This window comes from Centroberyx affinis, unplaced genomic scaffold, assembly GCF_046629955.1.
Source record: "Centroberyx affinis isolate AG114_WGS23_722 - 3 ecotype Tasmania unplaced genomic scaffold, CSIRO-AGI_Caff_v1 ptg003578l_1, whole genome shotgun sequence".
Taxonomy (NCBI): domain Eukaryota; kingdom Metazoa; phylum Chordata; class Actinopteri; order Beryciformes; family Berycidae; genus Centroberyx; species Centroberyx affinis.
Window position 1 is genome coordinate 18,127 of NW_027281505.1, and position 61,380 is coordinate 79,506.

Consider the following 61,380-nt stretch of genomic DNA (forward strand, 5'->3'; position numbering starts at 1 on the left):
GTTGCAATATTTGTACAACCCCAAGTTAAAATGGCATCTTATCTTCCCTGGAATCCCTGGTTCCTTTTCCACTTCCCTTCTGTATGTATAAAACTTCCCTTAATATGTTTTACAAAGAAAAGGTTGTTTTTTTCTATGAAGGTGTGTCAGATCTTCATTGTGAAAAACCTACAGTAAGCCGTCGTAAGAGACATGTATGTTCCAATGCCTTTTTGCTTATAGGCAGAAAAAAGATGTCAAGCCATGAGCCCCAGTAGTCCGCTCCTATAATGGCTGTGATGCTGTCCAGAGTTCATTTAATTGGTACATTTCAATAGCGAAATTGACCCATAGCGCTACAGCTGAGAGAAATGGTGAAAGGGGATGGGGGGGTGGGGTGGGGGTGGGGGCGGGGGGGTGGGGGGGTGGGGGGGGGGGGGGGGGGGAGGAGGAGAAGGCAAGAGAGAGAATTCATACTCCCTTCTTCTTTAGAAATAGATTAGTTTCCCCAGGAGTCTATTATCGTCTTTCAAACTCAATCCTCCTCTGCCTTCACAGGCCTGGATAGGTGGCGATAGCTCCTGGAGCCTCTGGTGGGGAAGAATCCAATTGCCTCTACCTGCTACCTGACTCACGTTGCACACTGCTGGTGTGCTGCTGGCAGGCTCTGTGCAAGGAAAAGGAAAATGATTTATTGTTTCCTGTCATTTGCCATGCATGTCTGGTCACAGTCTAAGAAGGAAAGGTGCTTAACGTTACCAAATACTGTTTCTTTGGTGGCTTATACTTTAACTATAGGGGAACCACCTGCAGTGCTAAATAGAACCTCATCCTCACATCACACCTTTTCAGAACCAAATGGATTTTCAGCTGCTACTGCCTATAGACAATATGGTTGAAACCCAACAGAGTGAATTCAAGTGGGGCTCAATCCTTAATTGTTTTTGTTCACTTTGGCTCCAAACACTTAGTAAGAGTTGTTTTTGTAGCACCAGTTATAAACTGAGACACAGTCGGCATCATTATGAGGACCATGTGGGACCTAATGTACGAAAAGATCCCACAATCAATTTGTTCTTACAAATGTGTGTGTGACCCATAAACATCCAGTATTCTGTTCATATTCATGTGGAGCACAGCATTGCAAATTGGATTTCATCTTCAGCTTCACCTTAAAATCTTTTTTTTTCTTTATTTCAATGAAAAAAAGACTGAGACTGTGCATGCTTGTCATTAGTCAGTCATTTTCCTCCGCATTGTATAGGTTAGGTTTTTATCATGATATAAAGTCAAGGGTATCTGAGCATCTGAGCCACTTAAAGGGCTAGGAACTTTTCAACCACAATTTCAAGGTTTACAAATTACAATTTTGATGTAAATTATATGCATGTACATTTCTAAGATCAAATTTGATTGCTTCTGTAAATGAGGCTCTTGATCTGTGCAACCATCTTACTATGGCGGTGAAGATATATCCAATTACATTTTCATGAATGAGACACTGCTGATAGCTGATGTTCAGTGCGCATGCAAGACGGCCTAACCAAACTACTAGATGATTGGAAATCAGAAGATCAGTATTGGTCGCATATCCTCAGGCACAGACACAAAGTCCCAAATGGTCTGGAGCCCTCGTCCCCTTTCCCTGCCACACACAAGGTGTCATTATGTAATATCCTCTGTCATGTATCTGTGTGGAGAGATTTTTCTTTTCCAACATCTTCACTATTTTACATGTAAGAGTGCCCTTTGTTGCTTGTGCCCCCACCCTCCAAAATGTCCTGCTTAGTCTGCTACAGCCAAAGAACCACTGAAAAACCACATCAAACATAGAACTAACAATAGTTTTACATGCAACCATTACAGTGCAATGAAAAGCTGGTTGTGGCTCTATATGGAACCATGTGACATTCTACTTCATACAGAACCACTAGTGAACCAAAGAACTACTGAGAGAAAATTTGAGTTTTGCACAGAACCAATGGGAGCTTTATGGAGACACAAATGGTTCTTCAGATAGGAGGACCATTTACAGGTTCAAGTGACTCTTTGTAGTGATAGCGCACCATTTGAAGCCTTCTAATGAATCTGCTTTTTAGAGAATGAATTACCTGAGCATTGGATGGTATCATGTAAAATGTTGAAAAACAATTTTCAAGAGTGTTAAAAAAAGTTATCATTTCTCATTATTGGTAATTGGGAGTTGAGAAACGTGGACAGTAATAGAACAATGTTCACTGTCCAGACACTGCACAAGAAATGAATGACAACACTAATGAACTGCATTTTGAAAAGGTGAAGACAGATGGCTCTCATTGCAGTAGTTTCTCTATGCTGGACTGAAAGTCTAATTATAATGCATATTGGTGTCTTGAATTTACCATTTATGCTAGCTGAGGTAAAACCTTGGATAGTATGAACTGTTGTCTTTGTGGTCTTTTATCTCTGCATACTTAAGAAGGGCCCATGGGATCTCATGTGGAGAATATTGCTGAGCGCTGCTTAAACTTACACAGAGATGAATTTCATATTCCCACTGAGGCTTCTGTTTCACTCCAAATTATTACTATGACCTTGACAATGGCTAACATTTAGCCTCAACTTAGATGTGAGCTCATCGGCCTTCATAAATGTAATCATATTCGTGCAGATGCAGAATTGCAATACAAAAGCAAAAGTTATTCACAGTAAGGCCTGTGTTTTCAGATGCTTATCTCTAAACCTGGGAAGTGCCTGTGAATGAGTTGAGAAGATAATTTGTTTTGAAGTAAGTAATATTTACCTTAAAGTAGGCCTGTTACTAGCATTGTATTTCCTGAAAAAGATGTGTTGGGCTTGTTTAATTTTGAATGTCTGGATGGGATTAACAATAATTTGATTTACAATAACTTGCGAATTTGTTTCATTTATTTTATTTATTTTTTTCACCGAATTATCCCTTGGTTTGCTAAGTTTCCTCCTTTTCTCAAAGGAAGATATTGTGCACCAAAGAAGAGCTGAAGCTGCAGGTTTGAATCCTAAGCATTGCTCTATTTTGGGGAAATCTGTCCCGTTGTTTGGCTGACCAAGAATTGCTTATTACCAAGCCTGAGGTCTGTGTAGCAATGTGAGCCCTTTCATGTTAAATCCCTGTTATACAAATTTAACACATGCATGCCTGCACGAATGCACGCAGGCACGTGTGTGAGCACACAATTATTGTTGGGAACTGGAGTATAGGGAACAGTGGAACAGTGCCAGCAGTGGAGCGAAGGTCAAGTGTTGCTGTTGACCTGCGGAGTGTAAAAACAGAGACAGTATGTATTATCACAGGTATATTTTAGTTAAAAGAAAAAGCTTGGATTCGACAGCAAGGTTAAGAACCTGCATTTTATTTATGACCGTTCTGAGTCTTATCGTTCATTTATTATTCATTTATTTCATTTTTCATTTTTCAAATTGTAAAATGATGTTACAATATATTAAGATCATCATAATAAGAAAGAGAATGTCAAGCGTCAAAGATTGCGATCTGGATTCAAGCCTATATGAGCTCAGTACATTGTGTATACCATCATGGTGCCACATACTGCTGATATTTGACACGGTGTACTACTACTAATACTCCTTGATGTGTATCTTGAGATACACATGTATGGTATAAATGGTATACTGAAGTTGTGCCACTGGCAGAACATGACGTGGTATTTCAGAATACAGACGGATTGGTTTGAAACATCTTTAAGGTTAGAAACTCTGATTTATTTTTAAATTGCAGATACATTTGCTTTTGAAGTGTCTCCATGCTGTATGCTGTGACTTTTTATCCCTGCTTTAGTTACATGAAACCTCCCCACCCATCCCCCTCTTGGGGACGACAGCAGAAACGGCACTATGTCTTCTCACTCTCTTGCTTTCTGTGTTCAAGGTATTACATTTTCAGAAGAGTGAGGAAGGGGGAAACAGTCCCATCAATATTGTGTTTTCCTGCTGTCTGCCCACCCACTGCTTTCAGATTATCAGACAAGGCTACAGCACCCGTTTCACATTAAATCCTCTCATTCTTTCTCTCGCTTTCTCTCTTTTTCACTCAGCTTTTTTTCTTTCTCATCTCTCTCTCTCTCTCTCTCTCTCTCTCTCTCTCTCTCTCTCTCTCTCTCTCTCTCTCTCTCTCTCTATCTCTCTCTCTCCCTCCTGTCTCTCTTTCTCTCTTAACTGGCTACTTACTCTCATCCTAAAGTGAGGTTTAGCTCACAATAAAAAACAATCTGATGGATACCATCAGATTTTTTTGTTTTTACGAACATGCAACTATGCCCCAGATCTCTTAAGATCTGCAAATATTATATATAATATAATATATGATATATATATACTGTATGTATACTGTATATCAGCTGTCTCACAATATCAGTGTCTCTCAATTTTATATCCAATTTATGAAGACCTGTAATGCAAATGAGGAAAAATCAATTTTGCCAGTTTGAGTAGGGCTTGAGTTGCTAGTTCAGTCTGTTCTCCATTAGTTGAAATCAGGTGTCAGGAAAATTGTCTTAGAAATATGTATACAGGAGGCTAACAATTATGAAGATGTTCTTTGATGCAGTGTTGTGGTGTCAAGTGGAGCTGCTGTCTGGCAAAGAATAGATATTAAAGTTAAAGTGGAGCTATGAAAACTCAGCGGATGACATGAAAAGGGTAAAATTGAAAAGATGAATACAAGTGAAAAATGACATCTAATATTAAACTGTCAATGATGACTTGACTTGGACTACCACAAATAGAAGTTAATGGCACTAGAGTAAATATCAGTTTTGTGGATATGTTGCTCCAGTTTCAATGAACTAAATAAAGGGATTTGCCCTTCTCTGCAATTTGGAAAAAAAGAAACACTATTATTCTGAGGTAACAAAGAGGTCATGACAAAGAGAAAATGATAATAGAGCTTTTCCTTGCCCTGTGTGCTTTCCATCCTCAGCCTGGAGAGGGTTACATCATCCTCTTCATCTCCATCCTCCTCCTCCTTGCCCTCATGTCTGCTCTTGGAAGGCCGGTAGGCATTTGGCCGCTCAATGCAATATTGCGGCGCATGCAGCACACAACAGAAGGCTAATTTGGCACATGATGAGACATTAAGACATGCTGTCGCTAATCCTTAAAAATGTGCACAATCAAATGTACAATAAGAGCTTTCTGGTTCAGGACATCGCAGGGAGGAAGGGATTTTATTAATCTTCTTCTCGGTGTTTACGCCTTGCCACTAAAACACCTTAACATTGGTGCATTAATATGTTCTAATTAATATATTAAAAAGTGTGCGCCCCAGCTTCCTCCAGATTGTACACGCACAAATGCTTGTGTGGTGGCTTGTAAATCAGAATCTAAAATTTTTATCCATGCAACAGCATTAGCGTCACCGCAATCACAGTTTCAATGTAGTTTTGGGAGGAGAGTTTCATTTTATTTACTGACCTACTTATCACAGCTCACACAAACATGCCTGCCACTGCTAAGCCCATCCCCATGCCCACTGTCCCATTTGCCGGAGAAGCCAACCTGACTAAACCTTCTAAATTTACAATTTTCAAATCACATAAGCCATGCTTACCTCTCTTCCCTCATTTCCCTCCTCTCATGCATCCCACCACCCCAATATCCTCCCTCAGCTCTGTTCAAATTCCCACCTACATTCTGTTCCCATAGTTCCACGGTGCGAGGTGCGTGTCATGCTTAACATCAGCTCCTGACTGAGGTCTGACACATCCTCTCTGCATCCAGGCCGCACATACTGCCAGTTCCATTTATGGCACATGCCCATACACGTTACTCATGCTTCTTAATCAGCTGATGAAGGAGATGGACCTAGTCAGACATTCAGTAGATCTGGGCCTAGGATGGCACATTCAACACAAGCCAGTGCCTGCGAAACCAAACAGAGCAAGAAATAGCGTTGTAGGAGGGGTTTGAGAGAAAGTAGGATATGGTATTTTTGGCAACATAGGCAATGCAATAATATTATTTTGATTATTTTTAAAGAAAGGTGGAAACAAGCAAAGACTAAGAACACAATGGTAAATTTACAAGCAGAGGGTGCCCTAAAATTGCTGTGTTTCTTATAATAGTAATTATCGCTAATGGCATCAGTTCAGTGCACAGTATGAAATCCACACTCGTGCCCACTGGATTTAAATTGTAGGTCTAACTGCTTTTTATAAATCAGTTTTTTGGACTGTTATTACAGTGTTTGCTTGGAAGGCATATTAAAAACACACAAAGTACTAGAAAGATGCTAAACTTTAGGTAATACTTATTAGGTATCTGCCATTTATGGTGTCTGGTCTGACAATTATGAGCCATTTTATTCCAACTCGATATCTGACTGTAAATCATTTAAAATACACAACTGCTCAGTAGATCATTGGGAAGAAGAATTGTTTCATGCTGAACTTTATACGGTTGCCATCTATTTGTGGATGGTCTTCTCAGATGAACAGCAGGTCATTTACATGGATATTGAATGGACTTCTCTTTTTGGTTTAAAATAAAATTGAATATGCCCCAATGGCCACCTAAAAAACTTGCCAAAAATATATGTCACACCATGCCAACTTCTTCATTTGAGCCCAGAATGACACAGGTAGGACCAACACTTTGGAGTGCAAGTTCTGCAGGTCTATATTTTTAATAATAATTTAAATAAACACAAATATGCTTGCACAACCATAGAGCTCTTCCATTTGTATGAACAAATCCAAAGGGTTGGATACCAGCTTCAAATGTTCTATTTCCACTACTTTCTTTTCTCACTGCCAACAAAGCCAGGCTGCTTGGGGAGCTTAGTGTCTTTAGTTTTCAGTTTTGTGACAGTTACACTCAGAAGAAAGGCACAGCGTTGTACCTGTTGTCACTGGGGCCATATGCTTCTGTCATGACGGTATGCACAATGTTGTTCCTTTTTTCTCAGAGTGTACTCATCAGTGTGTTGACAGGCCCACATCTAGAGTACATGGGCTCAGTAGATTCCTCCTCTTTTCAAGTCAAGTGGTGGGTCAAGGAGGATAAAACTGTCTTCTTCCTCTTCTGTGAGGCATGCTAATGTGGAATCTCTCAGTACTGAGGTGGCAAGGCCCTCAGGGAGGGTTTTGCACCGAACTATTCTTGTCTGTAGAAAGATCAGGGAGGGTAATCTCTGTCTCTGCCATCCAACACAGTTCTGCTGTGTAATTCTGTCTTTATCCTTAGTCCAGAGAGAGAGAGAGAGAGAGAGAGAGAGAAAATTTATTCGAAAGCCTGAAATCTAGTCTTGCAAAGTACAAAAATAAAAATTTATTTGCACAAATAACGGGACCGTAATGGGAGTAGGGCAATGAGACTGGGACGCTTTCAATTTTCAGATGCAGTTAGATGGAGATAAATTGCCATAATGACTCTTTTAGTAACGACAATGAATTCTACAAAATTAAACACAACCAACAAAAACAAAACTAAATAGGGGATGCGACATTATTATTTTAAACAAACAGCTTTATCAATTTAGTCTTCCAACCTCTGTTTGACTTGCAGGTGTCCACATGAGTATTTCAAGGACAATAAACACTTTTCTCGAGGGTCATATCAATATCACAGGAGCCAGGTCCACTATCCAAAGCAGTGAGGGAGTTGGTGTAGTGGACCTGCATTAGTGGTTTTGAGGTGAAGGGTAAACACATAGTAGAATGGGCCGAACAAACACCAGCATCTGGCCTAGTTTGTTGTACCATTAATTATACCAGGTTTAAAAAAGGTCACTTTTTTAATGAATCTTCTCCCAGGGAAAATATGATACTTGAGATTGTCTTATAAACGTATTTATGTCTTTTATTAGCCAGTATTGGGTTAAATCCATTTAATTGGAAAACTCTTATGGGAGCGCAAATTGAAAACCAAGATTTAATTTCATAGGTCTCTATTTTCAAGGGATTTTCACTGTCTCCAAAGCCCTCACACTATTACTTGTCATGTATAAAGCAATTACAATCAGTGCCTGGATGAAACGTGTCATCAGAGAATCTATTAACAATGTCCTCAGACCTTAATATTTACACCAGCCTACTTTCGGGGATGACACTGAGTTTTATGAGTTGTGAAGGACACTCAGAAGGTAAAACAAGATGATCAACTTGGTGTCATTGCTAGATCCACCATGTTAGACAGCCTGCTCTACTGTATCTAAGACCAAATCCATCAGAGACACTTTGAAGACAGAAAGAAGAAGCCAAAAACATATAGTACTTACTTTAAGAAATTCATGTTGAATTTTTGTGACAAGTGCAGGCTGGGGGAGTGGAAAGGAGAATGACACTGATATTTTGGCCAATCTGTAAATATTGTGCCTGGAAGTAAAGGGGATAGCCGAAGGGTAGATTGAAACGTATCAATTAAATCTTTCCATTTCAACTGCTTAAATGACTTTATACTGAATTGCATTTCTCTTTTAGAAACTGATATCTGACACTCTAAGAAAGGAACAAAACTCTTTGGCTCATAGATTATTTAGATTATAGACCTAATATGTTTGGAGGAGGATTTTGAAACAAACCTCTTCAATAAATCAAAATCATTGATAGAAAAACAAAATGATAGACACTAACCCACAGTTATCTTTAAGGCAATAATAATAATACAAATATACAAATACAATCTAATACACTAGACTCAGTTTTATGCATACAGGTGATAACACTGCTTCATAAATGTTGTTCCTATCCTCAAAGCATCACAGAATCAGACTATTACTCACTAGACGTATCTCCTCCTTGATATTTCATAGGCTCACTACTAATTCATAACCTTAGTTAAATCCAACCAAAGCATGTGAACTGCTGCATAATTCATCTCCCAATGGGACAGCTGAATATTGAAATTGAAATAAGGAATCCTTGTCCATACAATATTGGAAGTGTCTAACTGCTGGCATTCACAGTGACCAATTCAGCTCTGCTGGCTATTGCCTGCATTTACATTTACTGCTTGGCTGCCTTGGCCAACACACCAATCAAGTACAATGGAAAATATTCATCACCAAAATTAATAAAATTCTAAAATTGCCTGGCTGGGTTAAAATTACCCAGATGTTCTGAATGCCCAGTCAGGAACAAATGGTTTCTATTAATTTTTTGAACTAGGCCTGCAGATCAGATGGTGCTGCTGCTCTCACAGCGCCCATACTGTATTCCTACATCACTGCATACAGTACAGCAGAATTAATCTTTTTAGTACAGTCACAGGGGCTTTGCCATGAGCAATCCGAGATTATCAAGTGAACCCCACAGAAAAACTCAGCTATGTCTTTGAAATCCCCAAACTTTTTGTATTTCATCCGGAGTTTGGACCTTTCACATTGCTTTATCCATAATTGAAGCACATAAATAATTGTACAGACAGAAAGAGAGATTTATAATGAATAATTCTGGTTCAGCTGTGAAGCTGTTTCGTGTTGTCCCCATTGAAGTTGTCATCTGAAAATGAATAAATGGATGTTTGGGGGAGCTACTAAGCGGGGACTGGAGGCTCCGTGCCTCAGCTTCAGTGCAACTGTATGGAGTGTGGTGATGCAGCGGGCTTTTCTGTCTCTCTGTCTCCTGTGTCTGCTAGAAACTCTGCATCCCCTGACAAAATGTGACACTGAGCCAAGCTTAGGGAGTAATATATTACATGCAGCAGTAATACTGTAGTTTAAACTGGAATCTGTTACAGTTATTCAAAATTGGATTGCAGAAAAACATTTTGGTTAGATTACTAAAAAACGTTTTAAAGGAAAATGGCATCTTAAAATCTTAAAAAATAGCTGATACTCGTTAAAGATGATGACAACAACACAGTTAAAATTACAGTTAGTGAATCTGAATAGTTTCAGTGCATATTCTATAGATTTTGGCATCAAAATAACCAAAAAGTAATTTAAAGTAATATCATTACATGATAGAATTGAGTGTTCCTGTCCTAAGCTACTATTACATTATTACACTACTACTATTTCCTTTTGAAATGATATAGCCCTGCACTGTGTCTCTAAATATATCACCAGTTATCTTTTCTTTTTTTTCTTCATTTTTTGTCACATCCCTAAAGTTCAAAGTAATTTCTGAAGGAATGTAGCACAGCGTAGAATAGGTAAGAACAAATGACAAAAGGCAAAATAGGTGAGGAAAGGTGGAGGAGCTTCACTTTATAGATGACGCAAAATTAGCTGACAGGAAAGACATAAAGGCTTCTTCTTCATTCTGCCGAATGCATTCGTTTTATGTAGTATATCATTTTTAAGAAAGGGATCCATTTCATAACCAGTGATCTAATATTTAGCCTGGAACTGTATCAGCTCAGTCTCATGACACATCCTGTTACACATTAGAGTCTGAAAGAGGAACTCCACAATAATCTACTGTTTTGGTGTGAAAGTGAGACTGGAATTGGATCCATCACATTCTACTCTTACCTCAGTGACTGAGGAAAAGAATGAGTTTGATATGTACATTTGTACACACACATCTGATACATTAGTTATATATTATATAACTGGCGCTGCATTGCTGATGTAACAACTGACCTGCCAGCTGTGGTGGTCAGTGGATTGACGCACATGAAATTTCATGCATTTCTGTAAAAAAACAGGCAAAGGCATCCTACCCAGACGTAGCTTAGTACTTGATCAGTATTACTTTCAGTTCAGACAAATTCTTGTTGAGTGTCCTCCGACCGTCATTAAATGTCATATATTTTTAATCAGTAATACAATCATGCATCTATCTCGATTATTTCTGAGTAGCTGTGCTCAATGACTTACAAGGTTGAACTAAAATGATTTTTCTTTTCTGTTGAATACTCAAAGACAAAAGTTGAGAATGCAAGAAGTGCGTTGCAGATTTTACAAGGCTGCTCGCAATGCTGTGCTACAGTATTTTCAGTTTATATTTGTGCAGTGAAAAGCTGGGTTTACAAATAAAATCTGTATTTGTGAAGCAGCATGGAGACCTCCTGACCTGTTAGAAAAATTGAACAACATAAAAATTTTACGTAGATACTCCAACAGAATACAAGCCAGGCTTAATAAGGTGTAGTAGTGGGTGTTTTCTAACCAGTCCTGTCAAACTGTTGTTTTCCCTCTGATATTTCAAGCTAATGAATTCAGTCACTCTCCTCCTGTACAGAAATAACACTAGCTATAGTGGATGTCAGTCACTATTTGTTAGACCCATAGATAAACTTGAGTAACTGCATAAAAATATGAATTAACCTCTAAGTGGTTACAAAAATGGCAAACATGCAATAATTCTTATTTCATTCACATTAGAGTTATACAAAGAAGTCAATCTACATAAGCGGAGACACAATGTTGAAAGTAAAGCAACCAACACTCTTTTTTTAATAAAATGTTTATTTTTACCCTTTCGTTATTTTCTGTATACAAGAATGTGTAACAAAAGCCAAATAAGCAATCCATTTTAGTCTTTTAAAAAATGGTAAGGCATGTCTGCTTGTATCACCACCAACTTCAATTCCCCCAAATACCTTGAATAGCGTGCTCTGGCAACTCCAAAAACCCTAATGTGCTCTGATTTTGCAAATCACAATAGTACCACACTCACAGCGTTGTTGTTTTTTTTGTTATTTTTTTTTAGCAAAAGTGCAGCAAATGATTAACATCAACATGGAAAAGACCTCGCATAACACATTTCTTTCTGAACATTCTGTAAAAAAAAAACAACAACTCAGCCAACCTTGATTTTACACATTTGAATAAAATTTTGATGCTTTTTTTTCAATTTATTTTACGGATGCCAAAAGACAACAATGGATAATGAACAACAATTAAATGAATATCGCCCACAGAGGGAAGTGAACATCGAAGCCTCTCAGACAGCGAGACGTCTGACCACAATCACAGCCTGTCAGAAGCCAAGGCTGCAGGGAACTATGGGAATATTCCTCATAATGAGAGAGGACCTTTGTTTGTAGCGATACAAGCCCTTTGGAAACATAGGACCTACTTCTCAAGATAAGACTTTTTCCTTTTTAAATTCAACTTCTTTTCTGTATTTGAAGAACACGAGTAAAGCGCTGCCCCCTTATCCTCATTCATTCAGCGCTCTCTCTTTGTTGCAGTCACTGATCTTGTAGCTCTGTGGAAAGAGGCTCTCATGAGTGCATTCGACCTTTGTATGGTTTCACCTGCCTACTGGCTTTCTTATTTCCAAGAGCGCTGTGGTAGTTTTTAAGCCTCGCAGAGGAGGCAGGATTGCCCAGGCATAAGTATCTGAAACCTCCTTCGCATCGAAAACACACAGTACTAATGGTTCTCACCCACTGCTGACCCTACATCAGAAGTATCTGCCTCCACAATGCTTTTTTTTTCTAATACTACAAAACTGAAATTTTGCCTAAATTTATACTGTAACACAAATATTTTAAACACCTTTTTTTTTCCAATGCAGAGATCTAACCCAAACAGCTTTCACTCAACTCTGTTTTCTTTTCCTGTTATTTATTTTTTTATTTGATCAATTACGGAATCACCAAAGCACAAAGATCAATTGAATGCACCTCTGATATTGACCAGCTGGATGTCATTTTAGGGAACAATATGACCCATTTCTTTACTTGCTAGTACTAGTGCTGACAAAACACACATTCTTGTTTCATTCCAAATGACAAAACATACTGTATCAAGAGTAGATATATATTCTCAGGGAAATGTAAACACCCGACATTCAGAATGAATTATCAGACTGTCGAACGGCCCCGTCTAGCATAGCTTGATTTTTACATCAGAATCTATGACAAACACCTCCATGAATGCAACCAAGATGTACATTATCTTAACCATGTCATAAAAACAAACATAAAACAGTAAAGCATGGGAGCCGAAATTTGCAAATGACAATTTCAGCAACATGTAGCTATGGCTGTATTCTAAGAGTCTTTTGAGAACTAAAGAGGAAAGCTGAAATGTTCATGTGCATGTTAAGTACCCAAACAGTAGATGGTAAATCAGGTACTGGAACCAGGCAATTGTAGTATAATGGCTTACTGTTGTTGTGAAAAGCTTCTTCCTTTTTTCAAATATCATTGTCATTACAGGTGATAACATAATTTGCAAAAGACAAATAATACATATATAAAAATGCAGCCATTAACTAAACCAATAAGATTACATTACAGTACCTTTCAGCGAAATAGATAATTGGTTAAAGGTACAATACAATCAATTAAATGGTCTGAAAATATAAATAGACTCTTCTCTCTATGTGGGGCAAATGTTTCCTGTAGCTTTATAAACATAAGGAGACAACAAAAATAATCTGTGCAAAATTAGTTCTCTTAGTGCAGTACCTTAGTACTTTGTTAGAAATAATCAATTGTGCAACTATAGAGCGGCTATAGGAAATGCTGCTTCCTAAAGCCCAACTGATATGACTAAACGGGAAACCAGGTGAACTGCTAACACTGTACAATCCAATTCCAATCAATCCAAAACTGTGGAGCCTGCATAAAAAACACTAAAAAATGTTTTGTCAATTACAACATTGCCATGCATGCGCACAGTAAAACTCTCTTTTCCTTTTTTCTGTGTGGGGACTAATGGGGATAAAATGGGTGTTATCTCTTTTTCACAATTTTGTCATATAAAGAAAAAGAAAAATAGATTCCCATTTATCTGAAAAATCACTGATGTGAGCATCTTCAGATGGTTTTCACTTTCTAAAAGAGAGCCATGTTCTTCAAAACCCATTCTAAAAACATGGGAAAACGCCACATTTTCTTTTTTTTTTCAGAGATGTGAAAGCTGCTTCAGTGATGGCACCAAGCATTCTTTGGGGGACAAGCAGGATGCAGCACTGCACTCACTTCCAGTCCTACCATACAGTAAGCCATTCTCGATAGGTTTCCAGGAGGTTCTACATGTCCAGTGAGGGAACTTTAACAGCATTAGAACTTGCTGTTAAATTATACTGTAAGTAACAGTACAAAAGTCATTGGTCAGGCCACATGCAGGTATTATCTCCATTGTGTCTGCAGTGCCCAGAGTGGGAGTGTGAGGGCAGCCAGCACCAGCAGCAGGGAGGGTCCGGGGGACAGCGACTTGCCTGCTGCTGCTGCGCGTTCATCGCTCCTGTCGGCTCCGATCACAGGAGCCTCTGTTCCAACAAAAACAAACTCTGTGGTGCAGCCATCAGCGCAGCCGCTGCCACTGCCAGAGGCACTCCCTTCATCGCCTGCAGAAACAAAACCACACAAATTAAAATGTATTTACAATTACAACATACAATTCAGATGTACACACACAATAACAATGACAGCAAACAAGAAAGATGACAACAAAATGACAGCAACAACAAAAATGGACTGAAGGCAGAACATTTCAGTGAGTAGACACACAGCCACACAGTTTATTTGTAGCTGAGAGAATCCCAAATAGGAATCTCACATCCTGTCAACACAGGGGGGATCCAAAGAATCAGAAAGGAAGGCTTCTGTCATGGCAGCATTTGAGATGTACATATGTTCCTAAACATAGGCCTGGATGCCTGTCATCGTCTGTGTAGCCGCAACCAATGCTATTTATTCTCCTAATGATGTCGGTCTTGCTTTAGTGCCTCATTTCTGCATCCTACAGAGCTGTATGATGGGCTGCTACCTCAGTGACATCCGAGACCTGTATTTCTGAGAGTGTGTTCTTGTGTGCGTTTGTGTATGTTTATGTGGGTGGTATGGTCCAGAATAGATAGAAAAGCTTTTCTGCCAGTCTTGTTTAAAATTAATATTATCCTACAGTGGATTCAGTCGTCTCTACCCGCACTTCCCAAACACTTGAAAGATCGGAGAACTTACTGCTGTCCTGGAAGTAGATGTCATTTCCATTGTAAGCATTCTTCAGCTTGTTGGTCATGACACGCAGGGCCATGATCTGCTGTCGAATCAGTGTGTCAGGCCTGGTGATATCCACATCCACCTCGGGGTTGTTTACCTGGTTGGTCAGACCCTCTTTCACCACTTCAGGGAAATATCTGGTCAGGATGACACACCAAAAACCACTGTCATCCACTGTCTCCATGCAGTGTCACTGGCGGCACTATTACTGTAAAATGGGTTGGTGTGACAGTATTTTCTAAATTCATCACCAAAGGTTTTGTTTGAGTAACATAACAGGGTTTGGTAGCTTCTGTACAATAAGACAACAGCATGTTTTTACATTAAGTTCAAATAAAGCAAGAAAAAAAATCTTCAAACATGCAGCCAACAATGTTCTTAAAATGGATTCAAGTGTCACACTCAAGTCCATCTGTCTCTACCTCTATTTTGCCATCCAAAAACTGTGAAAAATCAAAGGTCTCTTGTGCTATCGTCTCACATGGTACTACAGATGTGGCATGTCGGTCTGTCACTGTAAATCAGTGTAACATGCAGCATCATTTGAATTTATCCATCCAGTGGCATCAGTGACAGTGCATAGCCTAACCCTAACCCTAACCTTAACCCAAACAAATCACAGTGGTTACACAGACAATCCCTCATTAAAAAGGCTGCAGGGTCAACCCCTTGGACAGCCATGAGTCCATCACTTGTTGAGAAGTCTTAGAGAAAGACACTGCACCCTCACTTGCTCCACAGTGAGATGAAAGGATGGTGAACCCTTTGCAGAAGATGTGTACATGTGTGAGCATCTCATGGCAACAAGTGACGGAGGGGGGCTGAGAATTCACAAACTGGACCACTTGAAATTGGATTTTAAGTGCTACTCTTTGTAAGAACAGCTGTTTTAAAGGGGGCAAATATAAGTGTATAATCAAGCTTAATAGTCCATTTACCGACCATTCAAGTCGAGAGTGGTTGCACTTCCCTACGGAGAACTTTCAACATGCCTGAGGCCCACAAAAAGAGCTCCCTGATCAACTGAGGTGTCTATGTGAGGTTGCTGTTAACTTGTACAGCACACTTGTCTTTTTCTTTTTTGTAATAATCTTGTAATACTGTATTGAAATTTCTCTGTAACGATCAAAACCACATGACTGTGGCACAATGAGAATAATGCAATACATGAAAAAGACAAACTGTGCTTTTTGAAAACACCCTTGCAGTGCTGTCTGGGTTAACTTGTCATTATTTAACAAATCAATCATTTTTACAATGTGAAATGCAGACATTCTGTGTTCAGGTAACAGGAGAATCAAATGATTTCATGATATACCTCAGGTCTGGGCCGACTGTCATTAAAGTTTTATTATTGCTGGGCAATCAACTTACCTTCCAGATTTAGAGCAGTGTTGAGAAAAGGTATTGGCACAAAAAAGGAAATTAACATGTCTTTTATTGCACCATCTGGTGATTTTATTACGTGGAGAGGGCCCAAGTGATGGCGTGATGTGTGTTCTCTGCCAGCCCCTCTGGTTCACTGTTAGAGAAAACAACCTGCTGTCCAATCTACTGTATGGCGAGGCTATACTCTACACACTGTGATGATGATAACTATAGGGAACATTCACGGTCCCCCTGGGTATTAGACACTGCTTAGAGCCTTAGGGCTTATATATAAGTCCCCTATATAAGTATTGACCATTGTATTTATGGCGAGATGCGTTAATCTGGTAACTCAGTGGGTGCTAGTTCTAATCCCCAGCAGGCAAACTGTGATAACTAGAGAGCAGGGTTAACTTCCTCTGGTTATATAGAATGGAGAAGTGCTCACCTGCCCTTCGTGTGGCTGTTCCAGCACTGCTCCTCATCAGACTCTGTCAGCTTGCCCTTGGTGCAGATGTCATTTGGCAGGTTGGACCAGAACTTCTTGGACTCCTTCAGCTTCTCTTTGATGTCAATCACCTGTAATGAGCAAATACATGGGAAAGAACATTGATCATTCTATATTTTTAAGGCTTTAAGGATAGAAGTGAATCGGCTGTCAATGTGTTGTGCAGAGTATACACATAATTTAAGTAGTTCTCACATTTAATCTTAGATTGATAAAAAAAAAAAATCTCAGCTTGGTCATTAAGCTAAGAACTAAAATTAATTAAAGGGGATAGTTTAATACTTTTTTTTTTATAATTAGGAAATAATTTACCATAGGTTGAAAAGAAACACAAAGAAAATATCAGGGCTGAGTACTCTAGACAATGAAAATGATCAAGGAACAAAAATATAAACAGCAGCACAACAGAATCCAACACATTCCGATATGGAATTGTTACACATAGTGACTTTAAATGGAAGCAAATGTTTTTGCAGTTGCACCATTGCTTCTTCCCGTTCATTTATTGCATCAGGAAAGTGGCACAGTTTAAATTACCAGGATTTCAGTTACTTTCTTTTTTCTTTCTCTTTTCTTCTTTTCCACTGCTATCCATAATGCGTTCATCTCTGATTCATACAAGACAGACATGAGGTTTTGAATTTGTTATCTGGCATGAGTTTTCACCCCCCACTGATTCCATCTGGCCATGGCAAAGAATAAGTTTGAGCTGGTGACCAGCAAACAGGAAAAAAACATGATGATTCCTCTCAAACAGTAGCACGCTGCATTGGTTTTGTGATTGTAGTTGAAAGTGGGTAAGATTGTGTTCGATTATGACTTACAATACTTGTGCCTAATCTGAATATTCATAAATCTGTGCGATGAGAATTGCCAAAACTGAGCAGACCTCATTTCAAAATGAGGAAAACAATCACCTGTATTGGCCATATAATCATATCTATGAATATTTTTGGTGAGATGGTAATATTTCCATATTAGTAATGCTTCAATTTTGTTCATAATGCAAACATATGCACCTTGTATTACAGTCTCAACAAGGAGTAATACAATTTAAACACCAGCATGATAAATGCAGTTTGCCAGTTAAATTATTGTCCTAATCATATTTGATTACTTACTAATTTACAGTTACTCACTACTAAAAACAGGCCTAATACTTACTACTGCTAGAATGTTTTGTGTTCATGACAGAATTTTTTCAGAAACCTTTGAACAGTCAGAGTTTCCAGTACTGTGGAAATTAAATGCTTCTCAACTGCAGTCATCACAAACACATTATTCTCTCTTCTTTGCAGGCTTAGCGAGTAACAGACCACCAATTACAGCAATTTCAAAAACTACACAGAATGTTCCAAATATGGGGGTACATGGATGCATTATGTTTTTTTCTTTCCCTTGGGTTGATGAATGCAGAGTGTGATTTTAGCACAGCTACACTAAACAAGCTGTAGGCAAAGGAGAAACACAGATGATCTGATGGTTAAAAAACAAAACAAACAAACAAACAAAAAAAACAATTATTACATCCTGCACCCATAAATCAAAACGGAACCGCAATTTGTGCACTGTGATTAGATTGTAGATGTGTTGTATTCATTGTGTCTGTGTGTAAAAACTTATTTAGGCTAGAATGAACATTGTCACCACTAGTACAATAATAGTTTTTGTATTTTTTTTTTGTATTTGTCCTACCTTGTGACTGATAGCAGTCAACAGAAAGCAGTCACAACCACAGTCTACTCATCTTCTGCCAAAAGCAATGGCCATCATTTCTCCTGACATGCTTTCAAAAGCCTCTAACTGTCTTTGGTGCTGTCAAAGGTGTCATCCTTTTCTTCTGGCAGAGGGATCAGATGGGAAACCAGCCAGAGGCATATGCGCACATCCATTAGCCGGATTTTGGCCATCAAGATCTTTCACCTGGAGCAAGTTATCACCCTGGTAACCCATCATACTGGACATGAGGTTTGTGGCAGGGTGGGGTCCAAGACCAACATGACTTGGTACACAATCATGTCTGGGGTTTCCTCAAGCCATTTTTGCACTGTCACAGGCAGTGATTGGCAAGAATTTGGATGTTTTGCCAGCATCTTTGTCTAACTTTATGTTGGCTTAAAGCATTTGAGGCAATGACATATCTCGACATCCTACTAGGAGATATGGGAGTGACTGGACCAGGGTCTGCCACATCTGTTGAGAGGTAGCACACTGGTTTTGAGTTGAGAATGCCCTCAACTTCAATGAATACAGTGCGGAGGACAACTTAAGGAATGTTTTGATCCCCAAGTACTACCAGGAGTGTAGGAGTTTACAGATCAGATCTCCCTTTCCCACACATATCCAAAGTGGGAAGAGAGAGGGGGGTTGGGCTTGAAGCTCACTTGCTGAGCTGCTCTCCATCTGGGAGAAGGCCTTCAGGAGTTCATTGTTCCTACCATGAAATCTGGTCTCTCTATGAGCAAAGATCTCAAATTGTTTCCTCCTTGAAGTGCAATCACCAGAAGGCCATGAGAAAAAAGTCCAAATCAACACTTTCCAGCAAGTCGACAAGTATGCAACAAGTAGTCATCCAACCTTCATGGTATATGCACTGAAGCGATCTACAGCGGACAAGAATGGAGGTTTGAAAAGCTGAGACATGATGGAGGATGATCTGCTATCTTAGGTATTTCTAGATATTTCCAAGCCACCTATGGCATTCAAAACATGATTTTTGGTGCTGTCGAATAGCATCCCGGCAGCGTAGCATCCAGTATCTTTTCCTCAATTCCCCAAAGACCCTTTCTGCATCCAGGTGTGGTAACTAGGTCTTAATCAGCAGTCTAGTTATAGGATGATCCGGGTCCATCTCTATAGGGTGAATAGTGTCTGGATCAAGTTGCGCGGCCCTGTGGAGTCGTCCTCCAACTTGAATGAGACAGACTGCTTGGTCATATTCAGGTGACAAGGTGAGTAGGCGGCTATCCTTTGATATAGGACATCCTACCTTCAGAGTATTCAACTCTTCTGAGAAACCTACTTGGACTTGTTGTAGAAGCAATAGATAAGCTTTCCTTACAGTGGCAGCAAGTGACTCCTCTGCCACCCCATCAGGTCTTTCCAGGTGGGGTATTTGGTAGCAGCAGGTAGGCTCAGGGCAAGATTCACTGAGATATGATGGCAGAAGGTGGCGTTTGTTGTCTTCATCTCCTCAACTGCCTGATCAGCATCAGAGGGTTTGGGTCAGGTGGGCCAGAGCTCTTGAGACTGTTTCAGAATGGACCTAAGATAGCTCCTGGAGTGTCTTCCCACATGTGATGTTGTCTGCTGAATTGGTATTACTATCGCACATACCTCCAATCCACCAAGCAGGAAAGATCCTGGAAATCGGCCACTCGAGTCCCCACGAAAAACCTTGTGTCGACATGAGTCTGATTCCAGCCATGGGAGTACTGGAATCACCCCAATAGACAGTTTGGTGGGCAGACAGAGTCCGTTCTGCCCAGATGGTGTTGGCAAGTTGAGTTGTGCAAGTGGCAGCACAAAGTTCAAGTTGCAGAATAGAAAGTTGGCATTTAGGAGCAACACAGAAACAAGCCATCATGAGGGACACATACTGGTTGCCGTATGAATCTTGGGTGCAGAGGAAGCTCCATCAAGCCACCACACTATGTCAGGTGAAGGTAGGTGATGAGACCCTTTAAGGTGTGAGGTTGGAGCGTGACCTAAAGCAGGTTGTTGGTCAGAGGCTGCTGCTTGAGGGCAATGGCTTAGGTGGAAATGACATGTAGAGGTTGTTGATGTGATGAAGAATAATGTTGAACAGGTGGCAGAGCAGCGTCTATGTCCAGTCGTGAGAGACAAGGGTGGCTCTGCCGATTCATTGTAGGCTTTGCTAAATGTATATTAGCAGAAATGTTAGTTAAGTTGTAGTAAGCTTTTGTTGGTGATTTGATTTTATTGCATTATTTGCCAAAACACATAGCTGGAGAGCATGTACCTAGCGCTTAGTTCAATTTTCAATTTTTCTTTCTTCTCATCTAATTTTCGCAACACAGAACACAAACGTCAACTTTTGAAGAAACCTTTGGGAAAAATAATGAGCTTGTTGACAAAAAACACATAAAGACATAATGACAAACATTTGTTTGTGTCTCAAACATCAACAAAATATTGCTCTACATATGACTTGCTGCCTTGCATAACTACCTTGCATTATACTAAATGTGTTGTATATATGCATGTGCCAGCTGCTGTTCTGAAAATCACTCCAAACTGTGAGATGAAAAAATCTGAAAATCAAGAAAAAGTAGGAAATGGAGTGGTCAAGATTATGGTTAGGTTTTAAAAACGTTTGGACAAGTACAACTAGTCTGTTAAGGGATTCTGTTCTTAATGGATTAAATCCATATGGTGCTGATGGTGCTGCCAACACCAAGTGATAGCAATGGGTTTTTTAGAATGCTTGTGAATGCTACAGTGAAATATTGAAATATTGAACACAATCAATCGTCATGATGGCAAAAACTAGGAAAATAAGGCTCAGGTTGAAACCGGAATTATCCTTTAAAGCTTTCTCTGTTGTTCTCCAAGAGTAGCTGAATGATTTCATTTTTTCTAAGTGTTGAAGAAGAAAGACTGATCACTGTCAGCTAACCATTAGGGCATATGCTGTGTACTGGTCTGCCTTTGTTTTAGCTCCAAAAATACGCCTGTGGCTTCTACACAATAATAAGCATTCCAAAATGCATTGAAAAAAAAACAACATTTATTTATTCTGGAGGCTCTAGTTAAAATGTGGTATCAGACATTTTTACGGTACACCAATGGGATGCTACAAAACACAATCCCAAGCATGTACACACATTCATTAGGTGGACAAGTGAACACACATGTGCTTGTGTAAACCCCCCCCCCACACACACACACACATCTCTGTCATCATGTCCTAGTTCCACTGGGGATGAGAGAGTGAATACAGTGAAGCCTCAGGTCTAACAGGACATGAAAGACCCTGTACCGACAGGATGCCACTGCAGGAGGCTGCCCTCACGTTTGATGTGGTAATCCTGTCATGGAGACACCAAAGCTGGTTAAGTTTAACAGACACCGGTGAGACTCTGATTCATGAAGGCCCTCAGCACCCTGGCCCCGACAAAGAAATATTGATCAGAACATAAAGTGTTCTGCTACTTTACTTGATGCTTTAAAATACAGCCACCCTGACTTTGTTCTGGGCACAGTAATGGCGCATTGATATGGTCCAAACTAAGGACTGATCAGTGCAACAGCAATATTTCAGCTGAACTGGGGCTATAGACAGAAAGGGGTCTTGTAACATGAAGGAAGTAAATCCATATATAATTAATTTGGGAATTTATGCCTATGAAAATATAATGCAGTCTTGTCAACCTGTATAACTCAATGTACAGTTCACTTGAGCAGTGTCAAAAGTAGGGATGTTCCTAACGACTAATTTCCCTGTCGATTAAATGAAAATTTAAATGTAGACTAGTCGACTAGTCTAAAAGTAAGAAAACACTCCGAAAACAGTCAAAAATGAGCACAATTTAATCTATAAGGTTAAAACGTTGTCCGAAAAAATATTGCATGTATTTAAGAGCCATTTGAAACGGTTAATATTCTTCAATAACTGTGGCACTTTGTGCCGTTTATTATGAACGTTGTACATTACAAAACATGACAACTCACTAAATAAAAGTTAACAAATAACATTTAAAATAATAATAAGAATTATTAAAAAATAATAATCTGTCATCAGAAAAACTACCAATAATAGGCCTACAAAAAAATAACAATTAGGCCTACTGATCGACGTGACATTAGATTATTAGGCTATTCAACAACGGCGTGCTGTTGGCAATCAGCTTCAAACAGCAGGTACACACACACACACACACACACACACAACGTGGTAGGCCTACTTACTCGACTGACGAAACATTTTTGTTCAGCGAAATCAACATGTCAACATGTTCGGGTGAAAGGCGAGACCTCAGTCTATTAACAATAAGTCCAGCAGCTGAAAAAACTCTCAGCTGGCACAGATGTTGCAGGCACACAGAGATAGCGACTTGCAAGCCGGCATAGTTTTGGAAAGCGTCACGTCTTCCCGCACCACCACACAAGTGGATCTTCGTTAGGTGAGATACAGGTTTACAGCCTTATTTTCTTTTTCTAGATCAAAATACTGCCAAACCGCGCTGGAGATGTCATCTCTGTCCGGTCCCACTTTCCACCTTTACATCCGGGCATAACCGCCTGCTGGGGCTGCAGTCCCGGCTAGTGGCAGGTGGCTGCGTAACATCTTAGATGCATCAGTTAAGCGGTGTACATTATTAATAATTAGTTTAACCGACTAGTATTTCTGGTGCCGATTAGTGAGGGTAGAAACGACTAGTCGACTAATCGCGCACATCCCTAGTCAAAAGTTCAATACCAGCACAGCCAACTCCATTACAGTACTACAGCAGTAAACATTGACACACTCATGAATAAATGCACGCACACACACACACATACACTTATGCATGTGCTCACACGCACGCACGCACGCACGCACGCACGCACACACATACACACACACACACACACCTACTGGATGCAAATTTTGAAGATAGAAATCTTTAACCAAGAGTCTTTACATGAGTGCCCAGGGCAGCAAGTCTGACTCCAGCAGGAATAGTCATTGCTATCGCCACAATTGTGCTGCTGCAACTACTGGATTAGGTGGAGCTGAGTCTTCAGGGTCTCTCTCTGTCTCACTGGTAGCCCAGAGTTTACTGCTGCTGAGGAAGCCTCTCGGGAACTGATAAGAGGTTGGTAGGCAGTAAATAAGAGATTGAGGACAGCTGCAGATTCTCACTTTGGATACACTAATCTTCTTATTTCAGATTTAAGATCATATATGACAGTAATTTAATAAAATCACAGCCACTTATTCTCACCATTCAAACAAAGTCCTAAACTCATCCTGAACTTATAATCCTTTACGAACCAGAACATCTTAGCTGTTGAATTGAAGTTCTGCTTTACCCACAAGTTTGCCCTGTCTTTTAAAGCAGATAGGGCTTTCATACAGCCCGTCTTCTGATAATTTGATGAAACCAAACCCCAAATTGTCAGAAAATTAAAAAATTCAGCATGGCTTACAAGGGCTGTGTCCTGACTATCAAAACCTGCTTAAGGGGCGCTAACTAAAAATGAATTGTGTGTATGTACGATACGATAGGACTTTATTGTCAGATTTCTCTGAAATTTGTCACGTATCATAGCAGCTCCGTTCAAAATAAACATAATGACATGACATTGCACATAAAACACATAACCACACCACATTCAATTACATATAAACATCCAAATAGCACATAAATAGCAGATAAATAGCACAGTTATCCCCGTATTGCGCTAAGCCGCTGTATTGCACTCTCCACCCAAAATCCTAATTTTATACCTCACCATTATAATTATAATTATTGTACAGGAGCCCCTGATTGCACTTCCCTGACTGGCCTGCTGTTTTGGTTAAGCAACATAACTGACTGGGGAATAAAAGAATTCCTCAGTCTGTTGTGTTTGAACTGCGGAACTCTGAACCGCCTTTTAGAGGGCAGAAGTTGGTACTCTCCATAAAGTACATGCGAAGGGTTGGAGGGGATACTATCAGCTACCCTTAACTGAAAAAGTTGCTCTAGTGGCTGGCCAACAATCTTGGAACAAATTCTCAATTGTCTGGACAGCCTGGCTTTGAGCTGGACAGACAAGCTGGTGTACCAAGTTATGATGCAGTACTGCATAACACTCTGGATTATGGATAAGAAAAAACATCAGTAGAATCTGACTACTAGCCCCAAAAGACCTCAACCTATGAAGAAAATAAATACGCTGCTGGACCTTCTTGCAGATAAAATCAATATGTGTGTTCCAAGACAAGGTGGCATCTATGTGTACCCCCAGGTATTTATATGATGTAAGTTGTTTGATTTCCTCATTGTGAATTACTACTGTGGATGGGTAAGAATTAGGTGAAAGACCAAAAATAATTTCCTGTGTTTTCTTGGTATTTATAACAAGGGCATTCTGGTCACACTACTCTACTAAGTTGTCAGCACTAAGTTGGTATGATCTTGGGTCATCTTTATCTGTCAACAGAGATAACAAGGTGGAATCATCAGAGAATTTCACAATGAACTGATTCAGTGTGCTGGTGGAACAGTCGTCAGTATACAGTGTGAACAGTCTTGGTGAGCTCACACAGCCTTGGGGAGCTCCAACATTGGTGCAGATATTGTTTTATTTACCTTCACCATCTGTACCCTCTTTGTAAGAAAATATTTAAACCAATGAATAAGATAGGGATTAATCTGTAGCTGGATCATCTTGGGCAATAGAATGTCTGGCCGGATTGTATTAAATGCTGATGAGAAATCAAGGAAAAGAGCTCTGGCATACGTTTTGGGTTTATCTAGATGCTTCGAAATGAGATGTGTGAGTGTGACTACTGCATCTTCTGTGCTACGACCTTGTTTATATGCAAACTGATATGGGTCAAGTTTATTGCAAGTTGCCCTGGTGAGATGCTGGACCAGAATCCTCTCCAATGACTTCATAACAATGGATGTGAGGGCGACTGGTCGAAAATCATTGTGTTCTTTAGGGTACTGTGTTTTAGGGACGGGTATAATGTGAGAGGTCTTCCATGCTACAGGAATATTGGGTGTGTCTAGGGAGAGTTGGAAAATTGGTTGCCAAACTGGGGCCAATTCCCTTGCAAAAGATTTTAAAATAAAAGCGCTACACTGATCCGGACCAGTAGCCTTCCTCACATTAGTATGCTGAAAAATGCACCTAACTTGATCGATAGTAATGACAATCCTGTCTGAGCTAGTCTAGTAGGTATAACGTCTTTTTTCAGAATTGTCTACAAAACAAGTTTCAAAACACGTAAAGAAAAAGTTTAAATCATTTGAAAACACAAGCTCATTTTCTGTTGCAATCGGTTTCTTTGAAGAAGACATTCCTGTCATGCTCTTCATAGTGTCCCAGAGTCTTTTGGGGTTATTTGCTTTCAAAGCATCCTCAAGATGTCGTCTATGTGCCCGTTTTGCCTCCCTCAGTTTCCCCCTTAAGTCCTTTTCGCCTGCTTCCTCAGACCCATATAAGTTTAATATCCTTGGTAATGTAGGTCTTATTGTTAGGATAGACCTTTATCATTTTTGTAGGAATAACTGTCTGTACACAAAAGTTAATATATTCACTTAGATGACATCACTGTGGAGATGTCATCTAAAGAGCCCTCATGAAATGTTTCCCAGTTTGTGCAGCCAAAACATGCTTTGAGCTCTTCTATACTATCCGGAGTCCATACCCTGACAACCTCCTCCTCTGGTTTACTGCTCTTTAATTTTGTCTTGTACGTTGGAATTAAGTGCACTATGTTATGATCAGAATTTCCAATGGGTGGTCTAATCCTGGACTCATATGCCCCCCTTTAGGTTTACGAAGCACTTATCCAAAATATTGTCTTTTCTCATCTGATTCTTCACATACTGGTGGAACCCAGGCATTGTGATGTCCACCGATGTGTTTGTGTGCATGCGTGCGTGCGTGCGTGTGTGTTTGTGTATATGGGTGTGTGAGCACAGCAGCTCATCCTGGCATGAGTGCTGTCTTGGGAGTTATGTCCTTATTGTCCATAAGGACTATGCAAATTATAAAAGCTTCAGGGGTAGAGATGAACACATAATGAAAGCAATAAGGAATATTCATGTTAAGACATGTTGTTTACAGCTGGCAATGAATGATGCCAAGACATCATGTTCAATGGTTAATTACATCAGGTATTACATCAAAATACATCACACAAGAAACATAATAGCACAACATGTACAGAAACCACAAATAATGTTGGTCCTGCATCTTGCCGTCAGTAGTTCTTTAGGTATAATGTGAATGCCTGTCCTCCATTCGAGAAGTTAATGATACAAACAGAAAAATGGAAGATAGTTTGCGTCTTGAGCCCAAACATGACATATTCAAAACCAAGAAGAAACGGCTGGTCGACAGACAGATTCTGATGCAATGGCTTCCTCTGGGAGTACAGATGCATGTAAAAAGATAAACACTCAAAGTTCAATTCCATTGTTAAAATCAACCTTAAAAATCTCAGAAATGGAAAACGTCATGTTACAGTCCATCATTAGCCATGCTGCGCAAATGCTGTTCTCTACATCCATATGGCATGTAGCAGTGCTGCCACGAGCATGTGCAAGCCAAATTACAAAATAAGAGCGATGCATGGACCAAACATACAAATCGTAATATGCAAGGGCTGTATCATACAAAGCTGTATATTGAGTTCGTTGGATTTGTTTGGTCTGCATGCCACTCTTTTTTCTAAACAGGGGTTTTAACAGGACCAGCAGCAGCCACCATGGCTGAACAGACAAAGAAAAAAAAAAAAACGGACCTATAAACTCAAACTTCAAAAATCCAAGGAAAAAGGCGTTACTGTCAACACTGTTTGAATGCAAAGTGATCTCTAGGAAGTGCAGTGCAAAACACCACACCGACGACTGCTTAGCACCAGAGATGGTACCAAAAACAAAAAAACAAAAAAAAAATAGGATCTTGCAGATTGCCTTACTTTTCCATAGATGTCAATAATGCTGGGAAAAAAAGCATTATTAGCTTGTTCAGTGACATATTGTAGTGATACAATGATACACACCCACCAGTGTTCTATATTATAACATACTGTAGTTTAATATATATATTTATCCTTCATTAATAGTTACTCATAGACTTGAATTCATGTTCACTGCTTCTGTTCTTTGCCATCCTTTCAACATTGTGGTGTTTAAGCTAAGTGTGGTGTTTGAAAATCACAAATTACTGAATACTGGGAAAACTCTTTGAGAAAGTGTTGAGGCTGTTTGTTTAAAAAAAGTGCTAACAGGTTAGCAACATTCATGGAAAAAGGAGGCAATGGCAAATTAACATGAGCAGATTACAATTAGCACAGTACAGTCTTAACAAGGGGCAAACAGATTTGGTCATGCATTGCACATTAGGTAATGATTCCTCAACATCAACACAACTTCAAGAAAAGTGAAATTAAATAAATATATTTTCAAATAAATGGCCTGGTTAATGTAATAATTCCTGTTTACAGTATTGGGCATGCTTTGTTAATATGTTAGAAAATGAAAAACTCCACATACAGTATATATGTGGTTGCAACTGCACATTCAAGGCCCAGGAATATGAATTCAATGCAAAAAGCTTTTAATTGAACACCATCAAGAGCTTTATCTTCAATAAAGAGCTTTATCCTTTATGTTGGTAAATTATTTAGTAACAAGTGAGTTCTGGCAAAGACAGAATGTAAGAGAATATAAACATAGCATTTACAACTATATTAGTTCATTAGTAAACATGATTACAGTTATTTGTGCCTTAGTTACATGTTAGTTCAACATTAGTTCATGCATTAACTACCTAACAAGCTTATTATAAAGTGTAACCAAAATCGTTTTTTGATGCACAATCAATACTTGACATGGCCTTTTGAAAACAGAGAAAGTCTAAAAAAGAGTCAATCCCCTTGAATCCTGCAGCAATTTCAAAAGCTAAAGCGCCAGATAGAAAAACAAACCCACTGCTGTTGTTTTACCATTGTAATACATTTCCTCTTTGCTCTGTGTGCCGGCTTAATTAAAGATTTTAGTCAAACAGAGCCTTATCCCAAACCCGGCTCCCACTGGGTTCGCTGACTCTTGGAAGTGATGTCAAATGGCTGTTGATCTGTCGGAGCATGTAGGGCACCCTCCAGCAATGCATGTTAATGTACGTCCGGTAATTCTAATTAGGGCTTTCACAGGGTATATCCGCCTGCCTCCATTTCAAACAACGGCCATAGATTTGACTTCAGAGACCAGCTCCTAGCTGCTTTAGATTTAGCAGTGATCTAACCTTATTAGACATAGAGACAGCAAGGCCAAGCAGCAAGGCCTCTCTCGCTTTTTTTAAGTCCAGGTCCTCATTATAACTCTAGCTGAGTTTTGTTAAGCTTTTGCTGCTAGCTGTCTCTGGACCAATTTCGCACCAATCCTTTCTAATGTATGTAAATTCCTTGGTGGAAGACCAGTGACTGATATATATTAAAAGTGTGCGCGCATGCTCTCTCTCTCTCTTCCAACTGCCTGGGTGTCACTGCGAGAGGTGTATACAGAGTGGGAGTGGAGCTGACGCACTGGAGCAAGGATTAAACACTGTGATTGGCCTCTGTTTTACGTCTCTATGTGAGCAACACCGATTCTCTGTCTGAGAACACACATGCCTATCATAATTGATTTTACAAAAACAATGTGATCCACTGTGACTCACAGTGTTTGAAGAGAAAACTAAATTGCAACCACCAAGAACAACCAGTCTGACAGCCTCCTGAAATGACTCATACAGCAGTAAACATGAAAGGTGGCATTCAATATCAATGATCAGCCGGTGACAAGGCGCTAGGCTCCACTATCTTGAGTGGTGCAGACCTGAGGATTTAGAAATTAAGTTGTCTCCATTAAATGTACAGTGCACATTTCAGCAGCTGTGAACTCAAGCCAGACCATGTTGAGTTGCAGGGCAGAGGTCCCAGACAGTTTAGTTGCTGCTTGTCACCGGAGAATACAGGTGAACTGGTTGAGCCCAATATTTTACCCCTTTCCCTGGTCATATCCATGGCTATAATTATACTGTTAGAGTGGGGATTCTGAAACCATAATAATACACCCCACGTCTCCACTCAATTCCAAGAATAGGCTGAAGCAGTGAGTAGTTAGTATGCAATTCACACCCTGTCCCTATGACAACCGCTTTGTCCAATAACCTTCATTATTATTATTATTTTTTTTAGCACTGTGTGTGTGTTTGTTTGTGTGTGCGTGTGCTTGTTATCCCTGTCTACCATCATTTGTAATGTAGTCATATAAGGATATGCTCAGATTACTCCATATTTAGTATCTGTCAATAGGAGCTTGCACGGTTCAGACATACAGCCTCAGACATGCAGCTTTAATGTGAGCACAGACAGTAGCACTGTAATGATGCACGCACATATGTGCAAATAAAAGGAATTTAACAGGTTTTTAAGGGGCTGTTTTTGCAAACTGCAAAATGCAAAAACATTCAAAGTGCTTATCAAAAGACCTGACAAAAATAAATTCAGTTCACTGCAATCAGTTTACTTGAATGTGTAGACAATGCAGATGGCATTTTTTCTAAGCTGCTATTTCACAAAAGTCAGCTTTGCGTTTGGATTTTGCTTCTCTGCAATTTCCAAATCAAGGGCGGGGGGTAGTTCAATTCAAATCTACAGTATGGTGATGGGTTGAGTTGGAGCTGGCCTGTAAAAGGTCAACTGGTATCAGCTGCAATCAGCATCGAGTGCATGAATGGATTGTGCCAAATGAAGCCTTCTGAGATGTGCTCAGAGAGACAGAGAACATGAAAGCAGGCAGTATGGAGGATAAGGGGTGCTGCAGCTGAGGGACTCTGTATCTGCAAATTATTTATTATTCATGCAGAAAATCACAAAGATGGATAACAGAAGGGTCGACACTGTAGTAACTGACTCGATTAGGTCCCAGGATGCTACCACAACTACAGGCGAAAGAAAAACATAGCATCATTCAGTCCACTTCACTACCACCATTGCTGTTAGGGTGCATCACACACACACACACACACACACACACACACACGCACACACACACACACACACACACACACACACACACACACACACACACACACACACACACACACCCTAACCCCAGCCTTAAAGGCCCAACTGTAAAACTTTTATAGGGTAGACTCACCACTGAAATTAAAAACTTGTCTGAGGAGACATTGTATTTCGCCCCATGGACTGATAGCAGATGACAACTATGAGTTACAGTGTGTTTGTGTGTGTTTGGATACAATCATAATATATTTCTTGTATGGTATCTGCAGTTCCTAGAAAAAAATAATAACAAAGCTGTTTGTTTTTATTAAATCTACATGAATATTGTCATTAACCATACAACACCTGTACATACGAACAGTACGTTTACTTTCCTATTGGACACAACTAAATTCATGTTAGTGTAAAGCTGTATAATTTAACTTCAAATGATAGAGTCTTTGAGGAGTGTTAGTGCGTCACATTCATGCTAAACAAACCGTGTCCTGACTAATGTAAGCACAGATGGAATTTTCATACACAGCTGGTTTTGGGTTTTATCCCTAGAGTAAGAAAACCAGTTGGGGAAGAAGGCCTTACAAACAGATGCCTTACTGTTAAGTAAAGCTACTAAAACAAGGTGATAACTGAGTTGGTAACCGTTTTGTAATGTAAAACACTTAAATGCATTAACAGGTAATATTCATCATGGTACGGATCACATGATATTACAACTTATCCCATGTTAAAAAAACTAAAATAGCCAAAGCCCTGGCATTATAAAAATAATCTGTTCCATAATGCTATATTATATGGAATGAATTAAAACTGATGGTAACCTGCATTGGATTGTCTCGGATATCTTATTGCCAACTACAATTAGTGCTACTTCCTATAGTATTTTAGATTGCTTTCCCTGCCTGGGGCTTTTGATGTAGAACACTGTACCGTCTACTGGAAGGGATTATTTTTTGGAGAATTAAACCTCAAGGACTCCCATATTTGACTCAACAGCAACAATTTTTGTTCCGCTTTGTTTTGTTTTTTGCTGCCTCTATAGTATGTTATCATAATTATTTTCACACCAATATATTAGCACAATTAAACAAGCAGCAAATTCTTGAGTTAAGGTAGGGCATGATTAGAGGTATAAAATACATAGAGAGGTCAAAAGTTACAGTGGTGATAGCAACAGTTTTGGTTGAATTCAGCTGATGAGGCCACAGATAGTGCATTAGACAGCCACAACAAAAAAGTCAAAATCAAAGACACTGATTTGTTCTTTAGTTGCTTAAACGGCAAAGAGTCCCACCATGTCCTGGCAGTGACACTGTATCAAATCCTTGAGTAACTTCTATCTACCCTGAATAAGGAATTAAAAACAAGACTGAATAGATCCAGGCCCTATTCTAGCCACTGGGGTGAAGCACAACCAGCACTTCAACATTTGGATATTGCAGTATGATATTGGTGGCAAGATCACTGAAAGTCCTCCAGTTTCCAGGTCACAGGGACACCAACAGGAGGGAATATACTTCTCCACACTGGGGGATTTAAACTATATAAAGCGTGTCTAAGAAGAATTAAAACATGTAGAAAAAGCCCCACGAGGAAGCAGCAAAAATCTTCAGTTACTTGTTATGCTTATAGCAATTGGCCCAGCTTACCTCTCACACACAATGGCCACAGCCGTTCATTTTGTGATTTGTTGCTTTTAAATAATGCAATAAATAGGATTGCCCTGGATGAATAGTATTTTTTCCCTGCCTAGTACCCACTTTGATGACTTTAGCTCACAATGCTCTGCTGCGTTTAAGGAAGGTAAATACCTTTTCTACCTTTAGGCAAATGTGCTAACCCCACCATGTCATGGGAAGATGTAGTGGACTCAGCTGATGAGCAGTGAGGCAGGAGTACATGTTGTCGAGGATGGGCGCTGCGGCTTTCTCGCAGCATTTACTGACAGGCTGCTCGGGGGTAAAGTGGTCAGGTTTTGTGGTCTTTGCTTATGTCAGGCCCTGAAGAGAGGTTCAGAAGCAGCAGAGCAGAGCAGCTCAGTGGCTTTGGTTGAAGAGAAAATCTGGGCCCAAATTTGCCTCAAGGTGGGGAATTACTCTAATTTACAAGGAAGCTGATGATAATGTAGTGTCTAACCAGTGCCAGCAATGGGTATAGAGTGGTGTGGTTTAGGAAGTGTTGAGCTTTCTTGAGCTGTTGTGGGCCTCAAATCAATGAAATGTGTATGATATGAGATGCTTCCCTGATAACCACATCGACATATTTGCAATGAATCAGCCACCTCCTCTAACATAAAAGCAAGATTTCCGTGAGCGCAATCACCATAAATACTTGCACAAAAGATTGTTTGATCAGATCCTTTGTATTGATAATTATAATGGGAATATTTTACTCACCGTTACGTGACAGAGTTTAGCGATTAGTTGATTAATCTCACTGTCTCCAGACCAGTGCATGCAGAATCCTATTGTGTGTGTACAGCATCACGATATATACCTAGGATGTGCTTATTAACCTCCGTCCCTCTGCCTTGAGTTAAACAGCTAAAATACCCGCATTTGGTACAAATCCGATTCTAAGATCAAGGAATAAGTGCGGGCCCAGTTTAAAGCAATATTCTGCTTAGTTTTAACATGGGGGTTATTTGGCACTTCACCACCATGAAAACCATAATATAAACTACTCAAAAAGATTGGATGCAGCTGGGATGAGTCTGTAGCGTTACTACCCATTCATTTTAATGAGACCACAAAAATAGCCTGAAAACTGACATTTAACATATTCGTGAAAATATTCAATATAATATTTCAATTGACTGTTGGCCCAACATTTTAGAACATAATTTCACCAGTTAATTTCATTGGCAAAATAATTAGCATTAATTTTGCAAAAATGTATTATTTTTATTGATAGAAGAGAACATAGCGGAGGTATACCATTTAGGAAAGATAGTTTCTGTTTGGGAGGCCAGATCTAGTTGTCCCCCACCAAAGGGGGGACTATGCATCGGTCTCCGTCCGTTCGTTCGTTTGTTAGTTAGTCACACTGTAACATTGACTTTGTGCCGCTAGAGGGCGGCATTGACAATGAATGGGGACTCAGTGGTAAAGCAGGTCATACAGTTAAAGTTATCATACAATGTGGGGGACAATGAATGGGGACTCAGTGGTAAGGCAATCCAGTTAAAGTTATCATAGGTAACATAATAGCCTACACACGCTACACACTTGGAGACATCAGTCTGGGTTGATGTGTTGAAGTGAGAGTCAATGGAGAATTTTTGGGCAAACCTCTAACCACAAGACACTGTAGTTATTGTACAGTTGTTGGACTGTTGTACTGTTATTGCACTAATCACTGCACTACCACTGTGCTGTCAGTGTTGCATGCTTTCATCACATCCAGAATTGACTACTGCAACAGCATTCTTTATGGCACATCATCCAAAGTCCTAAATAAACTCCAGTACATCCAGAACTCTGCTGCTGGCCTGCTCACCCGCTCCCGTTCCCGTGACCACATCACCCCTGTCCTCCAGAACCTCCACTGGCTCCCTGTCCCACAACGGCTCCAACTCAAAGTCCTTCTCCTCACTCACAAAGTCCTCCATAACCAGGCCCCCTCCTACCTCACCGACCTGCTCCACCATCACACTCCTTCCCGCAGCCTCCGCTCCTCTGATGCCAACCTCCTGTCTCCACCACTCAGGACCAAGCACCGGACCTGGGGCGACAGAGCCTTCTCCATAGCTGCCCCCTTCCTCTGGAACTCTCTCTCCAAACACATTTGAGACTGCACCGATCTGTTCATGATCAAATCACTAATAAAAACTCACCTTTTCAGAACTGCTTTTAATGTCTGATTAATGTTTGTGTTATATGTTTTTATTGTGTTGTTTTCTATGATCATTGTAACTTATGTAAAGTGTCTTTGAGTACCCTGAAAAGCGCTCTATAAAATAAATGTATTATTATTATTAGTGTTGACTACTTATATCATATTACCACTTACCTACTGTGCAATACCACATTATTATTCATAACACTCACGCTCCTGGTGTTGTATGTTATATTGTATATTGTATTATAAATTGTACTGTAGTGTACATTGTGTAACGTAGGGATTGTATTTATTGTGTATTGTAGTTCTTATATTTTGTACTGTATTGAGTAAAAACAGGACAATTACAGTTACTACATTTCAAGATATAATTTGTAAGCCTAATTGTGAGGAGAGTAGGCAACAGAAATATATGGTCAATCTGTCCTTTCATTGTCCCATACGAAAATGCTTATACAATTTCACTCATATTTCAAGTACACTCAGCAATCACTGACTGACCCAAGGGTGGAACTACATCACTGGTGGGGGACAACATGTTTACTATTTGCTTGTATTATTTTTAAATACCAATGTTAGTTTAAACCAAGAATAGAAATGCAGAATGACGACGGATCCAGGATGCTTTGTTGTCTTCAGGCTATTTTCGTGGCCTTGTTTAAACGCTACAAACTCGTCCCAGCTGCATCTGATCTTGGTTAGTAGTTTTTATTGTGATGGTCAAGTGCCAAATGACCCTCATGTTAAAACTAAGTGGAATATTGCTATAAGAGACAACCTTATCGGCAACCATTTCCCTCATTCTCCCTCCCCTCCTATCATTTTTGACAACACACAAAGCATTTGTACCAAAACTGATGAGCTGCGGGCCTGTACTCAATATCTGGCCGACTATTGTCAGAACCACTTGATTTGCCTTCCTGAAACTTGGCTGACAGAAGTGGATCCTGATACAGTGGTGGACCTGGAGGGCTTCAGCCTTGTGAGGGCGGGCCGCAACTCGAATTCGGGCAAGAGCAAAGGGGAGTACTAAACACATAGAACTTAGACTTTGAAGCGAGTGATATCTATGAGCTGATGACACAAGCTGAAGGACAGGCACCTGATGTTGTCAAGCTTATTCTGGGTGATGTCAACCACTGCTGCTTGAATGAACTGTTACCATCACCACCTGCCCCGTCACCTGCCCCACCTGGAATGATGCCAAGCTCAACCATTGTTACGGCCTACTACTCTGAGGCTCTGCCTGGTCTAGGAAACTCGGACCACAATGTGATCTGTCTCCTTACAGCATACAGATCTCGGCTATGGTGAGAGAGGGTTCGGAGAATGGAGGTGAAATGCTGGACTGCAGCCACGACCTCCGCTCTACGTGACTGCCTGGAACAGAATGACTAGGACGTGATAACTGATTGGACAGATAACATAGAGGATGCAGCCCTTGCTGTCAAAAGCTATATTTGCTTCTGCGAGGACTCTGTTATCCCAAAATGAACAACAAACTGTGGGTTACGCCAGAACTGAAGGCACTGCTTAATCAAAAAAAGCTTGTTTTTAAGTCGAGGGGTCGTAAAGAGGATAAATCAGTGTGGAAAGAAATTAAAGGCAAAATCAAGGAATGTAAGGAAGTGGAATCCCTCTTTAAGAAAGACATGAGGAGAGCTTGGCAGGGACTACAAACAATAACTGATTGTCATTAATGATTCTGACTTGGCCAATGAGCTTAATGAATTTTATTGCAGGTTAGATAACGTTGATTTTAAAAGGGAACAGAGAGAGGCCATTGATAATTTAAAAAGTGCCTCTAATTTGACTGATGTAGTGATAACGAGAGATGATGTTGTGGGACAGTTTAACACGTTTTACGTTTAACCCACGTGAATCCCAGGGTGCAGATGGGATTAAGTCTTGCTACTCAATTGGTGCTCCTTTTCAAAACTTGTTTCAGCGTTGATGTGACACTCGCACCGTTCCAACTATATGGCAACAGTCGCTTTGTCTTAGTGCCCAAGAATAACAGACCTCGAGAACTGAATGACCTGCACCCAGTCGCCCTAATTTCTGTAGCTATGAAGTGTTTTGAAAAAAATTGTCCTCAAGCATTTACACTCAGTGTTCCCTCTTCTTGATCCATACCAGCTTGCCTACTTGCCTACTCAGGGTTAACAGCATCGATGGACACCTTGATAAAGAGCAACCTTGTCAAAATTGTGTTCATGGACTTCAGCAGTGCGTTCAACACTATCCAACCTCACCTGCTGGTCGGTAAACTGGTGGATCTTGGAGTAAATCCCAAGCTCATTTTACAGATAAACGATTTCCTAGTTGAACGCAGTCAGCAGGTCAGATTTAATTCAGTTATTTCCTCCTTAAGATCCACAAGTACAGGATCCCCACAGGGCTGCATTCTGTTCCAATATTGTACACATTGTACACAAATCTCGAGCACTACAGTTACAGTTCATACAGTTCAACAACAACAACAGCTTTGTTGTGGGTTTTGGGGAGGAAACAGAGATTTATTTGCAAGTAATTTTCTTCATGTCAAGGTTAAAAAAATAAAGGAAATGTTGATAGATTTTTAGAAAGAATAAATTTCAGATTCCCCCCACTACAGTCAATGCTCCTGAACGTACTGCTAAGTTGATTGGTGCAACTCACCAATCAACTCTTTTGTTCCCACTGCAAATAGGTTGCTGAATGACCGAATTAGTCCTTCTGCCATAAATTGATATAATGTCCTGCTGTCATGTGCAGTGCAAGATCAGGATGGTGCAATTAACTTTTTGCAATAAGGAAAAGAAAATAGAGACCGTGCAATCTTTTTGTAGACTTCTTTGCAATGTTATTGGAGCAGATGGTAGAGGGAAAGCTGTACATGTGTGTGTGTGTGTGTGGGTAGGGTGCTTGAAGGGGGATGTAGTTGGATGTAGCAGGTAAGGGTTACATCACACTTTATTGCACTTTGACAAACGGAATTTCCCTGCTCGGATAATAAAGTATACCTTGACCTTGACCTGTCAAAAAGCTAAGATCTCTGTACTGCTTCATTAAACAACCTTCTTTCTTGTAGTTTCTTGTCTCGCCAATGTAGTGATGCACACATTAAATGATATGGCACAGACAGGGGGTCACACATTAAAGCCGGGTGCACACTATACAACTTTAGGCCTGATTTAGCTGTTACAAGTATTTGAGATTTGAGACAAAGTCCTCATGTTACAGACTGTGTGCACGCTGCCATCACTGAAACTGGCGTCACCAAAACTCGTTGAGTTTGGGCAGGTCAGAGAGGCGGCCTGCACCGTCTTTGAGCTGTCTAAGACATCCAGAGATCTTCCAACATGTTTGTTGCAGCACTATTGTAGTGTGAGATATGTAAAGACAAGTTTTGAGAACAGTGAGCAGCCAGTGAGGGCTTGTGAGGAAACCAGGAGAAGAAGTGGAAACCACAAAACAACACAACATCATCATGATTTTATAATTTACCTCCATCTCTCTGCAGGACAGAAAAAAACTATGCAGCCCGCATCTCCCCAACCATTCTCTCCTCCAAATTTGGCATCTAGCCCTCCTCTTTTTTTCTTTTTCAGCACAAATGACTGCACACACACCAAGTGCTGTGAGTTGCTCTTCCTTCTGAAGCTCCATTTTTGCTCAATCAGGTGAAAAACAAAGTCCTGTTTAGCATTTGTTTTTGCGAGACAGCGGGGTATCGGGATCCCTCAAAACCAAATACAAGTGAAGAATGTGTGCGTGTGACCACCCATCTGTGCCACATTGTTTAGTGTGTGATGGGCAAGACGTGACCGTCAAACAGACCGGGGGGGGTCTGGCACTGTGTAGTTCCTAGAGCACCTCCTCTTTTTGCATTCTTCATATGGAATGGAAATAAAGTAACTTTGGTTCAGTACATCGATCAAAGGTCCGTAGGTGTAAAGCAGGAAGCCCTCCACAATAAGGATGTGAGTCTCCTCGTCTTTATGGTCAGACTCCGAGAGGATGTCCGTATCCAGGGTGTTATTGACGGCATGCGACTTCTCAAACTTCACAGGGTTCTCCATCCACCCAAAGATCGTGCTCATCATGGCGTCCATGTCCAAAGCAGTAATGACTTGAAGAAGTCATCCTGATGTACTAACTAACTTGGCGAGACAAGAAACTACAGAAATTTAATGTGAGCAGTACAGAGAGCTTTTTGACAGTCTTGTAGTTTGCACTTGGCATAAGAAAGAATAGAGCATGGAGTTAATGCATATATGGTACAATAATGATGGCCCTGAGAGGGAGGGAAGAGGTGGAACATCAGCGGTATCTGGTTCTCTGTCCCACAGAAGGGAGGAGAGGAAAAGTTCACATAACCATAACCAACTATGAAAGCCTTATTTTATAGCAATAACATACATTTGGCACTAAGTCAAAGTTTGTCCAACAGCAAAGTTACAATGCAGACTGTCAGCACAGACAAAAGCTGTACATAAGAAGAGCATTTAAATGAAACTCATCGATTTGGTGGCATACTAAAGTGTTCTCTAACAAACTGTGGCACAATGCATGACCTGTCTTCTATCAAGGTGGCATAGCCTGCATCCAACAGCCCATGATATGACTAAGACACTGTATAAAATAAAATCTGCAACTAAGTTCCTGACACCACAAAGAATACAACTCTTGCTCTTGTTGTTTTTTCTATCTTTGTCAGCACATTGTAACAAAGCCTTTGGAAACCCCAAACGCATTCACGCTTTGTGGTTGTTGCAGCTGCTAAAACATTAGCTCAGTATGCCCAATAGGTTGAATTAGCATGCCAGAACAAGTAGCTTGTCTCAACACTCGTGGTTTTTTTCTACCCACTGATCTGCACAAAAATTGTGGCTTTTATAGAAAAAGAGAGGAGGACACATCTGCGGTACATGCCAGAATTTCATTAGGGCTGCAACTTGATCCATTTTATGGCATGGCTCATGGTTTTAAACCGATTTGGCTCTGTTACCGCTGGTCATAATTGGCAGTTGTGTCTACAATCGTTTTGGATTGAGCGTTTTCAGTGAATAATTAGTCTGGCTGCGAGGAACGTTCTAGTGGGAATAGTGATTTCTATTTCCATTCAGGATATGAAGGATGGTTAGCTCTGATTGGTGTTTCCTCCATTCATTCACATTTACAACTTGCTCCTCAAATCTCACTATTGTGGCTACAATAACAAACACAAGTCAAAGTAAATATAAGGTGGTACACTATATTATTATAATTGATTGAAGAAATGAAAACATTCAATGTTTATTTCATCCTTTATTCCTAGCTGAGAAATGGCTGTTGCCAGATCTCTTTCCTGGCCCTGGCACCGTGCTAAAACTAAGTGAAATGAAGTGTGAAGAAAGGTCTAGCCACTACTAATGACTCATTTACTTTCTTTCCAAGTGCATCCTCATTCTGAACAGTGTTCAGCACCAAAAATAAACATTACAGAGGTTAACAATGTTTAGAAATCTGGCAAATTGATCATTAAGTAGTTTCCTTTCAGGACATCCAAAACGTTTTCCTGCGAGCAATTGTGTAATTGAGAAATTGATAACCTTTGGTCAGCAATGTTTGTACAAGTTGATGGAGAGTAATTTCTCTCAGAATTGTTTCATCAGGCATCTTATTGCTTATCACTGAAAAAATAAAGACCAAATTAGCATGAAGAATAAACAGCGTAAGCTGTTATTGGAGTGGCATAGAGCGACAGTAAGTATACACATGCTCACGTCTAATCTCACCATCCTGTGTGTACATCCTCACAGAGGAACAGGCGCACCCACAGACTCTGCCAGTACTGATGAACACACAGAGCCCAGCTCATACTGAGGATCTCCGTCCTGAACACAAAGTTGTCCTTTTTTTTTCAAAAGTTTTTTTTGACATTTGGCCTTCAAAGAATTATGTCTTATGGAAAATACCCCATTTTATACATGCAGCATATTAATGTAATATATTTCAGTATAAGTACATGTTAAATAACTGACATATCATGCTCTAAAGTTATATACATGCCTAAAAATAGGCATAGCAGTTGGTTTATCAGTTGTCTTCAGGGTTTGATTTACCCAGAGCACTCGAAAATAGCGCTGATTGCAAAAAGCAATTGCAAAAAGCAATGCTGTTTAACAGCCGACTTGGAAGTCCCGGATGTCTGACTTTCCCACCAGTACATGAACACAGCATAATAATTCCAGTGCTTAAAATGACAATTGTCTAATGGCGGAAATCCCAGATCCAGATCATCACCAAAATCGAATGAACTGATCCTTGGGCCAAGGGCTATCTGTCCACCACATTTCAGCCGAATCTGTTGGTAATTTACTGAGATATCTTGCTAACAAGGAGGGATGAAAGCAAAACTTCCCTACAACTTCACTGGCAGAGTCATGCTTTAAGGTGGTATGCGATGCAACCAATTTCACTGCTGCTAAGTCACACTGACAATGACAGGCACTTCACTTTAAAAGAGAAAGGCCACTAGAGGGTGGTTGAGGGTGAGTGCCTCTTCCACGCTTGCGATAAAATCCAGGGGCTCACCACTGCCTCAGCCTGCCTGCCAGAGCTATGCACTATAGCTATAGTGCAAACACTCAAACCTGAGGTGACAGACAGGCAGGCAGCTCTTTAGCTCACTGACAGAATTAGACAACGTATACAACAGCAGCAGCAGCACTACAGACAAACCTTATCCAAGAAAGGGTGTTATATATAATCTAAAATGTCTATTTATGTTTTCACGAATCCCACTCACTAGCCTGAAGTCAAGCACGTTTAAAGTGGACACTCCGACAAGGGTGCGCCTTGTCACCTCTCCTGTTAGTGATATTCATGGACCATATATCAAGGCACAGCCGAGGTCTGGAGACTGTCCAGTACAGTGACATTAGGGTGACATCTCTGCTGTTTGCAGATGATGTCGTCCTTTTGGCTTCATCGGACTGTGGTCTCTGATGTGCACTGTGGCCGCTGCAGCTGAGTTTGATGAGGATTAGCACCTCCAAGTCTGAGGCCATGATTCTCTTCCGGAAAAAGGTGGCCTGCCCCATCCAGGTGAGGGTGCAGCAGGCCCAAGTGGAGTTCTGGTATCTCGGGGTCTTATTTACGAGTAAGGGTAAAAAGGATTGTGAGATTGACCGGTGCATCGGCTGCCGTAATGCAGGCACTGTATGGGACCACAGTGGTGAAAAGAGAGCTGAGCCACAAAGCAAAGATCTCGATTTACCGGTTGATCTGCTCTGAGCTGCTCTCTCTGTTCCCAACGTGACCCTGACCTGGAAAAGTGACTAGAAAATGGATGGATGGATATATCCTGTATATGCATATGTTTAGTATGTATGTATGTATATATGTGCATGTGTGAGTATTTTCATATATCAAATTTCCTTCCAAAATCTACTATGTTTTACCAAGTTTACCAAGGTTTTTTGGCAACAATGAGTGGGAGTTGGCATAGGCAATATAGGCAACAGCCAAGGGCGACCTCAAGCTAGTTACAGCATAGAACTTTTTTTTCCCACCCTCAAATAAACTCCCATGACCTGCACTCAGGCGAACTAACCCTATAGTGTATGGCTCAGGGGCCTCACTGGCAGCACTGTCCCACCTCTCACACTCCTTGCCTACAGGAGCACTCTGTTGATGTGTGTGGGGGGGCAGCTGTACGGGTCAGGACTGACAGTTCAACACAGCCTCAGGCACACAGACACAAGCACATACATTGGTACCCAGCTTTATAGGTAATACATCCCGACTTGCACAAAGATAGCATGGTATAACAAAGTTGTTACCCATGTTTAATTCTTTGAGAATTAGTTTTGAGACATGACCGTCAAATTCCACCAAACAGTTTGCGTTGCATTGCTGTCGGTGTCACATCAATGTGACATTTTACTTTATTTTTGCAGATAGATACAAATACCCAGACATCAGACACCACGTAACATAAAGTGATATAAATACATCACAAAGAGGAAACAAAGAATGCATGTTCACAGGACACAGGGCTAACAAAGAGAAAATACGGATACGGGGATTGGGCAAAAAACAACATAAACATGTTCTAGGGGTAAAAAGTTTTTATGAGTATGGGAGTATGGGAGGACGCACCTGGCCCCAGAACCCACCGCCAAAGCGAGCCACCCCAGTGCGCCCACAGAGCAAAGAGGCACAACAGGGGGTCAGCCTCCAACCAAGAGTCATGCATCACAGATCGGACCAGATGTTTTTTTTTTTTTTGTTTTTTTTTAATCTTCCTGATATTTGAGCATTTTTTGCAGTGTCTGCTATGAATGGTTTTAGGGACAAGTGCTAGAGGCGGTTCCCATTTAAGGCAGCCTTCAGACCCTCAGGAGGGAGCCTACCCATCACAGGCCACCCACCCTGCTGTACTCGCCCTGTAGCTTATGTCAGTTTTGTCAATAAGTTTTCAGTAAGTTTTTACAGAATTTTAATAAGCAAAGAGCATGTTGTTTTGAAAGAGGAGCAGAGGGGAAAAGCATCTGGACCATATTCATCAATATGCTGAAGTATAGCTTTGGTATTTTTCACTATGTGCACCAATACAATACACCAAGCATACCATCTATTCTGAAAGAAAGAAAGAAAGAAAGAAAGAAAGAAAGAAAGAAAGAAAGAAAGAAAGAGAACTGACACTAAGCTGAAACAAACTACAATACAGCCTCAAACTACAGCCAGACACTAGTATAGTAGGTTACAATTATCAGCTTTTTGGAGTATGTTTGCCACTATGAAAAATGCCTTTTTGAATGGAACATCATAGCCTATATGTGGATTGCCATTCATTTTATGATATTTACATGAGTCTGTATACCAGAAAACAACCAATATCAACTTCATTTGTCATTATTTCAATGTACTATATGACGATGAATACATGCATCAGCCATCAAGAATTGAATCTCTGAGATTTTTGGGCTTGGACGCTTCCATTGGACAATACATATGCACCACAGGCAGTGGAGCAGCTTTCACTGATTTCAAGGGAAGCTTTCTCTTGATGGTTGATGGTAACGCCTGATGATGAATGGCCTGTACTGGAGCTTGGGAGTTAGGAGGGGTAGTAATTCAGACACAGTGATCATCACAGAAAGCCAGATATACCTTGCAATTAGGCTTCACAGCAACATGAAGACATCAAAGCCATCAGGTGCGCAGTTTAGAAAAAAAATAATAGAACAGACAGAAAGGGGAACGAAAGACAGCAGTATGTGTCTTCATGAATGTTTTTATGTTCTGTTATGTAATGTTTTTGACTTGTAAAATCATGAGTGTGGGTAGCTACTAGAAATTCAATGTTACAAATGTGCATAGCACTCACTTAAAAAGCCTTAGCTGCACAGAATGAGCTATAACGTTTTTGTTGTTTATTTTTCCTACTTGCGGCTGTTTCACGATGGGTTACGCAGCCATAGTTTTCACATTTTAATAAATCATAATGGCTTCATTGTCCACCTGGCTAATTTCATCCTAGGCTAGAGGCTGCTACTTCACATAAATGTTTGTGCCTTGTTTATTTGAGCTGATGTGATAGCTGAGCTGGCTGACGGTGTTGCAGCAAAAATCTTTCATTTAATACTGATGAATGTAATGTTATTTATCCAGATAGCCAATTCATTGCGTGTAGTATTTGCATTAAGGTTGAAAGTGTAAATTACAGTGTCCAGGGATACATTAGTGGTCTCTCAGTCTCCTCTGATTGCCTATCCTGTTTAGGGGAAGTTATGACCAGGGTTGAGGGTGATATAAGTTGACATGCGGTAGTATAGGGGGTGGGATCAACCTAGCCAAAAAGCAGAAAACAGAAACGTAATAATGTATCCTGCAGACAAACATACAACAATCAGAGTCCAAGACAAAATATAATGTTACATTAAAGGTAAGTGCACTGAGTAAATATTTTTTATATGTGCTCAAAAAGGCAGGATTCCAATATCAACCCAGCAGGCTAATGGGCCAAACCTATTTAAATCTTTACTACACAAAGCGAAGACAGCTCATTATTGAGTCTGCCACAGGATTCTTCATTATCAGTTTAAATTCACCTAGGGAGACCAGCTCTTTCAGCTCTAAATTGTTTTGCAGTGGGTTCCATGACAAGGCAGCAGAGTATGTAAGCACTTTTGCCTTATTTAGTTCTGATCTCAAGTCTGAACTCAGATGCAGATAACACAAACAATTCCTGTGACTACAAACAGGTTTTTAGAGATATATGAGCACAATATAATAGGCGCAGATCACACATTAAAAGACTGGATCAATGGAGATCCATGATGCACAACTCTGAACAGACAAAAAGGAGTTGATAGCCAAAATTTATTAGGATTTATTAGGATCAACTTACTTAGCATTGAATGTGTGCACATGTATGAATGTGTTTGTGCATCTATGAGACAAGGCAAGCTAGTAGGCGATCTAGGCTTGTTGAGATGAGCTGAATGTCACAGCAGCCTACACTTTACCAACACTCATCACTGTGTAATGCAATTTTTCTGCATGCTCAACTCGCAGTGGCAATTGCCAGTCTTAATTGTCAAGGTGTGTTCACACCAAACGCGAAGCGAATTTTTCACGCGGTGTGATACATACAAAGTCAATCCAAAGACACGAAGAGACGCAATTTCGCACCGGGCGACGCGTATGACGCGACGCGAATGACGCGAAATTCGCCTCAGTCGTGTATTTGCACAAGTTGAAATTTTTCAACTTGAGCAGAAAAAATGGAGGATAAGCTAATAGTAGCCGTCTGTGGGCTGGAGCTGTATGATACAAGTCTCCTGGCATACAGAGACCGTAACAAAAAGGAGAGGGCTTGGAGAAAAGTCAGCGAGGAAGTTGGACTACCTGGTAAGTTCTGAAAATATGTGTCTGTTTCTTTATTCCAGCTATCGGTTGTACTTTACTATGAACCAAGTTAGCACAAGCATTAGCCCCAGTTAGCACAGCACAGCTGGCTTTCCCGGCAGCGTTACTTGAATATTCGCGGGTTGTGTACTTGGGTTACTCGCGTAGTAAACACAAATGATCCCGCGGTCAGTAACGCGAGGCGAAGATTCGCTTCGCGTTTGGTGTGAACGCACAGTCAGATTTGTGTCTTTGCCCATCTCACACTACAGTCATAAAATATTTTGAAAGTACTAACTGGAGTGGGAGGCAAGACTTTGAGACTTTAACCCTAAAGAGTATCTGTGCTGACTGTTGGCCCCAATCTGATGATAAATCAACACAGGCTCGAAAATCCTAAAAGTCATGGTGAGACCATGGCAGTAAAATGGATAGTGAAAGGAATGCAAACGCCACTGCGGCCAAGAAACGGTGAGTTATCCATTCTTCTTCTTTGACTTGTAAAACTCACTAATGAATCTTGGTCAGTACATCAATTGATTGAAAATGAGCTTTTCATTTACTACATAATATGAAAGGAGAAAAAACTAAGTGTGCCAAAGTCATAATTCTACCACAGACAATATGCTGTTGTACCTTCTTACAGCTTGCATTTGCATTTTGGATGGAGTCCTGGCTAGTGTTCTTTTGTATGGATGTCTAAAAATGTTGAAAACAGCCTTAAAATTGACCAGCAAATCCCTGTTGTCTGGCTGTTAACTCAGATGTGAGGTGAGATCGAGGACAAACAAGCACAAAAAACAAGAGTCATGATTATTTGAAGATTTGTGAAATTTGGTAAATAAATCCTGGTATGTCAAGGTCTTATTCCAGGAATGAGTTACCATGACTAGATGCATTTCTGCTGGATCCAAAATATATCCATCAGCTGGATGAAGAAGGCACTACCCAAGTTTATGAAAATAATGCAGATTATACCCTTGAATTATTCCCTTCATAATCACATAACAGAGATCAGGCTTTGGGGCAAATCCCATACTGTTCAACAATAGGAATAACTGGAACTATTGATCATTAAGTGCCTGGATAGCAATAGTGTCACCAGAATAAAAGAAACAGAAAATAATATGAATGAATGTAGCAAACAAATAATTCAGATGAATTAAAGAAACAAGTAATCAATATCTACTTTGAATGATGTAAAGAATGGGCAGGTTGATTAAAACACCACAAGAGAGATGACTTGGTGAAAGTAAGAGGAGGAATGGAAGGCTTACGCTGGCTTGCATTGTCCTCCAGACAACCCTCTGGGAGCAGCAGAAAAATAAAGAAGAAAGAGATTTAATTGGACATTGGAGAAATAGACAGAGAGAGAGAGAGAGAGAGAGAGAGAGAGAGAGAGAGAGAGAGAGAGAGAGAGAGAGAGAGAGGGAGAGAGAGAATGTCTATTAGTTAGCGAAGCCAAAAGTTAAATGATAAATGGTGCTGCTGAAATATTCAATCCTCCAGCCTGATCTCTCTGTGAGATTCAGCACCTCAAACATTTTATTAGAAATGTATCCTTCACTGTAAAATTTGTTTAAAATCTGCTACAATCAAAGCTGATCATTGCAAGGATCAGGACCTGCATACATAAAGCAGCTTAAGTTTGAGAGATATTCTGAAGTGGCAAATCCTGGGAAAAGTCTAAGAATAGTAGTCAATTCATGCAATCCTGGTGACTGATACAACTCAATTTAACATTTAAACAACATTTAAAGTACCCAAAATAACTTAATGCTTTTGGTGTTAAGCAAAATATATATTTCTGTGCTGTTCCTAAGCGGCAACATAAGTGTACAAAAGGAAATGCAAAAGTAAGAGAGTGAGATGTGATTAAGTTTGTTCTCGAGATACTTGTCATCCTATGCAATCCAACACAATATTCCAGTGAGAATTATTCTCAGTCTTTACAAAAAGTTGGTCTGAGAATATTTATGGATGGATTATTAAAGCCTAAATTAACATAGAATTACAGTTGCCCAGGCATTTTTCACCATTCTAAAGGTTGGGTGGTGATGGTTTTGCAAAGTGCTATATAAGTAAAGACTTACTTATTTACTTACTTGTATTCATCAATGATCAAACTAACCTCCATTTCAACCTTTCCAAACATTAATCTCTCCCTGCTTGTCCCTTTTGGCACAGTGCGAATTTTGTGATTTGGCATTCTGTTCAAATAGTTTAAGCCCTTTCCCTGCAGTAATATCCACTTTTAGGAATATAATCTAAATAATAAGATGTCCAGGTAACTGTTGAAAAAATTTGCTTTTTTTGACGTCTCTGTAACCTCTGGCACTGAGTGTGTATCAGCAGAAGCCACACTTTGACTCTCAACAGAAGGGCAGTGGAAGACAGATGCGGGGTACTTCAGAAGGGAGCTTAGGGTCTATCTGAACTACAGGAATATGGATTTACCATTTTTTATCCTTGAGTCTTTTTGGCCCGCTACTATCTCGGGCCTTTGGGCTTGAGCTCTGGTAAGTCTGTGCCTTAAGCTCAGTTTGCAGTTCAGCTGCCCCCACCAATAATATGTCATATTATTGGTCATAAAAAGTCTCAAGACACCAAAAGTTCTGAAAATCAGTTGAACTCATACAATCAGGAAGGAAATTTGAATATTTGTTACAGAATTTGTCCTCTTGACAAAAATGATCTGACTGAAGATTGTTTTCCACTTCTCAGTCACCTGTCTCTGAGAACTGTCTTAGCTTTGAATGCCTATTTTATACAATATTGGAAATAAAGTGTAACATCTCACTATTATTTTGCTATTTAACATTAAGACTGTCCAAACCAAAATAGCTCATATTGTACTAGTTATGTTTTTGTTTTTATTTGCTGAATATTTATTTCCAATGGTTTATTATTTCTTGTATTGAGTGTTGGTCTCCCTTCTTATTTGTTTATTATTAGGATCCCCATTAGCTGTTCATGATGCAACATACTCTTCCTGGGGTCCACACAAAACATAAAAACAAGACATGAAATTTAACATTTGCTTACATTGCACTTCACTATTTCAGTACAGTACGTTTCTTTACATTGCCTTTGTACTATTATAGAACAGTCCGTGCAGCTCACAGAGAAAGGAGAGAGCGTACAAAAGAAAAATGAAATAAAGAAAAAATAATAAAATAAAACATCACAGTCGACAAAAGGTGAAGTTCTCCCTCTACTCACCAGTCTGTCCAGGCTGGTTCCAGCTGCTGTGGTGGGCCTCTCTTCAGGGGTGTAGGGCCTAAAGCGAGCATTGAACACGTCTGAAATGCCGCGCGCAGACCTTCCCATTCCTGAAGGCTTCGGTTGACCGCACCCTTGAAAGACCTAAGATGAATGAGACGGGATAAAATTACCATAAAAAGGTGGCAAGCAACAATTACCACACCAGGACTAGAGACAATAGAAAGGGAAGACGTAATCTTTTACATGTCTGCGGAAGCGTATTGCATTTATCTTGCAAAAAAAAACAAAAAACATTCCAGCACAAAAATATGTAATATCTTTGACAAAGCATTGATAAACAAATTAAAGTCTAGGTTATCAGCTGTCTAGAGCAGCATGAAATCTGCAAAGGAACATACCCAAGTCTATTTCCTTGTAAGATACACATCCCTTTTGATCCCAAATAGTTGTAGTTTGCCCAATAACATTTATTTCTTGAAAAGCCTCTGCCAATTTGCTCACAACACCATTTTTGGTCCCTGATTTGAGATAGAAAACCATATTGAGCCAAGCTGGAACCAATGCTGTCTCGCAGTGCCTGAGTCTCCCTTTGTAAGACGAATGAAGGAAAATGATGAAACCAGCAATCAAACACTTTCACAATATTTATAGTTCAAAATCCCTTTTGGGCCAGACTAGAAACAATTTATTTTGAATATATATGAGGTTTTAGTTATACAATTGTTGTATCATAGTGCAAAATAATTTAACCCATTAAGTTCTGGTCTGAAAATACTTGATTAAGTCAGAATCAGAGGTTTTGCCATTCCTACCTATATCACAGTTATTAATACAGCCTATAACATAATTTAACTGAATGATGTTAAAGTACTTAGCTAAGGTGACAAATGTGTGTATTAACATGTTTTACAGGGTTAGAAATGAGGTTTAATTAAATTTTCCCATTAAATTGTCCCAAATAAGAAGCTGTGACTCGGACACCAGCTTTGTGATCTTTTTCTCAAAATAACAAGGAAAGAGCAGATGCTTTTTTTATATGATGACTGGAATACGTTTTCATACATATCTTATGGGGGCAGAACATATTGAGGTTTTCTATCTCAGTGTGTTTGAACATTGACAATTTTCAACTAATTGGAATGGGATGGGCCTGAAGACAATCTCTGTCAGCTTCACAAGGTTGATCTTTGGGGGTGTGTCCGATAGTGCCAGGTTTCATTTGAGTGCTGCCACATTGTTCTGTGAAAGTGACAAGCAATGTGTTTAAAATAATTTTAAGTATTTGTTTTGGAATTGGGTGGCTAGAAACAAATTGCAGCCCTGAGGATTTCTGCTTTATAGAAAAGATACAATTTCTGTCTTTTATAAACTATAGGGTTTTAGACAGCAGAGAAAATGTGTTTTTTTTTTGTCTGGTATCCTAAAGCAGAGAACATTGCTGGACTAAAATACCTGAAATTATACTGTGGTTTTTTAGACATGGTTTTTATCATCAGTGACTTCCTTGCATCTGATTATTATAAGGATCAGACAACATGCCATAATAACAGAAAAGGTTGTCTAATTTTCCTGAAATATGAACTAAAGTTTTGTTGTTCATAGTGGAGTGAGACAGAAACAGCAGTGTGGGCCTCTTACTGTTTGAACCTGACATTAATCAATTTGCAGTACATAGGGGTTCATTGTAAGAATAAATTGTTTTAAAATGGCTTAGTCCCTACAGGCTCTTAGGGCCCAAACAACACACCTCTCTAACAACAGTGCTCATTAGCATTCCTCACTGGCCCGTCCGCTGGCCCCTGGCTCAGATTGTGATGGAGCGCTCTAATGTGTTACATGGCCCTCATGACAAGGAGCTGTCCTTTCACAAATATTTGTCAATTCTTCACCATGATTACAATACCGCTAGCCTGTACAGCGCATAAGCAAGGCGATTTTCAACAGGTCTGTGTTGCAAGAATGAAAGGTACACTTTCAGCTTCACCTCAAAGCAGTGTGGTCTGACATTCTCCAAAGCTTAGAGATTGGGTAAAGGACTAGATATGGTTAAAATCAGAGGACATGGGGAAAGATTGTAATCTCAGTGCAATCTTTCAGGTAAGTGCAGCCTTGCAGGAATGGTGATTCAGGTGCATACACAATTTGTAAAACTGTTCACTGTGGCCCACTAGATATGGGAGAGAATTTGACATCTAATTCACACTGACCTCTGTAACTCCACCACAAAGATGGGCAGAAATACAGGAAAGAGGAAAAAAGTGAAAAAAAATGAAAAACATGTGGCAGAAAGATTGGGCAAAATTGTGGTGTATGTGATGCCCAGCACCACAGTTTGCAGTTTTAAATTAGAAAAAAAGTGAAGTTGCCAAAAAGTGATTAACAATTTGAGCTCTAAAATGGCATTGCACATTAATATATATATTGTATATGTGAATGTAATATATATACTGTATATTCAGCCGTTTTAGAGCTCAAATTGAACATATACTGTATACTGTATATAGTATACATACAGTATATGATCATATATATATATATATATATATATATATTTATATAGATATCAAGTTTCCTATTATTTTCCATCCTCTTCATTCTCTTTATTCATACCCTCCCCTTTGTTGCACAGCCAGTCAAGAGAATGGAATTCAGCTGAATAAAAAAAATATATATATATTTTTTTAGTTGCTGTAAGAAGACGTAGACTTAAGTGTTATGGGCACAGCCAAGTCTAAATAGTTTCGTGTTTGAAATGTAGTGTGCGGTGTAAAGACATATTGCTTTTGGGACTTGAGGTTCTCAGCAAGACCAATTTTCTACAACCTAATAACAGTTGACTCATATCATAGCTCAAGTAGAAAGTGGCTGTGGTATCCAAGAGCGTCTTGGCAGTGAACAAAATTAAGTCGGTATACCTTGGCTGACACTTGCATGCTGTTGTCCTGCATGGTCATGATAGCCTCGGAGATCTTGACGTCTATTGGCTCTATGACTGCTTCGATGTTGAAGGGTCCGTCCAGTCTGTCTGCCACCAGTAACATAGCATCTGTCATAACACAGAGAACACACATCGAGTCAGAGAGAATGAACACACACACACACACATGCACATACACACAAGCCCACACACACACTGCTCTCACGCATGCATGGATACAGCATAAGCAAGAGAGCGTGAGAAAGAGAGATCTACCCCCAAGGAGGTCTGTTCTCTGTAAGGGGATATGCAACATCAAAGCAGAAATTACGATTTCACTGTGCTATGCTTAACATCAACATGTATAATAACACATATGGAGTGATTTGCATACATACAAACACATGCACATCACTGCAGTGAGACAGGGGATGGCAAAACCTCTGATTATGACTGTTAGAATTAAAAAATAAGAGCATCAGTAGAAATATATTCAGCTACCTGCATTGGTATTTGCTAACTGTACAAGCTTCTAAAAAATCTCATGTGTATGCATTGAAGAATTGATTATTCTTTAAATTACATTTCAGTAATTCAGTACATAACTTAATAACACAATTCTTTCTGCCAACCCTGAATTCCACATGGCACCCAACACACTCAAAGCCACTTCACCATTAAAAAAAATATGAAATCAGGTACATATTCACTATACAATACTGTTTGTTTTCTTGTTGATTTTTGTCAAAAACACAAACCTTTTCAATTGCTTCTTTGAAAATCAAAATTCTTTACAGTTCAATCACAATGACTGACTGTGACAACTTATAAAGGGCAAGTACAACAACGACAGTCAAAAGAATATCAGGGACCAGGACCTAATTACTCAGGATGAGGCATAAATCGATACCCAAGACAGATTACCCCACCCAATTGCCACTTTTCATTTTCATTAAAACAATATGATATTAATCTGTGTTCATACAGGACCTATTATTCCAGAAGGGATGGTGCTATTGATTGTCCCAGCTTGGGAGAAGTCAGGGGTGAAAATAAAGTGTTTGATCTTTTCATTAGACTCTATCTTGTCTCTCGAAAAAGTTGTTTAAAGCCTTGTTTGCAGGGGTCAGTAAGGGCAGAGAGAGGTGAAATCAAGAAGACCTAAAACTTGACTGTCAATTAGTGTTTGACATGGGGACATATCAGCTGCAGAGGAGGGAGACAGCTCAGGGCAGAGGGAACTTCGTTGGGTGTTTGACCAATGACAAATAAGAGAGATGGTATGCACAGACTCGCTCAGGTGCAGGGACAGAAATCTGAAAGAGGTCACTTCTTCAAAATGCTACGCATGTTCCCTGTGGAACAGATTAAAAAAACGCCTGCCTGCAGAATGCAGAATTGCCAATTGCACTCCCTGTTGAGACACTGTCACCCCATCACTGGCTTTGTGTACATTTTGAGTCATTGAAGGACTTATTTTTTGAATGACTTATCTGGTAGTTATGGTCGGGCTGCCATTCAGAAACTGCTTGTATCCAAAGAAGCATAACCTGGTGTAAAGAGAACAAAACCTGGAGCCAAAAGCAATGTAAAGAAGTAAAAGGGGCAGCCATCTCATGGGAGTCATTGGGACCGATGATTGTTATGGTTAAATAACAGCCAAGGAATATGAGGCCAATTTGCAGAACCAGGTGCACCCTACAGCGCAAACATTTTCCTATATTCCAAAATGCTAATATGCACTGCGAAACAAATGTGGCTTCACCGTGATGAAGTCAAATGCCTTCTAATGGCCTCCACAATTACCAGATCTAAACATAACTGAACCTTATCTGGGTGAGTTTTTACAAGATTTCAAATGATGTTGAAACATGCCAAAGAAAAAAATAAGTTTTAAATTGTGCTACATAAAGTCATAAAAAAGTGGCCATGGGCGTCATCTCTGGCTATCTTCATGCTGGAAGATTAAATATATGTGCCACACCACATGGGAACTTATATGTGCCACACCACATGGGAACTCAACCGCAGGCTCAGTTCAAAAATGAGCATTGGTAAATTTTTTAATGTAATTTTAACTAGTAACTAATTTCAAAAATCTTAACACCAATCATCGATTCCCCACCGGCTTCAGCCAGGGGCATCAATTCACTGGCAAAGTGCCTGCATCTAATATAAATTGCCACCAAAACATCCAGAACTGCTTATATCTACTGAATTTCTGTGGGCAAGTGGTGCAATTGCCGATGACTGACAAGATATTATTTGGTCAATGTGATACATTTTCAGACATCACCAAAATATCAGCTTCGAGGGAGCATTGGTCCTGAATGCTTCCCCGATGTTATGTCAAATTTAATTTTCCAAGTTAAATGTCTTTGTTCAAAATGTTACAGCTTGTAATTGCCTCCTGCAAGATGCACACTTGAGTTGATTAATACATAAGTCAAGGCTCATTTTATTATGATGCACTGATTCTCACTCTAACATGCACCCTTTCCATCTTGGAAACATAAAAAATCATAAAAAATGTTTACACAAAGTTTCAATGTGCAATGAGCAATGCAACTGGAGTAGTTTATCTGTGAGTTGAATAGAAAGCAACTGTCATTAAGAAACTAATCTTTGGTTAAAAACATATTTTGCATAGAAAGCAACCAAAGCAACAAGTATGGCTGCAGAAAGAAGCTCAATACTTCAGTTTGACACCTTGCAGACAGCTAGTCATTTAGTGTAATGCAGCCTGGCAGGCATATAGTCGTTTGCAGCATCATCATATTTGTTTATTTAGCAGTGGCAGTGTCAAATATCACTTAAGTATGTTTACATGTATAATCGCTATACAGTGAAGCATCAGAGGATTTTGGAAGAAATCATATAAACTATCACTTTTTTTTACACATTTAGCTGCCCAGCAATCTAGTTAGCCATTAGCCACTACCTAGCTAGCAGCGAGCAGCTAATTGGTCCACATGTTCACATATTTTTAGACAACTGTCAATTTTAGCTTGATTAGTCGAAAAGACATGACACAATTTGCAACTCTTGCTTGTGGTTGTTGAAGTGAAGAGTGCAGTACGGCCATAGCGGCAGCTTTGGAGGAAGCGGTTGCCTTCCAGTCAACACTCAGGGAAAACAAGTCCCTTGTGCCCGGTGTGTGCCTCAGGAAGTTCTGTATTTAATTTTTTCAGATAGTTCTGACTTTCACCTCAAATGTTTACTTTTCAGCTAAACAGCTAACTAACTATCTAACTGAAAAACCACCGCAATATCAACTGATATTAAAACCACCTGCCATTTATGAGCAGAACGTTTATATTCAAAGGGCAACACACTGTCAATATTATGATCATAACAAGTAGAACTTTTGGGATATCAAATATCAACTTTTTTTAGTTACTATTAACTAACTATACATTTTTTCTCAACTGTACCTCTTTCTTGTAGTCTTCATTTCAGCATAATCTACCTAATATTCAAGGAGGTAAACCCTGCTTCCCAAATTAAAGAGGTGACCAAATTAAATTATCCACTGTACCCTTTAGCTAAAAAAACGACCCTAAAAAAAAGTAAAAATAGCAACATTCCCGTTGATTTTATACAACCCTATCCCACCACTAGACGTTCTTTTTAAGCTACATATAACAACGTATCATGTAGCGAAATATGTAGATTCCATACAAATTAGCCCACCTTTTTGTGGACTTCATCCACAACACCAAACAGACAATTTTTTTGACCTGGGACCGCAACATATTCCTCCACTTTTCATTGATTACCCATGCCTCAGGGCTGCCAAAGACAAGTGAGCACTGACTGCCAAGTTGCATCCCTGTTACACCAAACTTGGCAGCTTCTTTTATTTGATCCTCCATCAATGCGATCAGGGGAGATATAACAATGATAACTGGATTCTCTCGACCCATTCCCTTCAGTACCAGAGGGACCAGCTGAAATATTAAACTTCTCCTTAATCCAGCAGGAAGAACACCAATAACATGTCTTTCTTCAAGAAAAGCTTTTAATGTACGGTGTTGTTCTGGTTTTAGAGCAATTACCCCTATAAATGCAAGTCTTTTGAAAACAACTTCTGTTGCAACCGCAGTGGCCATTGTTGTTGTGAACAAGAAGAAATACACGTACTGGCGCTTTGTATTGTCGTCATAGCATTTTGCTTGGAAGGCATGCCCATGGTAGAATCCGCCTAGTAACGAACACTTATGGGCTTGAATCCTCCTATTCATTGAGAATAGGAGGCAGATGTAGACCCTGAATCATGAAATCGTGAAAAATTTCGAAATAGCCGCTGACTAGCAACTCAGGAGCTGATTCCAGGGAAATCTCAAACACCACTGGTCTCGATTTTGACAAAATTTGGAGGGATTATGCATTTTGGTACTGTGTTCTGGCATTTAAAACAATCGCACTGATTTGCCTGATGGGCAAGATATAATTAAAAAGCTAAATTTCAAACTTTGAAAGGTCATAACTGCTACAACACCAGTCTGATTTTGATGAAACTTGGAGGAATGATGCAGCTTGCTACTGATTGGCCCAAGGGGTGCCTGCATCATTCGTGGGGGACAACATGTTTTTTTTCTTTCTTTTGGATGGTGGGTTGGTAACTACCCTTGCCTCCATATGTACCCCATGTGTTAGACAAGTATTATAGCAAATAACCTGAAAATACATGAATACATAAATGTGTTTAAAAAGATTTATAAAACTGTCTATTTGCATGTTCTGAACTAAAATCTGTTTTTCAGTGTACTTTGTGAACTTAGCTACAGATAGACTCCACTCTCCTGTCTATGCCTGTTAGTGGCTCTGCCTTTGAAGAGCACTTCTATTTGTTTACTCTGGACTCTCAAATTGGGCGTGATGCTTGGTTAGATTTCCATCAGGAGCTGGCCGGAGGTCATTGCAGGGATCCAACCTGAGTCCTGTGAAGTCTTCAGCTGCCTGTATGGGTCTCTAAGTAGAGTAGTGCTCTAATGATATGGCAGAAAACGACTCACTGGATTTATCTCAGAGCACAGGGGAAACTGGTGGCAATTCTGTTACTCATTCCATAAAGGACTCAAAGACCTAAATGGTATCCTCAGTTGAGTTCTGACAACCTATTTTTCATTTAGCTTAATGAATATTTTATGGATTGTGAGTATGAGGCAACCGAATAAACTGTTATGAGTGAAGGTTGTTTCTACATGCTTAAATAACTCTTGAAGTGATGTCACATACCGGAACACTTTTGAAATGATGGGCTGTTGATGAAAGGCGTCTTAATGAGAAATCCATTCTAACCATAAATCATTACTGCAGGAGGGCAAAGGAAAGCACTATGTTGTACAACCTTTGCCAATTAAATTTTGCACAGTTTGGAGTTAAATAGAAAAAAGAAAAAGTTTGACGCCTTATTTAGTCTCCACCATTTAGACATTATAGATGGTACCATCAGTCCTATGTTGACAACGTCTTTTTTGTGTGTATCTGTTTTTAACCAAAGTCCATCTAGGGACAAACATTCCAAATTAGCTTATAGGCTGAATGTTATGTAATATGTGACATCAGACTATTCTTTTTTTAAATGTCTGATGTCTATGTGTCTGTCCCTATTCAAACTGTAACTATGAGTACCTTGAACCATGTTTATGTCTCACAAACTCACCAATATGAGTCTTTTCCAAAGATAATGCATAACTGCTGAGATTTTGCAAACTACAATTAGACTTTGCAGACCATCTATAATATTTAGAATATTATCTAGTCCAGAATTTAAATACATTTTTTTGTTCTGATTTAGATTAAGCCTATAGACAACTTTAGGCTAATGGTCGCTATTTTTATGTATCACATACAACCAAGGTTGGACTAACAAAAAACATAATTTACTTTCATTGAACATAGTTTCTTGAACAGGAGGAGCATCTGCTGTTCTTCATCTGTGGGCTGTAGTGGATATGGACCTTACACTCATGAATATGCAAATAGTGAACTTGCCAGAACCAGCATACAGCTAAGGACAAATGGCTGCTTTCAGCAAATCAAGACGTTAGAAAGCAGCATTTGTGACCACTCAATAATCCAAGTGAACCCCTAATTTAAAACCTTTGCATTAGAAGCCATTATTTGTGACACCCGGCATAGGCATAATGAGCTCTTAAGATGGACTTATAACTTAAAATCTTTACTAATACTTGGCCAAAGAGCGTGTGTAACAAAATTTTAAATTTGACTGATATATTAAGAGATACCGTTTTTGGTATTTATGACACTGCCCATTGGTTTAAAATACCTTTGCATAGGCAGTATTGTTCCTAATGATACATTCAGATTGGGGCTGGGCAGGTTGATGGTACGCAGCAAACTGGCTATCATTCATTTTAAATAAGATGTTCCGGTAAGCAGTGCTGGAAATGGCCAGGTTTTACAGAGTGGACCCTACATCCAGAAAACCAATATGAGCAATGTAATACATGCACCTGTGATATACTAGATTCAGCTACATTTTACTCACTGTAATTCTGCCAAGATTATATAAATGAAAATAAATCATATGATTTCTGCTTGTAGAATATCAGAACACTGGGCCTGTTTTCACAGTGAATCTTTAAAGGATAAGGCTGGTGTTTTTTAATGCACTGCTTACCGTCAACAAATCCTATGAAAATAACAAAATCAACAATGCGTTTGCTCTACTCCCGTTACTTTCTGACATCCCACGTACCGTTTTTAGCCGTCAACCCGGAAGTAATTGGCCCAAATTATACGCTAAAAACCTTGAAATACAGCTCACAAAGATATAGTTTCAATTTTTAAAATCGCTAACTGTTACCACGAGAAGTCAGACTGTTGTAGTTATTACCAAATCAAATTCAAATGGGAACAAATTCTTCTTTACGCTGGGGACTATTTTGGTGCTACGAAACTACTTTCCTGAGATCACAAACGTGTCTACAGCAGGCTTATTAAGTTGTTTGAGGAAAAAGTCGGCTGGCCCGGTGCATCGCGATGATGAAATATGCTGCCCAGAGCAAGGGCATGGCTCTTTGACGTGTTTTTAATCGTTTTTTTAATACAATGGAGTTCTATGGCTGCTGGGACATGGCTTCATTGGGCACCGGCTACATGGACGAGACTTGTTGGCAAAACAAAATCATTGCTGATTTTGTTTTTTTTCATACGATTTGTTGACGGTAAGCAATGCATTAAAAAACACCAGCTTATCCTTTAAGTAAGTTATCTGATCTATTATTACATCTACTCCTTACTTACATCTACTCCTTACTTATTCTGTATCAAAAAGAAAACTGAAGACCTACCCTACTACCCTACGACTGTCCTGAGTCTGTTCAGTACCGCAGGATGTTGTATTTCCCCATTGCTCCACACCACAGGTCTTCACAAAATACAGCTTAGAGAAGTTCATAATGAAGGTGTTTATAATTGACTGTTTAGTCTCTGCCAGCGTTCATGCGGTTCTTTCAAGCATACAGTAAGTTCAGGGTGGAGATTTCTTTCCTCTTCATAATTGTTTATGACTATGGTCGTTTATGGCTGTGCTTAAAAAGCCTATGTTTATGGTTACATAACATCTAGATTGCTGTTTTTATACTTCATTGTTGTTGATGCCATTGTAAAACCATAAGTTTAATGCTTTAATGTCTCAGCAAGGGCAATGATTACAAGGGTTAGCTTACAAAACTAAGAATTTGAGGGATTTTTAATGGTCAGTCTAAACCACACCCACTTATGTTTAAGCTCCGCCCACCCCCAGATTTATCTGAATACAAATACGAATAAAAATTATTTGGTTGGTGAATAAATACAGATACAAATACAAATAGTAGCATCTCTGAACATCCCTAGAATGAGGCGACCATCATGTCTGCAGACTGGAATTATTTTAAATTGCAGAGAGAAAGCAGTTACCTGTATTGCTTAAAATACAAGTGTTTCAAGGGGTGGCAGCAACAGAGCTGCTTTCAACGTTTGTGTATTGGAAAGGTATTTTGTTTTTAAATATACTAACAATGATAAAAACTATATAAAACAAATGGAGCCACGCCTTAATAAATTCATTCTTAATTCTTAAAGTATTAATATTATCTTTCCTTGCTTAGTTTTGTTTTACTGATTTTAGATTGATCAGACTGATGGTTGTAGTACGCAGCTGTTTACTAATGACAAAAATATTGGATCGGGATTCAGTATTGGCAGATGCTCAATATTAAAGGACTTGGATTGGATCGGAAACAAAACAAAAGCTGATCGGGACATCCTTAGCCTAATCTGTATAGTTATATTTCAAGTCTAGTCTAGAATTCTAAAAATACAGCCATTTAAGGCCCAAATATTTAGGAGAAGTTGTAGCAGAATTACTACATCACATTTACAGTACTGGACACATGTATGTTTTTTGTTGGGCAGGTTTATCCTGTAAGATTCAAGGCAATGTCATTAAAAATGACAGATCAGGTCACATTCATAATGTTTCTCATGCAGTGCTTGTCAGAGATCCCAGGTCATCTCTGCTCATTGCTTTATTTGCAAGCACACAACAAAACAGTCATGCAAATAGTTAATTACTGCCAATAGTACAATTTAAACCTATGTCAGGCTACAAGAACTAAATGAATGGTCTTGAGTAAATGCTTGCCGTCCCGTCGGAAAGCTGTGCACATTACACAACGGACATGGGTTGTCACACACATGAAGATGAGGTATCACACACTACCTGATTCTGTCATTCAAAAACATTTTCCCCATCCATCCACAACAGTTCATTGTGAATGCAGTTACAAAATAGGTGCTCGATCATTTCTTGCTCCATGGCTGAGAAACTACAGCTTACATTACAAATGCATTTTGAAGTGATATGATTACAAGGATAATATTGATGAAGAATTGTATATGAGCCTTCTTTCACTGAATTTAGACTTGTATATTTAGGTGGGTTGATCCAGGCACATTGCAATTTCTATGGGATTTATTACCATAATACCAAAATTGTATAGCAAAAAAAAAAGTGGAGCAAGTGGAGTTGGAAATCTCTACTGAAATAAATTATCTATATGAGAGGAAGTCTCTTCTGGTTCATTCTCTTTTTCTTCACCCTTGAGCTATACTCCTGTTGGTTGGTGCCAGGATCACTGTCAGATTTCAGTCTTGGCAAGTCTTGTTTCACACTACTAAGTCCAGCCAGACTGGCCCGACGAAATCACACACAAAATCTTATTGGGCTGTGACTGGTCTGGAGTCATCGGTCAGTCTTGAGCACATTCACACTATGGATGGTCCAATCAGGCTTAGAATGTGTTAAAAATCATAAAGTGTGACCTAGCCTTTAGGCTCTTTGTATGCAGATCCTTCTCCTCATTATGTAAACTAGTGGTTCCACTGTCATGCATGGTCTGACAGGCTATTCAATGACAAAGAAGCAAAGAGAGAGCACTCTACCCCTGAGAAAAGGTATGAAACCTTGAGTAGGATATCCAGAAATGTGAAAGCTTTATGTTTTAAGGTGAATTAGAGCAGTGATGTCTCTATTTTACACATCTTTTATCAAATCAATCTCCATATTATCCATAGAAGAGGGTTTGGAAACCTAAGAAAAACCTAAGAAAAACAACTGTAAAAACAGTATTGTGTTCAACTTGAACTTGATCAATTTGAGAACTTGCCTCAGTCGTGTTTCTTTTTTTTACAATAGAAAACAAGTAAGTAATTTACCAGGCTAAAGCATACCATCACATTATTACAGTATGACATCATGTAATGCCTGTGAAAAAGTGTGGAGAGCAAAAAAGAGCAGGTATTTGTATGTCCCCTTTATCCGACTTCATAGGAATTAAATCTAACCGGCATCCTTTGAATCATGGAATACTGTATTTTATTTTCATTGCTGTTCGTTTCTTGAGAGTGACTATGTTTGCACAGTATTTGTGAAGTGTGCAATCAAAACTGATGAGGAGCACTGCCAATGACTCGTGATTATGGTAATTAGCCTTCCAGTATTGATATGAATGAATCAGG

General features: G+C 39.6%; 1 protein-coding gene across 1 annotated transcript; it reads right to left on the reverse strand.

Moving 5' to 3' along the window:
* Positions 1 to 13,992: 13,992 nt before the first annotated feature.
* Positions 13,993 to 51,474, reverse strand: LOC139661670 (glypican-6-like; the record flags this gene model as incomplete). Its single annotated transcript, XM_071540200.1, has 6 exons — positions 13,993 to 14,210; positions 14,827 to 15,002; positions 16,682 to 16,812; positions 46,481 to 46,510; positions 48,426 to 48,569; positions 51,344 to 51,474. Coding segments are annotated over 6 exons (830 nt in total), but the record flags the coding sequence as incomplete, so codon positions are not given.
* Between the last annotated feature and the right edge of the window lie 9,906 nt (positions 51,475 to 61,380).